The sequence below is a fragment of the Marmota flaviventris genome, chromosome 12 (assembly GCF_047511675.1).
Source record: "Marmota flaviventris isolate mMarFla1 chromosome 12, mMarFla1.hap1, whole genome shotgun sequence".
Classification (NCBI taxonomy): domain Eukaryota; kingdom Metazoa; phylum Chordata; class Mammalia; order Rodentia; family Sciuridae; genus Marmota; species Marmota flaviventris.
This window is the reverse complement of record NC_092509.1, coordinates 2,461,106-2,533,194: the sequence shown is the minus strand read 5'-3', so window position 1 is coordinate 2,533,194 and position 72,089 is coordinate 2,461,106. Positions and strand designations below refer to the sequence as shown.

The following is a 72,089-nucleotide window of genomic DNA, read 5'->3' as shown; positions in this document are numbered from 1 at the left end:
GCTGTTATCCACCAAAGAAGAAGTAAAATTAAGAGACAGCTTACGTGTTACACTGGGAAAGCCACAGTTCTGTGTTTTCCAGGGAGATTTTTGTCATATTTCTCTAGAGAATAATATTATAGGCCTGCAGAGACAGAACTTAAAGATGTCTTTCCTTAAAACGTGCAACTTTTAGGCTATTACCTGCAAAACATCATCCTTTGCCTCATCCATCTGGATAAGTGCCTCTGCATTCTTAGATTCAGAAGTAGTGTGCAGTTGGGTCATGGAAAGGCTGTGGAAGGAGGAAATTTTAGCATACTAGTGAGGTTTCTTGTAGATGCAGGAGAGAGACTTCAGCTCCAATAATTTTACTCAATCCAGAGGACTGTGTTCTGTATGGTACATTGAGGATATTTTCTTCTAACAATGTTGGCTTCTTTAATTTTATATCCTCCTAAAATGAGTCATTTTTTAATAGGTAATGATTAATTTTAGTTTTCCATTTGTTCTAAGTTTAATGAGTTCTAGTGATACAACTTACATATGGAATGTCATCTACAGATTTTAAAAATTACTTATTTGTATACATATTATAAAAGAAGACATGAGTTTTAACTTGATATTTTATAAATTTTTATTTTATTTTATTTTCATCTGGTGCTGAGGATAAAACCCAGGACCTCACATATGCTCCACCACTGAGCCATATCTCCATCTGTAATTTAGCATTTTTTTTATTTATAAACTTGCTTCTGTAATATTAAAAAATAAAATAGAACTACTATTGATGTGAATTCTATAATTTGAGTAATTATATTTTTTTAAATTTTAAGAATGAAATGATATTCTATGTTCAAAACTTCATTTCATAGAGGGCAATATCACAATGCCATAAACTACTTATATTTCTCATAAAGTCTTTGGATCCAATTTAACTCAAAATATTAAAAATTTCCTGATCCTGTACTCTTTCAGTTAGGAAATGACAAATGAGAGAATCATGATAAAAGGGTTTGGAAGCACACTAAATATTTTTGAAAATCAAATGAATGTACTAGTAATTTCCGGTTCCCAATTAAAAATAAACAGGAATATAATTTCCAAGGTTAGAGGAGGAATATTTGTGTTCATTCGTTCTTTATGTATTAGTTTCATGTGTGTATATATATGTGACTATATACATACATATATGCCCTTTCCCATTTCTGTCACAATGGAAATGTCTGAATCTAATTTCTCTTAAAGGAACATTTAGGTCAGTGGAATCCCAGTCTACCCTGATCACTGTAATTAAATTTCTGATTTTTTCACAAACTCGGTTGTTTGTAAGTTCTTTTTTTGCTTGTTTGTTTGCTTGTTTTTTGTCTTTAGCATGAACAAATAAGTGTAAACCTATCTCTTTCTCTGGTCACTGAAACACAAAGAACAAGATGACAAAGGAAAGCCAAAGTTGTGGGGAAGAAAAGCAGGACTTGAATTTTACATAACTACATCAATCAGAGAGACAGACTGCACTCTAGGACTCCTTGGGTTTCCCAATAATGACAGCTTGACATCTGTGAAGAAGCACCTATCTGGCTTCCTATTTGCTTACTTTAAGTTTAAACAGATCTTAACTTTATGATCCATATAAATTTATTGATCTTCAACTATGAGAAAACTCTAAGGCTAGACTCTGGAATGAGGAGTTCTTTACGCCACTGTGCATTTTCTAGCTTGCATGGTAATTGCTCTCTAATTTAGAAACTGTATGATTACCAAGAACTTTTTAAAAAATTCTATAATTAGAAAGAGGCATATAACTCATATAAGCATATATTACATTAATACATCTGAATAAATGAAGCACGTGAGATCACAAAACAAAAACATAGAACTAAAACTCCTCACAAAGCTATAAATAGTGCTGCAATTACAAAGCAAAATAACTGTCTTTTAGGTCCAAATCATGTGTTTTCAAAGTCCTGTAGCAAATAAATGTCTATACTTTTTTTATTCCAAATTTATTGCTGTGCTTGCATTATCATAATTTGTTTGAAGGATCATGTGTGGATATAGTGTTTCATTTCAAAAAACTCTCTTAAAAGAACTAAGAATTTTTCTTGTAACATCATCCATCACTAATTGTATTAGTACCATAGTTATATGGTAAATTTTGAGCCTATTGGAGAAGTTTGCTTAAAATTTAAAAATTCTGTGTCACTGAAAATATAGGAGATATATTATATTAAATCTGACCTTATTGTTTAGGAAAGAGAAATCTGTCAAAGGAAATATATCCAGGTATTTGGTCATTTTTGCGGTACTGATCTGTGTATAATAAGTAAAATTTAATTTTATTTGCAGATTTATGGAACTGTGCTTCAAAATATATGTGCCTTTAGAAATAATATTAGTGTATTTAACCTCTACATCTATGTCTAGAAAATTTACATAATATCATAAAAATTATATGTTTTGTGTAGAAATGCTATTCACTGTATAGTATTTTGAGGAGATTCATGGATTTGGTATTTTTGCTTCAAATATGTTTTGTCAAAAATAAACAGAACTTGGTTATAAAGCTTTTTGTTTTATATTATATCATCAATTTATGGTGATGTTTTTATTCTCTTTCAAGCACAACTATATATAAAAAATAGTGATTCTTTTTTTTTTTTTTTGGTGTCATGTTATCTTCCAAAATTCTTATCCTTTGTGAAAAAAAGATAATTTTGTAGTGCAGAATTACATCCTAATAAAGCCTATTTTATTTCCTCCAATTTTAATCATGGATCTAAATTCATATTAAAATGTATTGAACATTTTTGATTGTGTTTTATAAGCCCATAAACTAACTATTTTACTTAGAGATCTGGATCTTCAAATGTACAAGTCTATTTTACTGACAATGAATTAAAGTAACAGTAAAAGAGAAGCATAAAATGAGATAAACATCCACAATGAAAAGAGGAGGTAATCTTCAGTGACAAAAAGACTTTAAAGACCTTCTGGAAAACAGAAAGTCTGGAAGTAGATGAAGGATGCATTTGAGTTCTAATTAGGGCTTCCCAGGAGGTGGATTTAGACCATGACTAGGCACCTTGGAAGTCCATAAGTTAGTGTGCTTCAGATCAGCACAATGGAAATAAAGGGAAGGGAGCACATTTGGGCACACAGAATCTGGGGTTGCAGTCTAATCTCAAAGGAGGCTTCTGCTTACTCAAAGTGAAATTATGGATCTGTCTTGCATGCTCATATTTTCATACTTGAGACATGGAGTGTGATTTACATGAGTCTCAAACGGTCTTGAGTTTAGGAAACCTTAAATGGTAATAGGCAGAAAAACGATCTTCTACTAATGAAAATATTTTGAAAAGACCACTTTCAGCAATTGTCTGGGAAATGAATCCTTCAGTCCTAATGGTGCCATAAAGCATAGTTCCCTGTAGTGACACCACAAAAACTCAATTTTCAGTCTAAGTTCTGTACTTAGTTTATGGTACTGGTGAGACTCTATTCCTGAAGAAAACTTATAAGAATGGAAAACAGTGCAATTAATTACAGATTTGACAGCTGTGTAGACTGAATGTCAAATTAATAGTCATCTTATGTCTCTTCCTCTGTTCAATTTAGATCCACTAAACATACTTCTTTTGGTCTCTATACTCATCCCCAAATCATTTGAGGCTCCTCACTATAATTTTCTCAAGACACAACTACTTCACTGATCCTTTTACAATTCATGTATGGAAAGTTAATACTAAAAAGTAGAGAATTGGATCATCTGTTTTCAAATTGAATCATCTGATTTTTATCTTCAAATATACAATAGATTTTTATATTTGGATAGAGTGGATACCATGGTCATAGACCAATAGTAATATTTTTATTTTTGTTAAGTGTGGTCTGATTCAATTTTAGGCATGATGTATTGGCACTTTATTAGTGGTACTTGCTTAGCATTGCAACATGGAATCAATGTCCTTCTGGTGAGGAGAGTGAATTGACCTAGCTAGGATTGTAATTTCTCCTCTTGCTTTCTGTTTTCTTAGTACATAGAATTTAGAGTCCTCAGGTGCAGTTTAAATTTTAGTTGGAATATTGTTAAACATCCTGTTGGTAAAGGGTCCTCTTAATAATTAGGATTTCTAAAAGTGGAGGATGCAGAGGCATGATGTAAGAAAATATGATTGCCAAGTGCATTAATAGGAGTGATGGTGAGTTAAGACTCTTAAACTTTGACACTCTGGTTCCTGGATCTATATATTGTGTCTCTTGGTAGCACAACCTGATATAATGATGTGAAATTTAAGAAGTGTTAGCAACATCATCACCTGTTCCAGAATTCTACCAGGCCAGCAGCTTTCTGTTTCTATTTTTAGATGATAATACAATGGATACCATGGTCATAGACCAATAGCAATATCTTTATTTTTGTTAAGTGTGATCTGATTCGATTTTAGGCATGATGTATTGACACTTTATTAGTGGTACTTGCTTAGCATTTATTGTCTGTAAAAGCAAAATTAAAAAAAAAAAAATGTTTGGGTTTTCCTGGTTAAAATTATTTCTGGGTTAAAAGACGTCCACTTGTTAATTTATTATGAGAAAATGATGAAAAGAGTGATGCTTTAACAGGAATCTAGAGATAGATCTCTCCTCCTAGATGGCTAGATATTTGGAAGAAGCATTTGATAGATAAAATACAGTGACTGGAAACCACTATTTTACTCAGTCCTCATTCATCTTGTGCAGCATCAGAGACTGGATAAAAACAACTAGCCAAGTCCAGTTGTCAACTTGGTTGTCTTGTACAATGTCCATGATGTATGTGCTTTGGTATGTGATAGCATGAAATCCCATGATATTTACACTGCATTGTCTCTCTCAGAGATCCATCCTTATTACTGTACCCCCCAAATTTTATAGTTTTCAAAGTTCCTTCTAAACCCTTGACCAAGTCTTTATTTCTTCTTATTATTTTATGTACCTTCTTACCTGAGGTAACTTCTTTTTCCACGTGAAATTAAGGATGAAGTGTGCTGCCAAGTATTATGCTCTTTAAAAAGAGTGTTTTTTTTTTCATTTTTTTTAATTTTTCAAGGGTAATCCTGAAAGATACTGTACAATGGTGTTATTTTATTTCACTTTACTTCTAAATGAAGATAACTCATATTTATTTCTAGTAATATTTTGATAGAGGTTGGCCAATTTCCTCTTCTATCTGATTCACAAAAGGGACCTTTTCCCAAAGAAGGAAATGAATAGGTGTTGTATCACACCTTTGCTCTGAAATTGATTGGGGTTTTCTGAGAAAGAGTGTAACTTCAGGGACTATCTTCTTGGTTAGTTATTTGCTTAGTTATTGGTCACACTCTACAAGTGTGACCTCAGGTGAAATGCCAAGGAAGATAGAGAGTAAAATAAGTAGAAGTTATCAATTGATTATACTTTTGTAACTGAAGTAAGGTTTGTGAAGTACTACATGACTTGCGTACCTCTCTGCCTTCCATTTAAAATCTTTATTTTTATGTATCACCAATAAAATTCTAAAAATAAAATTTACATCTATTATTTTTCTAATCTTGTTCATGATTTCTCTATTTTCATGATTATATAAATTTTTATAACTGACACTAACTTGATAATCTGTGTCATTTCCTGGTTTACAAACACTTATTGATTTTTGTCTCTTTTTTGTTATAATTGGCCTCCAGTGACTAAGGGAAGTCTGCTCCTTAGTCAGACTTCAAGTCTGCTCTTCCCAGCCCTGCTTCAGCCTCTCAGCTTCCCAGACCCTCATACAGTTGGTTGTAAATTTTTCCAGAAGCTATTTTACTGTCTATTTTTCAGGACAAAAAATAAAAATCAAAACTTAAAAAAAAGATACTTTAGGGCTGGGGATATGGCTCAAGTAGTAGCATGCTTGCCTAGTATGCATGACACACAGGGTTTGATTCTCAGCACCATGTAAAAATAAATAAAGATATTGTGTCCACCTAAAACTAAAATGAATTTTTTTTAAAAAAGATACTTTAAAAAATAAAATGTAGAGGGAGAAAGTAGCAACATTTTTTTTTAGGTAATTAGGCTTTTTTATTTATTTTTTTATTTTTATTTTTTTATTATTAGTTGTTCAAAACATTACAAAGCTCTTGACATATCATATTTCATACATTTGATTCAAGCAGATTAATAGGGTTTTAAAATTTTTTTTAATATTTGTCTGATTTTAATGTGGGTCACCCACTAACACTTCATCAAAATAACAGTTTCTTTTCTGAGTTCAGGTGACTAAGGAATAGTCACACCCTTGGAACAAAACAAAACACACACACACCAAAAAAAACAAAAAACAAAAAACAAAACAAAAAAAAAAAAACAGAAACAGAATTATCTTTAACCTAACTTTTTATATGATGTCTCAGATCCCCTTAACTTTGCACATTAGCTTCTTTGTTCAGTTGAATTGTAACTGCTTTTTGTATTTGGAAAGATTGTGACTATTGAACTTGAAACATTTTGTTCTGGACATCTTGGTGGTTTCTGGTGAGGTTACGTGGGTGAGAGGGTGAAGGGAAAGTGGGGGATTCTTTCCTATTATAACATGAAGTTTCCCCCACAGTCTGTTCTTAGGTGCCAGACCTCAATTATTTCTTACAGTGGTATACATTGATTATTTTTACTTCCCTTTACCCATAAGTTTTAACAGCATTTTATCAAACTGCGCTTATTAAGATTCATTTTTAAAATAAAGTTATAGTTCGCCTAACCAGTCTGCACTTATTGCTTATGGTTTCACTCACCTGCTATGCCTGTTTTTGGTCTGAAAAACAGATATATTATTTTCCGTATTTTATCCATTTTCCTACATGTACATACTGAAAAGAAAATTAGGTCTGGAAATATTCCGTTTTGATTGAATACAATAATCAAGTAAATAAATTTTAAATATGCTAAATATATCTCCAGATTTTCTCAAGTAGCTATGCTTAAAACAAAGAAAATATCCTGAAATGAAAAACCATGGTCAGCTTCAAGAAAGCAAGAATAAAACCCAAGAATTTATCCTTAATGATGGATTATAGATGATAAATACAGAATAAGCACAAGAGTTAAAGGAAAAATAGTATTCAATCTGGTATTCTAAAATGAAGCAGATTGTCCATCAATGATAAATAAAAATAGATTTTCATAAATAATAAAAATCCAAAAAGCTATTTTCCATGCCTCATTTCAAAGAAAGTTACTCAATATAGAAGAAAAAATTTTAAAAAAGAGAGCAGAGTATGTGGACAGAAACAGTGGCTCCAACTGCAGAGCTCAAGAAAGTTATGCTTATTCTGCAGTAGACCTTGAAAATAGTTTTTTAGCATACCTCAGTCCTACCTTTAAAATGATGCTTTAATAGAAATATTAGCTAGTAAGTAGTCAAGTGATTGAATGTAGCAAAAGTTAGAAGATTCTAGTGGTCTATTTTTCTCACCATAAAAAAATGAATATTAGAAAATACAGGAAAAACAAAGTGATGAAAAAAGAAAGTAAAAACGCACTAAACACAAATAATGGAAAGCCAAGTTCTGTATATGAAACACAGTAAAATGTGCACTTTTTGTAAAATTTAATGGGAAAGAAGAAAGTAGTACTGATTGTTCTTGATGGTAAGGACATCCCTCCATGAGCAGCATTCATGCCCTGATATTGGATGTCAGAAAGACTAATAAATTCGAGAAAGAAATCATTCTTACTTTTGGTGTGTGTTTTGTGATGAAAAGTATCTTGTGAAAATGCTTATGGGTTTTTAACCTTCATAAATTTTCTGTAAACAAAGAATGCAACACATAATTATTTTTTAAAGAGAATAACTAAATGAGGAAGCATGAACACAGGGACTTGAAAGTATTAAAAAATAGAGTGGGGTGTGGTGGCCTGTACAGATGCTGATACTCAGAAATAATAAAGTGTCCAATGTAAATTAAGCAAGAAATCCCAGAATACATACCATAAATGATAATCAGTTAAACGCTAAATCCTTTTAATATTTGATTAATTAGGCCTGAAGAAAAAGAAGTGGCCCCATAAGTTAAATTGGTTTTCCTCCCTCTCTCATTGCAATTAGAAAAAATAATGGGAACACCTAAAACATTGTGTAGGGTCTTCTATTTATGTTTCAATATTATGATCAATATAATCAGACAACTAGTAGTAGGTATGGCTAAATTTAGTTTCCTTTTAAAACTTTACATAGTTGCAGATAGAGTGTAGGCTGCTGATTTGGGTGTAAATTTTGGAAACTACTGTTTTATATGGCACTGGGGATTGAACTTGGGGTGCTTTATCACTCATATATATACAAAATTATTTGATATTTTATTTTGAGACCTGGTCTCACTTAGTTACCAAGGCTGGTCTTGAAGTTGTGATCCTTCTGCCTCAGCCTCTATGATATTTGGGATTACAGGTGTGTACCACCACATCAGGCCTGGACACTACTTTTTTTTTTACATGCATCTAATAATCAAAATTATTTTAAATATTTTTGCCTTTTCTTTGATATAAAATATTCAATACTATCTTACTAAATTGGTTTTGACCCTAATATTTTTTTGAAAAGGCAAATATTCATGTTGAGTAGTTATACTTTTTTTTTTTTACCATAACAAGATTTACTCATTAGATTCTATCCTGAGTTAGCAAGTCAATTTTATCCGTGTTTTAGAAAAAACAAATTGCTATAAATTGTTCTGGTAAATGTTTTAATAGAAGTACCTTCCTCTTAGTCATCATCAAAAAAAAAAAGATAGGAGAAAATTTAGTAAAGTCAAAAGCTAAGATCCAACATTTGGCCAATTCTTGTTTCAACCAGATGTTTATGATTTGATTGTTTCTCTTTTAAATTTCTTCTTCTGATTTCTCTGATGGCCTTTTCTATGATATTTAATAGTCAGCTTCATTTAAAAGCACTTGTTTATGTGAAAAGTGGATACTAAGGGAAATAAATATCTGAAAGAAATTCATAGTACTCAATATGTTTCTCATGATTATATACAGTTTCCTCCCACCATTCTGGGATTTCAATTTATACAGCTTTAAATGACTTCCATTCCTCACTATATTTCACTATCAGCACATGCAGAGATAATTTCTCAACAAATTTATATTAAATAAGTAGCAATTTCAAGAAAACCAGATATAATTTACACCTGTGAAATTAAACAATATATGTGGAAGTTTGCTAAAGATTACTTGGCATATTCAAAGAATAAAATGAAGAAATTTACCAGAATTGTTGCTTTCCTTTAAGTGATAGGGCACAGTTTCTTGACATGTTGTTTCAAAAAGACATTAACATTTTCCTCATGAAAAAAAATAGTTGTTATTCTTTAACATAAATTTTACTTGATTTTTTTTTATTTTTACCCATTTATCTTGAACACTGAGAAGGTTTCTTCAGGGGTAAAACACAGTGAGATACTGATCAATCAATTGTATTTTCAACTAATGTTGTAAAATGCATCTCTGACACACTTGCTTGTTTTCATTTTATATAATAGCATCATGCACAATCATCATGAGAAGAGTTTGCTCATTAATTTTGGTATCAATAGTGGGTTAGGTACATTGAAAAGATGTTGAGAAAATTACATCTATAATGGTGAAATCTCCCAATTCTTTGTTTTCATCTTTCCTGTGGTGCTTCTGCTCTTGATATTAGTATGTTAACTTTAATTTGCATTGTCCATACAGTTTCTTAAAACATAAGACCCTTAGAATTGAGGAAATCACACATAGTAAGTTTATTTCATAAACTGATATAAGACTCAATGAAAGACTTCAGCATTATTAATGTACATTTTATCAAAATTCCATTATATCACAATGGTATATACAGTATTAAAATTTTATATAGCTAAAGGTTTTTTTTTTTTTTTTTTTTTTTTTTTTTTTTTTTTTTAACAATGAATGACAGGCACCCTAAGCAAGTATGTAGTTCGAATTATTCATTTATTGAGCTTCATTCATTCATAATATAATAGTTGACAAAAAACACACATCAGAGTGTCTGTTTTTGAAAAAAAATTTTGGTGAATTACTAACAATGCAGCATGAAATTTTTATTTATTATTGGTTCATTATACCCACATCTTACTTACATAGTAAGATTGTTATAATATTCAATAAGTTGTAGCTAAAATCATGAAATACCACATACCATATTGTACAGATTATATAAATGCTCTTATTATTTCTTCATTCTTTTTCACAAATATTTATCAGGCACTTACTATACGCTAATTAGAAATAAGTTCATTATAATTATTTCAGATATATTTTTTTTAAAAACTGCAAGACCTCATTTGAAAAAAGCAATATAGATTTCAGAAGTAACTACTGCTTCTCTAGTGAATAATGTGTATAGAAATCTGCTAAGGTCTTGGGGTATGCAAATATATTTGAGATGCATCAGAGAGTACATATAAAAAACAGTACTATTTATTATGTTATTTAAATAAAGTGAAATATCATATCAAAGGTTAAAAAAATTAACTTTTGGGAAAACAAAAGCAAAAGGGTGCACTAGTATTTGAAATAAGGTAATAATAATTTTTACGATAATTAGTTGTTTCCGCGTCTCATTTCACTCTTTACATTAATTATCTATCCATTGTGTTAAGAACCCCTATAGGTGTTAATCTATATAAGGTACATAAATTGTGGTGTGAGGTGTTATTGGAAAATATTAGCATTCAGTGAATAATGCCATCAATTTTCTGTTTCGCAATATTAAAGAACTATTTCAGATTTATTGCAATGGATAATTTTGTTTAAAGGTAACAGTAGTTTTTCAATGTAGAAATTACTAAGAAAAATTTAGGTGTTCTCTAAAAGTCTGAAACAATCATATTTGATGAACTTTGTGTCATAATGTATAAGAAAAGTTGCTTCCCTACCTCAAACCAGACATCATTGGAATAACCTTGTGTAGTATCAGCACATACAAGTTTAGATGAGGACTTTTGCTTCTTTTCTCCTTTTACTTCCCACCTACAACATGGCTTATTTTTCATAAGCATATTTCTATGCTTGTTCAACCTCTCACACATCTCAGAATTCACTAGAAGGGATCCCTGACAATCTAGAAACAAACATATCTGAGATAGTGTATAGATTAATCTATGAAGAAGTTCAAGAAAATATTGATATGGCCATGAGATGGTGCATTAACTATATAGAAAGCTAAAAATTGAAATTGAAAGAAATATAATATTCCTGAGAATTACTATGAATCATGTAGTATTTGGAAGCAGATATTTTAAGTAGGAAGCTCTTGAGATTGATGTCCACTGCATCTTTTATCTGGTTTTGAGGGCCACCAGATTTTAGCCAGTAAACTTTTGGCTTGATATAGCATAATCAGAAAGCCCAGCATTCTGTTTTTATACCAAAGCATGGTTTACTAAACATTCATTGAGTTTTTGCACAGACTTTTCCCTTATTTTAATATAACTAGACCATTAGTCTTGTCACATTCAAATTCATTCATTCTTCAAAAAGTAATTTAATTAAATTTCCTATTGTCTTTAAAATAAAAAATCAACCTAAAATAATTTCTATACTGTAAAGCATTTTATTGTTGTATCTAGAATCTTTATAACTACTAAGAAATGGGATTCTATGTCTCATTTTTACCATTGTCTCTCTCATATTACTTTCATTGTAATTTGAGTATGTCCCCCAAAAGCTCATGTGTTTGGAACTTAGTTTCAAAGGGAGAGAGTTGGAAAACAGTGGAATGTTTAAGAAGTGAGATCTAGTAAATTGTGGTTAGATCATTGGGGGAGATGTTCTTGGAGAGGGTTAATGTAACTTTCATGGGGCATAACATAGTTCTTATTAAAGCCAGTTGTTATAAAAGAGCAAGTCTTTTTTCTGAATTTCTCTGACTTCCTGTCTCATTATGTTCTCTCTACCTCTCAAATGAGCCCTCACTATAGTGCCACCTCATGTGTAATGCAGGTGAAGGAGCTGTCAGAGGAGCTGAGAAGATTCTAATACAGTGCACTTAAATCTTCAGAACTATGTACTCAAAACTATATTTTTATTTATTTATAAGTTGTAGTTGGACACAATACCTTTATTTTATTTATTTATTCATTTTTATGTGGTGCTGAGAATTGAACCCAGCTTCTTTCATGTGACAGGTGAGCACTCTACCACTGAGCCACAACTCCAGCCTCTCAGAAAATATTTTTATGCATTTATATCTCTTTTTATACATTGACCTGCTTCTGGTATTTTTCTATAACATTATAAAACAGACTAAAACAACCTCTGTGTCTTATTTCTAAAGAAGACATGTGAGACTTTGCAATGTATTATCAAAAAATTCGGTAAAAGCTTTAGAATAAAAACTGTTATTCATCCACTGAGTGACCTTTAGTGAGTGATTCAATATCTTTGTGTCTAAGGCATCTTACTATGAGAGTGAGTAGAACATCTAAGATTACATTTTAAAAGCTCTGGTGTAGTTTAGATGGTAATGGCTTAGCATTTCTGATTCTTATTTGTTTTTATATTTCAAAGGTGATATCTTGTATTTCTTATATGCCTCTTGGTGCTTAGGTTAATGTATTGCCATTTACTTTTGGACTTAAAAATGTGGAATTTGTTTTGTTTAGTAAAGCAAAAGCAAGAGTGGTAACTTAGAATATAGCAAAGACTATTTGAGAATGTTTTTATTTTTAATGGGAAGAATTGTCTCATTGCTAATGATTATAGAGGGAATTTACATCTTGATGACACCCATTATTCAGAAATAGTCTGAACTGACTAGATCAAAACCATTAGAAAACCATGAATAAAGAGGCAGATTAAAAAATAGGTTTGTCCAGCACCATTTTGAGTCTCCTACTAGAGTACAAATTATAGTATTTTTTTTCTTACCAGTGAAAGGACTCAAACACATGTAGCTGCATTTTACGCCTCCTGTAATCACACAAGTCACCATCAATTATAATACCATTGTAGGAAGAGAAATGTAGATCTTCACAGGCAGAAAAATCAAATACAAAAAGTGCAATTTGCCTTATGCAAAAAAAAGACCTCATTATTTATGCCATACTTCTTTTACCTCCCAGGTTCCATATATTTGAGCTCAAGATATTCAACCAGAAGAAAGTGGATTTGTTTTATGCTAGATGAGTTAAGAACTGATATAATTAGAATATAGAGTAAACATATTTTGATTTGGGGTTCAGTTGTTTCAAGTATGATGGCTTGCCCAGGAAAACAATGCAGGAAATTTTGTCCTCCACTTCACCCAAGTTGTATGGAAAGATTATTATTTGTTTAAATTAAAAGTGGAAGCCACAGGCAATCTACAGCAGGTATTGAAATTTCATGATGAGACATCAAACTGCAGTTGTTTTTCTCATGTTTTTGTGTCATTGATTGCTGTGGATTTTGAATATTTGAAATATAAAAACTATATTCAAAAGTAAACATTAATATTATTTTGTATTTTAAGGTAATTTTAATAAGGCTCATAGCCTAAGGTCATAATACCCAGTATAATTACCTCATATTTTTCTAATGTAATCCCAAGACAAAGGAGTTGGGATATATTTTTCATGAAAAAAATTATTTTTACTAAGTAAAATTATGTTGTTCCATGTATCATACTTTTCTATGCAGTATATGTTTGGCCTTAAAATTAATAGAAGTAAATGCCTTGATGGGACTGCCAAAAGGTTTATATTATCTTCTCCTGGTGAATACTGTGGCAGAATATACAGAGGATGAAAGAGAAAATTTCTGAAATTGTGTATTTTTGTGGATGGAAACTGTTGAAAGGTACATCATTGTTATTAATGAAAAAGACTGACTGAAAACAGCAATGTTCTTTAAGCGTACATACGTGAACAGATTCTTTGTTAAGCAAAAATGCCCTGTGCAGCCAGGGATGGCTGAAATACATTATACTTAGACTCTGGTAATCTCAGTTCTTTTTTTTTTTTAACTCTAACTAGTAAATTTTTCTAACTCAATAAATTTCTCTCTATTCCTTTTCTTGCTTTTAAAACCAGAGGAGGAATACTTGTCTTTTTTAACTTTCTGGATTGTTTCCCAATTTTACTGCAATAAAATATGCAGAAAACTTTTAGAAAATATTACAAAGCATACAAATGGAAGTGAATTATCTTTGCTTACTTTGTGACTCTTTTTCATTCAAATGCTGTTGTAGCTCAAAGTGGGTAACTTATCATTCTTCAATTACCTTTAACTGATTATATGTCCATTTTTGCCCTCGCATTTGGAAACCACACTTCATCCACTATTGGTCTCTTGCTTAAGTCTTTGCAAGTTTTTATTTATATATTGTTGTGTGTTGATCCAATTGATTTTACTTCTCATTTAATGAAGTTTAATGTATAATTAAATTAGTATAAATATGTCTATATTGGAGAGTGCACAATGTCCCCAGATCTTGTTCTTAGGCATATGTTGCTGTAAACTCAGTTCTTCATGAATTATATGTAATGTTAATAAAATTGTGAATGATATTCAATATGATTTTTGTATGGATTCTGTGTATAATAAGTTTTTACACTATTGTACTTGAAAAGCCAACATTTTATGATAAGAAACTTAATCTTTACATACAACATTCTCAGTTTACCTCTTACTACTTGGTCCTCAGAAAATGAGACTATAAAACATAGCTCATTGATTATTTTGTCATAAGTATAAGGCCTCACTCAACCTTGACTCCACATCCATTTCTCTAATTCCTGCCTTGAAATAACACTACCTATAGAATAACAAGGATGTCAGAATTTACTAATGTACATGAAAACACTGATCATTGACCTCATTCCATGAAAAATGAAATGTCTCCAATGAGGATGAAGTCTAGAAGGCCATTATGCACACAAGAAAGACAAAGCTCTTCTTTCATGTAAGAGCTACCTTTAAGTTTGTGGAAATTCAGTCTATTAAAATCACTAGGAAATGTTAAAAAGTTAAAATTTTAAAATTTATAAATCAAGATATGAAAATCTGGGGCTTACTTTCCTATATCTACATCCTTCTTATAACTCTTAATTTCACCATAAATACAAACAGAAAAAAGATAATGATCTAACTTATGCAAATTGTATTCCACATTGTTTGATTAAAATGTGTAAAAGTATTAACAGATGCTAGAGTATTGTTCACTCAACAGTATGTTTTACTGTTACATAGAACATTTAGTCAAGTGGAACACTATGATGTCTGTCATTTAACAACAGGATGCAATACATGAGAGTTAACACATAAACAAATATTCAGATTTAAAGACATATTGCATACATAAGTTAAATATAGGTTAAAAAATGCACTGTAAACCTGGCATGATGGTCCATGCTTGTAATCCAAGCAAATTGGGAAGCTGAGTATTTTCAGAAATTTAAATTCAGCCTCAACAACTTAGTGTGGTTTCAAGAAACTTAGCAAGACAGTCTCAAAATTTGAAAAAGTGGAGAGAGGGCTTAGGAATGTGGCTCAGTGTATAAAAATACCTAAACTTAAACTGAAATACAAAAAAAAAATAAAGTTTAAAATATTACACTTGAGTGTTAAACATCAAAAAATAGATTTCATATAATTCTTTTCTCACTATTCAAAAGTGAAAATAGTAATTTTGATTTAGAAAAACAATTATATTCTTTCAAAGATGAGGTTTCTTCACTATGCATATGACATTTATGACTGATATTTCTACAAAATAACTTGATAATGCTTAATAAATTTAAGCAAAATTTAAAGACAACTACTTGTTTTCTAAACTTAAATGAGTTCTGTATTTTACTGATCCTCATATACATCAAAGTGTAATATATAGATAATAAATGTGAGAGTATAGTAAAGTTATTATGTTTCATTGTTATATAAGGCATACATTTTGTATAAAATCTGTTCAGTGTTCACTACTAGTATGAGTTTTCAGATGTTCAATGAATTTAAAATTTAAATACATTTTGGAAATATTATTTATCTTTTTAAGAGTTTCTGGGCACAATGAATTCTCCAAAAGTAAGCAGTGTTTAAGAAACATGTAGCTACATTTTTTTTTCCATTTGTATTTTCTCTAACCAGTATATATCCAAAGGTGCTGAGTATTGCTGAATAAATTTTATAGGCATTGTCACATTGTCAATTTTCACATTACAAACTTTTCTCTACGCTATGGTTATTGTGGTGAGGATTAAATGTTGTCCCTTTCTTAGAGTAATGGTACAATGGTCTCATTTGTAGAGCTTCTCTCCAGTGTGTTTTCTCTGATGTCTAGTAATATATGATATATAATTTAAAATGTTTCTACATTGTCTACATTTAGATGTATTCTTTCCAGAATAAGTAGCCTAATGGTGAAAATAATTGATTTCTTTTAAAAGCTTTGCTGCATTGTTTCAATTTGTAGGGGTTCTTTTCTGTATAAATTCTGTTGTTAATAAGGTTTAGTCTTTCTTTTTTTAAGTGTTTATTTTTAAGTTGTAGTTGGACACAATACCTTTATTTCACTTATTTATTTTTATGTGGTGCTGAGGATCGAACCCAGGATCTCAAACATTTAAGGCTAGCACTCTACCATGGAACCACAAACCCAGCCCCAAGGTATAGTCTTTCTTTAAAAGTATTATTTCTTTATTCACATTTCATATTCACCAGGATGTCTTCTGCTGTGGTGAATAAAGTTTTATTTTTTATTAAATGCTTTTCCACATTATTCACTTTTGTATGGCTATTCTCCAGTGTGAGTTCTGTTGTGGTGAATAAGGCCTGTTTTATTGATAAAAGCTTTGCCACATTCCTTATATTTGTAAGGATTCTCTCCAGTGTAAATTCTTCTGTGGCACATAAGGTGTAATATTTGAGTAAAAACTTTGTCACATACTTTGCATTTGTGAGGCTTCTCCCAAGTGTGAGTTCTGTTGTGGAAAATAAGGTGTGATTTTTGACTGAACGCTTTCCCACATTCTTTACATTTGTAAGGCTTCTCTCTAGTGTGAGTTCTACTGTGGCAAATAAAGCCTGGTTTTTGAGTAAAAGCGTTGCCACATTCTTTACATTTGTAGGGCTTCTCTCCAGTGAGTTCTGCTGTGGTGAAGAAGGTCTATTTTTTGACCAAAAGCTTTGCAACATTCTTTACATTTGTAGGGCATCTCGCCACTGTGATTTCTTCTATGGCGAATAAGGTTTGATGTGTCACCAAAAGCCTTGCCACATTCTGTACATTTGTAGGGCTTCTCTCCAATGTGAGTTCTTCTGTGGTAAATAACCTGTGATTTTTGACCAAAAGCTTTGCCACATTCTTTACATTTGTAGGGCTTCTCTCCAGAGTGGGTTCTTCTGTGGCAAATTAGGAGTGATTTTTGACCAAAAGCTTTGCCACAATCTTTACATTTGTAGAGCTTATCTCCAGTGTGAGTTCTGCTGGGGCAAATAAGGTGTGATTTGTGACCAAAATCTTTGCAACATTCTGTACATTTGTAGAGCTTCTCTCCAGTGTGAGTTTTTCTGTGGTAAATAAGTTTTGATTTTTCACCAAAAGCTTTGCCACATTCTTTACATTTGTAGGGCTTCTATCCAGTGTGAGTTGTGCTGTGGCAAATAAGGTGTGATTTTTTTCCAAAAGCTTTGCCATAATCTTTACATTTGTAGGGTTTCTCTCCAGTGTGAGTTGTGCTGTGGCGAATAAGGTCTGATTTTTGACCAAAAGCTTTGCCACAATCTTTACATTTGTAGGGCTTCTCTCCAGTGTGAGTTGTGCTGTGGCGAATAAGGTGTGATTTTTTACCAAAAGCTTTTCCACATTCTTTACATTTGTAGGGCTTCTCTCCAGTGTGAGTTCTGCTGTGGTAAATAAGGTCTGATTTTTGAACAAAAGCTTTGCCACAATCTTTACATTTGTAGGGCTTCTCTCCAGTGTGAGTTCTGCTGTGGCGAATAAGGTATGATTTTTTACCAAAAGCTTTGCCACAATCTTTACATTTGTAGGGCTTCTCTCCAGTGTGAGTTGTGCTGTGGTAAATAAGGTCTGATTTTTTACCAAAAGCTTTGCCACAATCTTTACATTTGTAGGGCTTCTCTCCAGTGTGAGTTCTGCTGTGGTAAATAAGGTCTGATTTTTGAACAAAAGCTTTGCCACAATCTTTACATTTGTAGGGCTTCTCTCCAGTGTGTGTTCTGCTGTGGTATATAAGGTGTGATTTTTGAACAAAAGTTTTGCCACAATCTTTACATTTGTAGGGCTTCTCTCCAGTGTGAGTTCTGATGTGGTAAATAAGGTTTGATTTTCGACCATAAGCTTTGCCACAATCTTTACATTTGTAGGGCTTCTCTCCAGTGTGAGTTCTGATGTGGCAAATAAGGTGTGATTTTTGACCAAAAGCTTTGCCACAGTCTTTACATTTGTAGGGTTTCTCTCCAGTGTGAGTTCTGATGTGGCGAATAAGGTTTGATTTTTTACCAAAAGCTTTGCCACATTCTTTACATTTGTAGGGTTTCTCTCCAGTGTGAGTTCTTCTGTGGCAAATAAGACCATTTTTTTTACTAAAATCTTTGCAACATTCTTTATATTCATAGGGCTTCTCTCCAGTATAAATTCTCTGGTGATGAAAAAGGCCTGATTTTTTATATGATTTCTGTTGTTCACTCTCACTTGTAGTTTTCCATATTTTCTTGTGTGGTAAATAGTCAAGATCACAACTTTCATATTTTGCACTTATCGCTTCATGTAATATATGTTTTAGGCCCTTTTCTGGTGAATATTCTTGGATATGATTAGGAGTCATGGCTGAAATAAACAAAAATTAAAAAATAATAATACCTATTAGACTGGGATAAATATATTTTGCATACATGACATGAAATTAAGGTAAAATAAGTACATCAGGGGTATAGCAGATTAGTAAGTCCAAAGTCACCATAAATCCAAAAAATATATTAGTTCAATAAAAATGTACAGAAAAAATTACCTTGAGAATATTATTCAAATTCTTGTAGAGACCACAGTACCCAAGAGGAGTACATCATTAAGAAGAGTAATATAATAAAGTGTAGAAAAGTATCTTTAACACCCTTTTGTCCTTCACAAGATAGTATTGGGTTTTTAGGATATACCTACCAGCTACCTTCACTGTCAGTAGAATAAGAGAAATGTAAAACATATACAAACATTTCTGGGTTTTTCAAAGTGTGTCCAAAAAATGATTTTTGTCTACCATGACATAGAGACATGAAAATAACTAGTAGATTTTGAGTGATAATACCATAAATATGCAACAAGTGTAAAGAGGCAATGGACTCTTAAAAAGAAATATGAGCAAAAAAATTACTAAGAAATATACACATATGTCTATAAAATTTTTTGTAAAAACATTTTAAAAGACTATAAAAACCTTGCATAGCCTGTAGCCATAATATTTGGATGAATTCAACACATGACAATCAAGTATAATAAATTGATTTTTATATTTTTACATTCGTGTGATATGAGAATTTCCTTTATTGACAAATACAACTTTGTTTATTTATAAATATATCATGGCAATTTATACTATATATACAAGGTAAAATGACTAAATAGAATGAATTAACAATCATTATTTCATATAATTATCAATTTTGTTCTTACAACGTATTGTATTCCTTCTACTAGTATTTATGAAGAACATAATACACTCACTATGTGGTAAAATAAAACTCTTGACCCTATTATGCTCAATAAGATAAAAATATGGAGACTTTTACTATAATATCAACCCTACACAAAACACAGTGCCTGGTGACAAAATTTTGCTCACTAAATTTCTGACTTCCACATGTGAATCAAATGTTCCTACAACTTAATATCTGCATGCCAACTTTCACTTAATTCAAAGTCCTGCATATATTTCTTATAACACTTTAAGAGACAAAATATTTTATAACTAAATAATAATAGTATATAAGTACATATTTTTAAACATTTGACATTGATGGGCACACACGTTGAGTCCCTAGCTTTAGTACTGAGAAAAATTTTGGCACTAAACACAAAAGCAGAGGTATCTCTTCAATTTTCTGATTTAATTGTTCATGGATACATATTTAGTACTGGCAATTCTGGATCTTTACGTCATCCAACTTTTAATGTTTCATGTGTAATGCTTGAGATTACCCCAAAAATTCTATATCACGAACTACAACACAAGTCTTTTTAAAATTGTTTGAGCCATGCTGTTTCTAAATATCTGTGACTTCTCTCAAACAAGACGTACTTTTGCATGCCCTCCTAATTAGCAAATATTACAAGGATGCAGCACTGTTGTTGCCTATTTTTATTTATTTAAAAGTTTTTTATACTTTTTTCCCAACAATGGAGTATATAATCTACTGATGGCTCTTTTAATGAACAAATAAAAAATAGCACAGCAAATATAAACAAAGAGAAGCATGGCTAAATCCAAGTGACAAAAAAAACAAAAATAAAACATTAAGAATTTAACATTAGGATACTGACAGTTTTGAATTACTCAAAGAACACTAAATAACTATTTAAAAAAGTTTAGATAATGAAATTGAAAAATATTAACATCAATGGGCACAATGTTTAAGTGAATATTTTTTTAAGAAAAAATTAGAGGAGCATTCCTAGTGTGCAAATCCAAAATTCAACAAATATGGTAGAGGCTTATCAAGCAGTACCAAGTTTAAGACAAGTCTAAACAACTTGTAAAATTCTGTAAAAATTAAAAATCTATAGGATATATAAAGAGAAGTGGGATATATATATATATATAATGAAGTGTGAAAAGAATCCAAGCATGCCACAATAAAAAACAATGATCCAGAAATTAAATCACTAATCAAAATTAAAAAAAATATTTAAAAATTACAAAGTAGAAGTATAATGATTTATTCACTTCAAAATATTTATGATTACTAATGCATTATTGCAAAACACAAAACAAAAGAAAAAATTTAATAACAGAATTGAATCTACAATAGAAAACGTGAAGTAAGTTCCATCAGAGAGCATGGAAAGAAACCAAGCATGATCTGCTCCTAGAGTCCCTATTTGTTTAAATATGGATAATGCTCCAGCCTTTACATCTCATCCTTTTGCACAATTTTTAATCAGTGAGATATAGTTTTAAATCATGAAATTTCTCATAATTGTTTGGATGAGCTTTTGTTGAGTGCACAAATTGTATCTTAATACTTGCCTTTTAAAACAGAAACAAAGATCTAGCCTCTATTATATTAATATGCATTAAATATTGTTTTATTTACAGTTAATGTACTCAATATACAACATAAAGTTAATACTCAAAATTGGTCATCTGCATTGAATAGATATTTTATTCTCAAACAACCATTACCAATAAAATTATGTAATATATGAGGTTCCACCTGACCAGCATGAGAAGCTCCTATGGCTTTGCTCACGTGGGGGAAAAGCATAGACTGCTATACTAATGCTAACATGTCCTGTTTGGAATCTAGCTTCATGCTTGAAAAATAGCAATTACAAATGTACATCGGTGACTTCACAAGCTGATTTCTAAGTTTCATTTAACCCTGGAAGATAAGAGTTCATCCTCAAAAGAAGAGAAACATTAAAAGAGGACCCCAAGTTACTTAAATTCTAGTTACTTGTTGAGATATAAAACCATTAACAGCCTCAGCTCAACAGGTGTTGGCTAAAATGGGGTTAGAATGTACTCTAGATAACTTTGTTACTGCTTTGATTGCTAAACTCACAGAAAACTCTGTAAATGCTTTGGTCTTGTACCCCAGCTCTGGGAAATTCAGTACTGCCAGATCCTGGACTTCAAGAACCCATTACAATATCTTGACTCACTTGCATAAAATTGTTATACACCTGGAAAAATATCTTATGGTATTCATTGTTGTCTTAGCAGAATAATGTGTCTTTACCATCCACATAGTATTTAATAGGTCAAAATCCTGTGCAATTTATTCATAAAAGATCTATTCCTCTTGATAAAAACTGTGATGATTCAGTGAAGCTTCTCTCTAAGGCAGAATTTAACGTTTTGACATTCTCCTTGCTGAGTTTACCTGGACTAGCTCTATGGGCTTATAAAACTACTATGAAACTCGCCTATGCTATCATAAACAGTACTAGTCATGCCTCCATGGATGTAAATAGGCTTAATGAAGAACAAAAACAACATTGTCAAGCCATACTTGACAATTATGCTGCAATTGATTGTCTGTTATTGTTACATCATAAAGGATATCAGAAGTTTAATACCACGTGTTCCTTCAATTTAAGTTATAATAGTAATTTTATTTCAAAAAACTTAGATTACCTTAAAGATATCATTAATAGGGTTCAACAAGATGATGGATTTTGGACTTGTTGAATTGGTTAACTTCATGTTTACTCAATTTCATCTGGGTCAAAAATATTCATAGGTGGATGTTTACTGATGTTGGAACTTGCTGTTGTCTATGCATGTCCTATTTTTTTGCCCCCACCAGCATTAAGGAGATAAGTAATATTATTTATTCAAAAGGCCTTAAAAATAGGGGAAGTATTAGGTATTCTGATCTTGGAATAGACAGGAAAGTGTGGGGGAAATTGTAACTGGCACCCTGAGTCCCACAATTGTAATGCCCAGCAGTTTCTCCCTGAAGATATTAAGACAACTCTACAGGTGCACTATCTAGTTTCTGTGGTAATGTCCTTAGGGAGAAGGGGTTCTATATTTGTATTAATTGTACCTAATCTTGGTTAGCTAGCACATGGGGTTAAAGAAACACTGGGTTAGAATGTAGTCATGGTATCAGAAGCTATGTAATTCTGGGGGATTATATGTGCAGCTGTTAAGAGGGGTGGCCAGATTTTTTTTTCTTTTTTTCCTTTTCACTGTGTGTGTGTGTTTCTCTCTTCTGTTTGCTCCTTTAAAGGTTTCCTCACAAGAAGATTTGAAACAGATCATGCTGGCCCTCACAACAAAAGGTAAGTTTTGATGGTTAATCTGAATAAACTGGGACATCACTAAAGAAGAAAACAGAGAACAACAAGGAATTTGAAAATGTGATAAATATAGGGCAGTATGTGTTCAATGATTACAATCAAAATAAATAAACCTAAGCTTCTGAAAATTTCTTCTGCTGGGTAACTACTCTTTCAACATTTATTAGTTTGGTTTTCTTCTTGACATTTGAATGACTCAACTGTGTCCGCTGCTATGTGTAGTCTACAATAGTTATTATACTAGGTACTACTTATCTAAAGTGAAGGATGTGTAACACACAAATAAAGAGACAGATGAAAGAGTAAAATTATATATATATATATATATATATATATATATATATATATATATATATATAGAGAGAGAGAGAGAGAGAGAGAGAGAGAGAGAGAGTAAAATATCTGTACTAAAATTGCCCTTTTTTTAAACACAAATCTGAAACTCATTTTTATAGAGAAGTTCCCAGAAGATACTCTGCAAGAGAAGTAAATTAAATAATAATTAGTAATTAATAATTTTAAAGGGAAGTTAAACTTACCCAGGAAAGCCAAGTTTCTATAGGTTTCTAGCATCACATCTCTATATAAATTTTTCTGAGCAGGCTGAAGACATTCCCACTCCTCTTCAGTAAAATCAATGGCTATATCCATAAATGTTAACAGTTCCTAAAATAAGAATAGGTAAATAAATAACACATTGACTACAGGAATATTTGCACAGTCTGTAATGTAAATACAGTTGAAATTAGAGTTAGTAGACTATCATGTAGGTAGTGTTTTGGAACACAATTATACTATTATCTACTTCTGCAGAAAAAGTGATTTAAGTTCAAAAAAGTGTACATACTCCACATTTATGAAACACAATATAAAACTCAGGCATTATCACAAAAATATATATTTTGTAATTTTTTATTTCTTGATCTAAATTATACATATTTTTCAGATGAGAAAATCATGGTAATTAAGAAATTAATTTGTATAATATATATACAAACTTTGATCGATGTGTATATTGTATGATATTTATAATAGAATATACATATAGCTCTTCAAACAAATATAATTTTTTTTTTTTTTTATTTTATTGGTTCTTTCTAGTTCTACCTGACAGTAAATTGATTTTTATGGTATTATGCAAGCATGGGATATATCTTATCCTAATTAAAATCCTGTTCTTGTTGGTGGCTACAATGGTAGGATTCACTTACAGATATATATATTTTATATTTCTATCCTTGTCCCTTTTATTTATTTATTTATTTACTTACTTATTTACTTATTTATTTTTGTTTACCATTGTGCAATCTACTGATCTTATTTTCTTACCCTTCCCCACTTTATAAGATTTAGATTTCACATATCAGCAATAACTTTTTAATATTTGGTTTTAAAGGAATGGTTTGTTTTACTTAGCATAAAATCTCCAGATTCATCCATTTCCTGGCAAATGTCATAAAGTCATTCTTCTTTATGGCCGATTCATAGTTTATTGTGTACATAAGCAACATTTTTTATCCTGTCATCATTGAATGGACCCATTCATCATTGAATGGTTGGTTTTATAGCTTAGCTATTGTGAATTGTGCTGCTATAAATATTAATGTGGCTGTGTCAATGTAGTATGCTGATTTTATGTCCTTTGGGCATATACAGTGCCGTAAAAAACTGGGTAAAATTGTGGTTCCATTTCTTTAACAATGTCCATACAGTTTATTATGTTTCACTTAGACCTCCATACAGCTGGAAAAATTGGAATTCATCTGTACCTGAGGTGAAAATAAAACATACACAAAAAATTATTAAGCCATAAAATGACTAGAATTTATTATCAAATCATACATCCCAATAAAAAGTAAAATTCAAAAACTAAAAGTAAAGAAAGTCTTAAGCAAAAGAGCAAAATTAGAAGCTATTAAAGATAAATATAACACAGAGATACCAGTATCAATGTTGGTGCTTTTAAAAAGCAAATGAGCCCAGTCTAGTGATGGACAACTGTAGTTCCAGTGACTGAGGAGGATAAGAAAAAAAGATCATAAATTCTAAGACAATATTATATATAATATTGTCTTATATATATTGTATTGAGCAACTTAGTGAGGCACTTAGCAACTCAGTAATACTCTGTCTCTAAATAAAATATAAAAAAAGGACAGAGGATGTGGCTTTATTGTTAAGCACCCCTGGGTTCAATCTTCAGTACAATTTTTTTTTAAAGCAGATACAATTAAAAAAGCACTAGCAAATTTGAAAATTCAATGAATAAAAATTATATCAATAATACAGTATATAATTGCAAATATAGGCATATATAATGATTTCTCACTTTATGGAAATACACTCTGGAAAATTTATCCTAAGAATCTTCTGCAATTTTCCCATACTCTGAGTGTAATGACAGAATCTAGATGGTACAGACTAGTACATGGCTAAGATATTTGCTAGATCCATGGTTGTACATAAAGTCTACTGCTGACCAAAATACCATGATGCCACATGATTGATGTTATGAAGTAAAATCAATCAGGGTAAACCTCATAATAAAATAAATGGTGGAACTACAGAAAACATCAACAACAAAACTCTTAAAACATGCCAGGATATTGGGAAAAGAGTGCAATAATAAAATGTTATTTTATCCCTTCACTCATAAAACATAACAACATATTTTGACACATTAAATGCTGAATATAAGTTATTAATAAATAATACTGAAATATACAAGAAAGTACAAAGCTCAAAAGTTTACATACAAAATGTAGGGTTCATATGGTGGTGCACACCTGATATATCTACTATTCTGGAGTCTAAGGCATGAAGTTCAAAATTTAAGGCCAACTGAAGAAATTGAGCAAACCCCATCTGGAAATAAAATTTAAAACAGAGCTGAGAATATGCTCAGCATTAAGACCCTTTGGTTGAATCCCTAATTTCACAAAAGAAAAAAAAATAGTTTTTTTTTCAAAATTATACAATATAATAGACTTAAACTTATGAATTAAAAAATATTAATACAAAAAAATCTATTCATCAAATGATTACATTAAAAGCTGCAAAACTGACAAGTTAAAAATAAACCCTAATTTCCTCACATATAATCAAACACTTATAAGAAGAAGAAATACAACAGAATGCATAAAATAAAATTCTTGAAGAGTCACTTTAAAAAGGATATATCTAACTTTTCAATAATCATAAAAACTCAAAACCTTTAGAAGTTAGGTAACATTGAATAAAATCACATCATATAAATGAATTAAATAGTATTGATGAATATGTGGAATAAATGCATTCACAAAAAAGAAAATAATAATTTAAGCTTTTATTATCCATTTGTAGAAACTGTTTTGTAATCATATGTGTATGATACACCCACAGAGGAAACAGAGACTAAAATTACAGCAACTGTTCATGAGAATATATCCACATTCTTCCAGAGTTGAAACCAAGGGGCATGGCTAAAGAGGAAGAAATAATTATTACATTTTTTAAAATGTAAATTCTATGAGCTAGAATTTTTGTTGATGTATTATATCCAGTTTGACAAATACTATAAAATACCATGTATGCTTTATGCTGATGTCAAATGAATGTTACATTTCATATGCAAGTATGTTTATGAAAGGAGTATGCAGTATGAGAAAATAAAAATACAGAAAAGAACATAAAAGACTCAAATATTCAACATATTTACAAAGGATAGAACTATAATAAAAATGATCATTTTTCCCAAGGTACCCTTTAATAATAACTGGTCATAATTTTACCATTCTTTGCTTTTTGTGAAAGAAGAAATCAAAGCAAAAACTTCTAAAATTTTCCTGGAAAGATGAATGTATATAAAATTAGACAAGTACTCTCTAACATGTAAGAACAAATGTACTAGTGATCATTACCTGACACTAATGCATGTTATAATATTACAACAGTGTAGTAATTTTAAGATAAAAAATCACAATACAGAAAACTACATAGAGCAGTTCATATGTATGCAAATATCTTTTTATTGTTAATTATAAGTATATAAATCAAAACATATCAATAAAATATTTAATGTTAATGAATGCTACAATCCAACCTCAAGGTATATGTTAGAAAAAAAGGCATAGATTACAAAAGCGACTTGTGTGCAGCTTGTGTGTGACACTGGAATTATACACAAGCATCCACCAAAGAGCAGATATAAAGAGAGATAATTTTAAAAAATAAAATAAAAATAAATAAAAGCAGAATATAAGCCTACCTCCATTTATGGATTACACCAAATAAATATATACTCCTGTTTTGAGTCCTTCTAAAAACTGTAAAGGAATTAGAGGCACACAAATTGGAAAACTGAAAAAAAAAAAAATATCGACCAAGAGGAGATAAGTAGAATGCAGTTGAAGATTTTTCTGATTTGAGCAATATGCAAAATTACTGGAACAAAATGCCCAAATCCAGTGCTAATATAAATAAACGAAGATTGATTTGTGTTTGAAATATATTATTTAACTCTAAATTGCCTGTAGTTTAAATGCTAATTTATCTGTACACACAAAGGAAGGAATAAGATATACATGAGTATTTACTCCAGGGGGGAAAAATAAGTGGTTTTCTATGGCCATGCAAGATCTATGGGCTTTATTCCATTAGGCCAGAGTGGAAGAGATGCTAAATCTTAAGGTAATCCCTTAATTCCTTAGAGGGGATTTGCCAACATTCTCTAAAAATGCAAATAGCTGTTGCTGACAGTTCAACTTTTATCTAGACAGCACCAAAAAATTAACAGGGAAATACAGACCACCACTGAAAGCCAAAGTGGCAGTTTAGCACTTCCTGATCTCTCTCACCCAGCTCACTTTACAATAACACCAGACCTAACCAATTCTTTCTGTAAGTAATTTGTCCCGATAATAACTTTTTCCATTCAATGGACTACATCTGAAACCTCAAACATTGAAAGCACTGGTAAGTAACTGTGCAGGTGCAAATGTACCTAGATCAAAAAGGAGTGTTCTCACATTGGTGTGAAAGCATTGTAATGGTATAAAATCTCGAATATTAGTGAAGAAAAAATGGTTACAATCACAGATCCCTCTTTATTTCTAAAATAGGTGCACATCATTTTTTTTTTCCAGTGAGCATAAGGCACCCTGGAATCTTAAAAGCTTGCATCAGAATTTTAGTGCACAATCCAACTATAAGATCTTCTGTATGAGCACAGCTGTTAGAATGGCTACTCTCAAAATGTGGAATAGTAAGTAGTACTTCAATTATATGAATATGGAAGAAAGACACACTGTGCTAGACTATAAAATTAGTGAAGACATTTTTTAAAAATGGAAGTTGAGAGTTCTCTCAGTTATTTATTTGAGAAACTAAGCTCTCTACATTTATATTGCTCTTGAACAAGAAAAGCCCCAAGTACTGGTCTGGACTTATGAGAGGCATTAGATGTGCCAGCTGAGGGATCCTCATATTACATAGTTCTGAAACACAGTTCCAGGAGAATACCAGAGTAGGGAATGAGAATGCTCTCATATACATTCCACAAAAGGAAATCTGAGCATAAAGACACTCTGACAGGTTGTCTGCCTTTGGAGACACAAAGGAAGAATAGAAACACATGATTTTTCCAAGACAAAGTGATTCTTCTTTACTTTTCAATCATGTAAAATGCTCATAAACAACAACAAAAAATTTTGCTTTTGATATTTTTCTATGGTACTGGGGATTTGAAACAGCAGCATGTTAATTCTGGGCTACATACCCAGCCATGTTTTCAAATTTTGAGACAGGTTTTTCTAATTGTCTAATTAGTCTACCTAAGTTCCTGATGTTTACCTGGAAATTGCAATCTTACTGACTTAGCCACTTGAGTCTCTGGAATTAATATGCATGAATCATTGCACCCAGAGAGAAAAAAATACTTTAAAATCTCATTCAGTTTTTGGTATAACAATTGAAAATACCATGTTCATTTGAAATGTAATATGGGTAAAGTAACTGATAATACTGCAAAAAAGTAACTGATAATACTGGGAAAGTGAGAAGTTGTCATTGAACAGGAAGCTAAAATTTTATGTATAAATACAACTCAAAATACTGGAGCATAAATTTAAAATCACACTCAGCAACTGTTTGAAGATAAAAAAAAATTAAAATTACCAGGTATGTAGCTAAGTGGTACAGTACCTCTGGCTCAATCCACAATACCACAATCTCCAAAAAAAAGGAGAATGAATTCAGGAAGAAAGAAAAACTGAGATATCTATAGAGTATCTCACCCCACTCCTAGAAGAAAAAATACATGGAGTTGTGATTGGGATGATCTCCTCACTCCAGAATCCACAACACAATCTGAGAAGATTCGGAAATATTGCCACAAATGTTCTCACATAGAATTTAAGGTAGGGGCTGAAGATATTCTATAGGATACTATAGAACTTCCAGTGTCTACTGTTAATATATGGTCCAGTTGACTGGCCAGTGGAAATTCATGGCTGACCTTTCTCAGGAGAAGACACAGGATTGCAGAAACTAAAGATTACACCAGGGATTCTAGCCAACCATAGCCAGTTCCCACCATAGTGAGTGCAGCCAGTTTCAACCAGACTCACCATCCAGTCTCAGGATTTCACTGCACACTCATCATTTACTGTATTTTTAGGAACCACATGTCCTCTCTATTAATCACAAAGTACATATACAGGAGAAAAAATAAGGTTCACTGAACATAAGTGAGGAAGCCTAGAAATGGATACCCACTCTGGCAGACTTCACACCAGATGGTCACAACTTGCTTCTCTTTACTGAATATGTGTACATTTGACAATGCTTATATAAGGGGTCCCGATTAGACACAACTTATGTCTTCATGTGCTCAATCTGAGCCTAGTGAGTTTTTTTGAGAGTCAGGAGATAGCCTCAAATCCAGAAATAAATGATGTCCAATTGTAGGGTCTTGTCTGCACATTTATTTATTTATTTATTTTTCTTTTGAGGCTCTGGGAATTGAAATCCAGATCCTCAGGCTGCAGTGAAATTAAGGCAAGGTATCCTTGGAGAATTAAAATCCAGCCAACCCAGACAAGCATTTGCATTTAAACTTGCATATGAGGCCTTTTGAATTTGAAGATTATATATGTAAATATATTATTTATTGATGGAAATAATACAGTGAAAATCTTGTAAAATTTCAGTTAACTTCTCTTGTATGGAAACAGAGTGAACATTAAAATTATATGAGGTGGAAAGATAATTATTTTTTAGAATTCATATAAAAATAGTAAAAATTGAATTTTATAGTATAACCCATAATTTCCACTATGTGAAAATTACCATTGTGAATTTAAAATATTACTAATAAAGTATATGTATTTTTGGAACAGCACCCTCAAAACTATGTCAAGATTCCAGAAAATCTCAGTTCACAGAACCATATTTGAGAGTTATGCTTGTCCTAAGTTCAGGAAGATGAAGGACATGATCACTTCTTTTATGCTACAGGTGAAAGATACATTTTTTTTTTACCAATATTTCTTTTGACATATAAAAAACTAGAGAGAAACTGCCCTGAGTGAGGGCAAGGAGATTTAACCAGAAAGTGTATGGTGTGTGTGTGTGTGTGTGTGTGTGTGTGTGTGTGTATGTGTGTAATAATAATAATAATAATAAATATATATATATATATTATTATTATTATTATTATTATTATTATTACACACAATAATAATATATATATATATATATATATATTTCCACAGATCCAAAGTTTTGAGTATATTATTTAAATTGATTAATGGTATATTCCTTATTTTATGTCATGGCCTTTGACCTAGTGGCCTGTCTATAACATTTTCTTTTTCTTCCTAGGATGAAAGCCCCTTAAGAAAGTGGGCTTGAAATGAAGATGAATTGTGTTGCTATCATAAGGTCATACACCTGTAATCCCAAGTAGGGGATTTGAAATTTTGCTTCTTTAAGAATAGTACTAAAGCACAAGAAATAGAAAAAAGAATCACTAGATGAGATGAATTCAAACTGAAAAGATTCTTCTCAGCAAAGGAAACACTCAGTGAGGCAAAAAGTGATACCAGAGAATAGGAGCAAATTTTTACCTCATGCACATCAAATAGAAACCTAATTTCCAGGATATATAAAGAAGTTAAAAAACTTAATAACAGAAAACAAATTTCCAAATCCTTAAATGAAATGGGCTAAGGAACTGAAGAGACACACTTATTAGAATATAAACAATCAATCAATAAATAAAAAAGTGTTCAACATCTCTAGTAATTAAAGAATTGCAAATCAAAACTACTCCAAAATGTAATCTTATTCCAATCAGAATTGCAATTATTAAAAATACAAGCAAAAATATATGTTGGTGAGGATATGAGGAAAAAGGCCCACTGTTACACTGTTGGTAGGACTCTAAATTGGTGACACCAATCTGGAAAAGAATAAGGAGATTACTTAGAAAACTTGGAAAGAAACCAAAATTTAACCAGCTATCCCACTCCTCAGACCAACAACAAGCTAAAAACAAGAGCTAAAAACAGCATAATACAGAGGCATATCCACATCAATGTTCAGAGCAAAACAATTCACAATAGGTAAACTATAGAACCAATCTATATGTTCTTCCCTAGATGAATGGATAAAAAAATATGGTCTATTTACACAGTGGAATATTACTGAGCATTAAAAGAAAATAAAATTATGGAATTGGGAAGTAAATGCATGGAGTTAGAGAATATCATGTTAAGGCAAGTAATTCAATCCTCCTAAACCAAAGACAATAATGTTTTCTCTGCTAAGTGGATGGTGATCCACAATGAGGGAAGTGGAAGGTAGCATGGAAGAAATGAAGAAACTTTGAATAAGACAAAGGGGAGGGAGGTGATGGGAGATGTTATAGAGGTAGGTAAGATGGTGGAATGAGATGAAAATCTTGTTGTACCCAAAGTAGAGTTACATGGGTTTTGTAACTATACTTTCTGAACAACAAGAGAAATAAAATCTTGTGTTCCATTTGTGTGCTACAAAGTGAAATGCATTCTGCTCTATTAGCAAGTTAGAACAAATTAATAAATTAATTTTTAAAAATTCAGGAAAGAGACTTGCCTTTCCCTAGATTTATATATATATATATATATATATATATATATATATATATATATATATATATATATATATATATAATATTTAATGTATATAATTTATGAACAATTTTTTTCATATTTCTATCGAGTTTTTTAAAGAAATGACAACAGAAGCATTACAATTCTTATTTCATGTATAGAACACAATTTTTCATATCTCTCATTGTATATAAAGTATGGTGATACAGATTTGTGTATTTGTGCATGTACTTTTGATGATGGTCTCTATCACATTCCACCATTCTTGCTAATCCCCTGCCCCCTTTGTTTTCCTCCCACCCCTCTTCTTTGTTGAGAATCCATCTATTTCTCTCATGATCCCCCTCCCTACCCCATTATGAGTCAGCCTCCTTATATTTGGCATTTTTTTTTTTTTTTTTGGAATTGGATAACATCACTTAGCATTATCTTCTCCAATGTTATCCATTTACCTTCAAATGGCAGATATGATTATATACCTAGAAGACTCAAAAAACTCCACCAGAAAACTTCTAGAACTAGTAAATAAATTTAGCAAAGTAGCAAGATATAAAATCAACACCCATAAATCAAAGGCATTTCTGTATATCAGTGAAAACTCTTCTGAGAAAGAAATGAAGAAAACTACCACATTTACAATAACATCAAATAAAAGATATTTGGGAATCAACTTAATGAAAGACATGAAGGGTCTATACAAGGAAAACTACAGAAACCTAAAGAACAGAATCAAAAAAACACCTTAGAAGATGAAAAGATCTACTGTGCTCATCAATAGGCACAATTAATATTATCAAAATAAAAATGCTCCCAAAACACTATAAAGATTTACTGCAATTCTGATCAAAATCCTAATGGCATTCCTCATAGAAATAGAAAAAACAACCATGAAATTTATGTGGAATAATAAGAGATCAAGAATAGCTAAAGTAATCCTTAGCAGAAAGAGTGAAGCAGGTGGCATCACTATACCAGACCTTAAACCATACTACAGAACAATGGTAACAAAAACAGCATTGCATTTGAAAAAAAAAAAAAAAAAAAAAACAGACTGCAGACGAATGGTACAGAATGGAGGTCACAGAGACTAACTTACAAAATTATAATTATTATATATTAGACAAAGGTGTCAAAACATGCACTGGAGAAAAGATAGCCTCTTCAACAAACCACTGTCTCTCACCATGCACAAAACTCAACTCCAAGTGTATCAAGATCTTGGAATTAAACCAGATACTCTGTGTCCAATGGAATAAAATACAGGCTCTAATCTTCATCATGTGGGATTAGGCCCCAATTTCTTTAATAAGACACTGAAAACACAAGAATTAAAACAAATAATCAATAAATGGGATAGAATCAAACTAAAAAGTTTATTCTCAGCAAAAGAAACAATCTGTGAGGTGAAGACAGAGCCTACATTTTAGGAGGAATATTTTACCCCGCACACATCAGATAGACCACCAATCTCTAGGGTACATAAAGAACTCAAAAAAAAAAAAAAAAAAAAAAAAAAAAAAAAAAAAAAACTAAACAAATAATAATAATAATAATAGTGATGTTTATGATGATGATGATGATGATGATGATGATAATAATAATAATAATAATAATAATAATAATAACCCAATCAAGAAATGGGCCAAAGATCTGAACAGAGAGTTCTTAGAAGAGAATATACAATCAAGTAACATTTTTTTAATATATATGATTGGTTATGGTCCTCCCTTTTCAGGACCAAGAACAGTTCTGGTTCAGTTTCTAAGGAGGGGAAACATGAGCAAGAATTATTCAACTCTCCTTTATAAATTATCAAATAAATTATCTATGTCATTTTCTAAACATAGCTGGACATGGGAAATATAGGTTTGGAGCAGAGAACATTTTTATTAGAAACACAGTGCAAAAGAAAGAAAAAAAGTATAGTTATTTGTACCACATTGAACCACAAGAGAAATGGAACGTGGAATTCAGAAAAGAAAGATTCAAACTTTTATAATTGGGAATGTGGATGACATGGATGCCTAAAGTGAAAAGATTATTACAAGCTTTTGAAAGAAAATTCATGTGAGTGGCAGATAATGGTTAACCAAATAGAATCTGCACAGTGTATTCCAGGGGCTTTGTCAGCTGTGCACTACAGAACATACAGGTATTCATAGCCTCATGAAGAGCATTATTCATCTGTTCCCTCTAAAATTATTCCCATAGTACATATGAAAAAACATGGGTATCTGGATATTAAATGGCAATTCAGAAGCCCACAGAAAACTACCCAGAGACAGAACTGTATGAAATTTCTTCAAAGACCATCAATGTATTGTTACCTCCTGACACAGGGATGGCAGTCTGGGGAAATATTATTTTCTCTCCATTTTGAAGAGAGTGCATTGAGAATACATTTCAGGGGCAACATAAAGACTTTTTTTTTCTTTCATGTTAAGAAACTCTTCAGAAACAGAGCTCACAAGACAGATTTCTTAGAAGCGTAAATGCCTGGAGATTACAAAATAAAAAAACAAAACAAACAAACAAACAAACAAAAAAAAAACACATCAGTGGCCCTGAGTGACTCAGGAAGGAAATAAATCTAAAAGGCTTATTAGGAACTGAAAAGCAAAAAAAAAGTAACTATTTCTAAAAATAAATATGTTCATTAGTTGCTATCTCCACAACATGTCATTAAGTAAACAACAAATTATGTATGAATATTTCTAGGATTGGACAAATTTTATTCCATATGATTTTATATTAAATCCCAAAATCCAGATAACAGAATTCATGATTCACTGCCAAAAATATTACAGAAAAAATTTTTTTTTAAGGAGTGGATGTTTAGTAAGTATGTCGTTTAACAATTTTATTACCATATGATTTTAAAGAAATTTATTCATTTTCCTGCAGCCATAGTGTAGAGAAATTTCTTATTTATTTTTCCTGTAGTAATTAACAAACATAAGCCCTAGAATCCACTTTAAATAACCTACCCTTGCAATCATACAAGAAACGTAAAATAAATGATGAGTAAAGAAAAAAGTCAATTTTAAAAAATAATTTAAACCTTTTTTTTTTTTTAAAATCAATCTCTAGCTGCATTTTTGGATCCTTTTCTCATCTTTTAAGCCAAAAATATATAAAAGTCAAAAGTCTGAACTTCAAATTTATACATGAGATATGTTTATTAACTATAAAAATTCAAAATATTTAGAAATTTAAGAAACATAAAATAAAAACCCATCATGGGAAAAATTAAGTAATATTGATGAACATTTAAAACAAATTAATAATCATTAACTCAAAATGAGTTTAAATTAGTATCTATCTGTGGAAACTATGTTGCTATTGAATATACATGATACTCCGCATCACAGAGACTTACTGAAATTAGAGCATATGTGATCATGATAACATGTAAGTATGCAATGGTACTCATCCAAACACTTGAAGCCCAAGGGCATGGCTCAATACAATATACATCTTGGAAGAGATAAATAATAATCTGTAGGAAAAATGGTCACTGGGGCCAGTCACATTTCATAATATATCCAGTTAAAAAGAGCATAAAACACTATGTATAAATTTTACATAGGTGCCTTATGCAAGTGGTATTTCACATATGTACATTTTTAGAAACAAAATATGTAGAACTTATGAGAAAATAAAAGTCACAAAAAGCACATAAAAGACTGAATTATACATCCCATGTAAATAATAAAACTCATCATTACAAAGGTTATCATTTCCCCCAAAATTACCGACAATATATCTCACCAAAACTGCTATGCACAAATATGAATATATCACAGTGAAGTCTACTTTTATGTGTATTCTATAAAGCAATAATTTAAAAAACTATAAATAAATATACGATAGAAGAAACTTGGAGAATAGGGAAAGGGGAACTACTGGATATTGAAGGGGAGCAAATTATATTTCATGTTTTATGGTTATGTCAAAATAAACCTGACTATTAAATACAACAATAATGTAATAAAGTACAACCAACAATAAAAAAAATTTAAAAAAAATGTAATAAAAAATCATCAAGCTTTACTTTAAATGAAGTAAGAAACCAAAGCATAAATTTTTAAAATTCATCTACAAAGTTATATGTAACTTTAGCCAAAAATCTTTTCAATTATAAGAGCAAAAAAAGAACTTATCATGGCCTACTATTCATATATATTGTGAAAATATAATATTACAATAATAAAGAATCATAATATAAATAAGATTCCCATATGAATACATATGTATGTAAAAACACTATGGTTTATTGCAATAGCAAATTGTAGATAAATCAAAACATAACAAAAATAATCTCAGAAACTTACTAGGACCTTCCTCAAAATAAATTTAAACCTGTTTGTTAGGGCTGTTTACTGGTGAAGAGTCCTTGCTTCCCCAATGCTGAAGTATAACATCAGAGAAGTATGCCAAGGCAAGTTTAGAGTGGAAAGTAGAACATTTTTTAAAGGACAGTAGAAAGGACTTCTCCCCAGAAGAAAAAGGGGACCCAAGCTGTAGAATCCATGAAAGGGATTTTTTTTTAAACTAAGTTCTTTTTAGCTTTCTTATACCTAAGGTCTTCCTTCAGCTATCCTGCATTCCTGTCACATTGCTGTCCTTTGTTCTGTTTTCTTGCAGTGTTGGAATGTAGGTGGGAAGGCCCAAAGTGTGGAGGACAGGTGGGCTGAAGGAGTAATCTGGGCAGGAAAGGCTTTTGGATTAGCATCTCCAAGTTTGTGGTGAGCTGCTTCATTAAAATTTTCTTGGGATGGGCTCAGGGCCTTGGGGACATTTTCAGTTCCCCCTATCCTGGACTCCATCCTCAATATGGTGTTTATTCTTGATTTTACTGGATATTAGACCTAATTTACCTAACTACACTAACTACCTATCTGTAAATCTGGCTCCACTACCAAGGATATGGCTAAGTAGTACAGTATCCCTGAGTTCACCTAACTTTAACAAAATAATAATAATGAAGAAAGTAAAAATAAAAGAATGTCAAAAGGAAAATTAGCTAGCTAAAAAGGAATTTAGGTACCCAAAAATGACAGCTCCTTTCCTGCAGGAAAATGGACCTTGGAGATTTGATTTTGATAATTATTCCACCTGTCAATCTCCAGCATCTGGTAAGACACTGGGCTGCAGGAACACTCCTACCTCATAGTATTTTATGCAGATTCTGAGGATGCCCTTTGAGCATAAGGAAGGCAGCAAAGAGTCTCTGCCACTGACATGTTCCCCACCTGGTTGGCCAGTAGGACTGAGGACATAGTGGCCAAGTGGAGGAGTAAAGCCTACAGACTCCAGAGACTGCCCAGAGTCCCAATGTGCTAGCTCCTGTTTTCAACACAGCCAGTATTGAGGTTCCAATAATCTTCCTCCCCCAGCCTCTCTTGCTAGGCCAATGCACACTCACCATTTCCTGGTTCTCAGGAGTAGGGCTACTTGGGATCCTCAGTACCTGCACAGCAGAACAACCTGTGACTCTGAAGTATGAGACTACAGATGGCAAAAATGGAGGACTCAGGAGATAAGAAGTGAAAGTCCACCCTCCTCCTCCCTGATGACACACGATTGGACAGTTCCCACAAAATGCTTTTGATTGGAAGGGGCTTCAGATCATGAACATTGAATTTGAGAGAAGTGAGCCCTTTTTTGAGTGACAGGGAATATTATCCAATCCAGGCATGAATAAGGGCTAGAATCTCAGGTCGTTGAGTGCTGTTTTTTTGTTTGTTTGTTTGTTTGTTTTGTTTTAAACTGAGAAAAGTACCCCAGAGTCTAAGGCTGCTATTATTTTGAGGCAAGGTTGTTTTCCCATTAGTGGGAACTAACCCAACCAACAGAACATTTTCATTTAAACTTACATACAAAGTCATTTCAGTTTATGGATTATATATGCTTGTATATTATTAAGTAATTAATATAAAATACTGACAATAATTATCGAATTTTATTTATTTATTTTTTGATCTCTGTTCTTTTTAGGTTACAGATTGAACTTTGAACTGGGAAGAAAACCCCTAAAGTAAAAATGCCCCACAAAAACAACACATAAGGGGCTGGGCTTGTGGCTCAGCAGTAGAGTGCTCACCTCGCATGTGCAAGACCCTGGGTTCAATCCTCAGTACCACATAAAAATAAATAAGTGAAATAAAGGTATTGTGTCCAGCTACATCTAAAAAAATACATTAAAAAAAAACATAAGGTACAAGGTGAGAAACCAGCCTCTACCTCAGAGCAAAGACTGTCCAAGGAAGGGGGCATGACTCTTGTCCTTGGAAAGACACACAGAGCACTCCTAGGCTCATACCCAACCTGCTGAGTTTTTTATCTACAAATAACAGGAGAGATCTGCTGTGCCTGGTGTCCCAGACTCAGTCAGGCTAAGTGGGGATCCATAGCAACCCCCTAGCAGCCACCAATCAGCATGAGACTGGGAAAATTCCTGGGATTCCAAATGTAACTTCCAGTAGTTTATGGTGATTGATAAAATTTTGGGAAACCATATAGTTCAGCATATAATCCCCTCATGGCCTAAACCAATCTGTTCAAATGAATCCCCATCTTGTACTAACCAATCATGCTTACCCAACTTGTTCCCACCAGTGAATGCGCTAATCATGTTTTAGAGTTGTTTATGATTTTCCCAAGGTGTGTGATGATTTGCTAAGAGATGCTATGATGTATATGGGGTTCCTGCCTTCCCCAAAGAGTTATAAAACTGCTGCAAACCCCAGGCTCAGGGCCTCTAAGCCACCAATTTCTGTGTGCCTGGAGGACTGAGCTAGCTTGTAATAAACACCTCTTTGGTGCTTACATTGATATTGGTCTCTAGTGGTCTTTTGGTGGTCCCGCATTTGAGCATAACAGTCTATCCTGAAACCCATGGAAAAAGAATTCAGCACTCCAGTTCTCTAGGACTGTAGTTTTATAGCACAAAAAGTTACAAAAGGGGGGTGACTTGAGAACTTACACGAATAACAGGATTTTCACAAGCATAATACAAAGACACGTAGTAGGTTAATGGTCTAAATGGTTTAGCACTTAGGGAGTAAATTTAGATCAAAACATCAGAATTTATGATCCACCACTAAAGTTTCAGAGAGTTTTTTTTTATTTGTTCAGTGAAAGCCAGAATTTATGAGTCATTACTAAAGTTTCAGGGAGGATTATTATCTCATCAGGGAAAACCAGACATGGGTGAGTTCAAGGCACTGGTAGGCATTTCAAGCAAATCACAGTAATTTATAATGAAGCAGAAATTAACTTTTCATGCCTTTGTGATGAGATGGCTCCCAATCTTAAAAGGAAATTAGGCTGGATTTTTCACTTGCTATAGCCATAGCTTTTAAAGTATATGTTTCATACTTTCACAAGTATGAGAATTAAATTATTAATATTAATTACTACTAATTTTTTAAAAGACTGAATAAAATAGGAAATTAGATATTTGTTATTAAATGCATAAAAATTTTGATTAATATATTGATAATATAAACATGGAAAATTTTGACAATGATAAAAAGACATTTAATATAAAGGATTCAATATCATAAGTCCCTCATGTTCAGTGGGTCAGTCCTTCAATGATATTTTTCATTTTTTTAGGTCATTTTGAATTACACTTCTGCAAATGTTTGTTAAGTACACAAATTTAAGATTTTGTATTTTGTAAAGTAGAAAAATGGCAGATTTGAACTCCTTTCAGGATTTTAAAACTTATAAGCCATTTGGGGCTTCTTAGCACATTTTTTTTTCATATTTGCGCACAGTCCAATTATAGAGAAGAATGAGTTGGAGATATAGTCTACTGTTCTAAGCAAAAGAGAAATTGCATTAGGATATTTCTAAAGCTTTTAAATTTTCTAACTTTTCAGAATTTTTGGTGATTTGAAAAAAATTATTTATTTTAAGAAATTAATTGTTTGAAATTAATTATTTATCTTTCCTGCATTGTTTTTCAGTTTCATTGATGTTTTTAGAAGAACTAACAGAACAGAATTCCAAAAGAGTTCCATGTAAATTTAAAGGTATGTTTCTGATAATCAAAATAGGAAGCAGAAGCAAAACCTCATCGGGTTTGGTGGTTTTGCATCAAACTAAAGAGTTACTTATTTATTTCTGCTATTATTCACTAGGTTCCTGAGGTTGCAGAAATCACCAACCAACACACATAAAAGTCTTGTTAGTTTGATTCTCACAACCAATTCAAGCTAAAATACACTAGTATCACTGTAGTTTCAGACCAAAGGGTGTTTCTAAATAATAAAAATATGTATACATAAATATATAAATAAATATAAAATAAAATATAATATTAGATAGATTTTTTTCCTAAATAATCATTTTTACAATATCCCTTTAGACACAGTTCTGGGAACAAAGTGTCACAAATAAGACATAAATCCTACATTGCTACACAGAGTAATTAAGGCACATACTAAGAGCTTGGTATAAAACTTGGCAGAGTGACATAAATAACTAGAGAACATCATAGAGACTTATACCTAAGTGCTAAGTAGCAAATTCATAGTCTTGAAGTACATTAAGAGACAAGTTATCATAGCAATTTTTATAACTCAGTTGCTGCTAATATACAGAGATAGAGATATTTATTAAGAGATGGTTTTATGCAGATTTTTGGTTTAAAAAGGGAAAGATCAAATAATGGAGGTGATTTAAACATGAGCAATAATATTTTTCTGCATTCAGTACCTTTTTTGCAGGTATATGAATTATAATTAATTCCAACCAGAAACATGAAGAAATAGTGTAAAGATTATTCACTAGGAGTAAAACTACTTAAAAAGAGAATCAAAACTTCCATTCCTGTCCAAATGTTTATTCCTGACAAAAAGACTGCTTCTTTTGAACCATTTCTGTAGATATGATTTTTTTGTAATAAATATTTTGGTGATTTTTTTGCATATTACTTAATATATTTATGCTTCACATTTTCTCTTTTGTCCTATTTTACTACCTATATTATGAAAGAAAAAAAAATTTCTAACTCCTAAACTCACTTGATATTTGAGATATCTTTTAATTAATTTTTAAGTTTATATCATTTCTATAATGAATACTGTGCTTTCAGTAAAGAATGACTATTTTTATGCACCTGGCTCATTTACAGGAGTTTTGTTGTGTTCTTTGGTTTTATTTACAGTGACATTTAAAAAAAAAGGTTAATGTGGGCTGGGGATGTGGCTCAAGCGGTAGTGCGCTCGCCTGGCATGCGTGTGGCCCGGGTTCGATCCTCAGCACCACATACAAACAAAGATGCTGTGTTTGCCGATAATAAAAAATAAATATTAAAAAAAAAGGTTAATGTTAAACCAAAACACAAAAGACCACCAACTCAAATTTTAAATCAAATTAAATCAAGATTGTATTGTGTACACAAAAGCTGGCCAGGACTGTCTCTTACAAGATTCCATACTAGAGATCATCCCCCTGATCATCAGGAAAACGTTTCTACAGCACAAAAAGTTACAAAGGAGGTGGGTGTCTAAGGTACTTACAGCTAACAAGATTTTGACAATCATAATACAAAGGCAAATAGCAGGTTAAGGATCTACGTGGCTAACATTTCAAGGTGGAAAATAAATTCAGCTCCAGACATTAGAATTTATAAGTTGCCACTGAGATTTAGAGAGAATTGTTATTTGGTCAGCAGGAGCCAGAATTTATGAGGCACCAGACCAGTAAGGTTTTAGAGAGGGTTGTTATCTGGTAAGGGATAGCCAGGCATAGGTGAATTCAAAACACAGGTAGAAATTACAAGCAAGTTTAAAACATCAAAAGATTGTCAGACCAAAGAGAAATTTTAGTTATTTTACACAAAACAGAAATAAACTTTTTACCTCTAAAAGCTCTAAGAGAAGATTTTATTTTTTTGTATTTTCTCATATCTAATGGCTTCAGGCATTCCTTTGTTTGTAACCATAAATGCTTCTCTTCTATGTTTATGGGGCTTCCAAAACAAAAAAATATATATAGATAAGCCCTTCTCATAGGGAAGATGTTTCTAAAATAGCAAGTAACTACCCTTTAACTCACAGGATATGACAACTATATTATAGGATATGAAAGACCCTCCAATATGCTTGTTCTTCCAACCATTGTTTGCAAAGATTGACAAAAGTCAATTCATTGCACAGAATGAGTGAGGTGAGTCTCTGCTCTGCAGTCCAGAACAGGAAGTAAAAGAGCCCCCAAAGTGAGTTTAAGACAGGGCTTTACATGACATAGCTGACATAATCCTAAAAACAAAACAAAACAAAGAAAAACATAAATTCAGAGAGAACCATACCCACATAATCTCATTTGACAGAATCAAATTCGTAAGAGGAACAGAGGACATAGGCAAATCTAAAGGGATTTGACTATATATTCTTTTTCTAAATTGCTATTAATGTCTCCCAGGATTATAGAGTTCTGGATCTCCTCAGTTACTACTTTATCATTACCTTCAACCTACAATGCATGAGGCACACTGAATTTACCCTCATACTCATGTATTTATCACTTATTTTTTTCTATAGAAAAGCATATATATATTAATATATTTTTCCCACATTTCCAAGATTCTACCCTGAAAATTTCTGTGATATCACTTCCCTGAAATGCATTTTCATTATTTCATGTCAGTTCATCTAAGTATTCTATATCATGTGTTGGAAAAGTTGAGACAACTCAAAGGCACTTCTTATTTGACTATTTATAAACTATAATTAAACGTCAACCTCAGTAACTCCAAAGAACTTAAGTCTCATTCACCTTTCTCATTCATAGTGCTTTATTTTTTAAGTAGGTAGCAGAAATTTTATTTTGAAGAAGAATAAGTGATTTAAAGCCATTCAGTGTACTTTAGAGGATCCCAAAAACCTATGGTTGTGGTTCTTAAACAACCTTACCACTGAAAGATCTAGATTACACTCCAGGTTGGACACTGATACTGTGCTTCCATGGGAAATGGTTTCTTGGTTGTGAATATTGTCCTTCCCTTTCCCCTATACTCTTGGAAATGTGTGCATTGTGTGAAGTTTTAGAATCACTATTTTCAACACAGTTAGCATGGACCCATTTGATAATAGAAGGAATCTATATTCTGAAAAAAAAGACCCTTCACCAAGGCCTAAAGAAGTGATAAAATAATCCCTGGAAAAAATAACAGTCATCCATTAGATTATTTTTTTAAATACTAAGAATAATTTTAGTTAGTAATACATTACTGTACTAGGAAAAGTGATATAAATGCAATTTTAATTTTAAAGTTGTTTCTGATTACTACAGAGAGAGTATAAAAAGCTGGGTACATGGGATGGAGTTGTGTCTTAGTTGTAGACTACTTTGCTAGAATGTGCAAAGCACTGAGTTGGATTCTCAGCAATACATATAAAGATATTTTTATTGTTTTATTTTTTAAATACATGACAATGGATTGCATCGCAATTCTTATTACACATATAGAACAATTTTTCATACCTCTCTTTGTATATAAAGTGTGTTCACATCAATTCCTGTCTTCATATATGTACTTTATTTTTTTAGAGAGAGAGAGAGAGACAGAGAGAGAGAGAGTTTATTATTTTTATTTTTTAGTGTTCTGCGGACACAACATTTTTGTTTGTATGTGGTGCTGAGGATAGAACCCCGGCTGCACGCATGCCAGGCAAGTGCACTACCACTTGAGCCACATCCCCAGCCCCATATATGTACTTTAGATAATAATGTCTATCACATTCCACAATCCTTGCTAATCTTTACACAACACTCCTACACTGGCGACTTCACATAAACTTGCCTCAGGGATTCAATGCATTAATCAAATAGATTTTATTCAGCCTATGCAGTGCTGTTGGAATGGCTAGTATAAAAATCTAAAATTGTCATGTGTGGTGGCATATGCCTGAAATTCTAGAAGCTATGGGAAATGACACAGAATTGTTAGTACAAAGACAGCCTCAGTAACATAGTAAGGCTACAATCAACTTAATGAGAGCCTGTCTCAAAATATAACATAAAAAAGAATGTGGATGTGTCTCAGTGATATGCAACTCTGAGTTCAATACCCAGCATCCAAACCATACAAAACCAAGCAAATATCTCATAATTAATAGGGATTCAAGGGTACAAAAATATGTAAAATTTTGGTGACAATATAAATTTAATAAATATATTTTTTTTATAAAAGTGTTAAGGTTCTTTAAAAGCCCCAAATAAAAATGCCACATAATCCACTAGTAATAATTTGGGGTAGCAGTGCAAAATCGTACATGCCTGTACTCCCAGTGGCTTAGGAGAATAAGAGGTAGAAAACTATGGCTTTATTCTCAAGTTAAAGACCAGTTTGAAGAACTTGGCAAGGTCCTAAGCAACTCAGTAAAACACCCTCTCAAAAATAAATAAATAAATAAAAGTGTTGGAGACTGGGTATGTAGCACACTGGTAAATTGCCCTGGGGTTAATCTCCAGTATTTAAATAAATAAAAAAAATAATAATAATTGTCGGTAAAAAAAATGCCATACAATCCAGTCATAATAACTTTGGGTATATATGTAAAAAATTTGGAATCCTTTTGCTAAATATATTGCCACACATCTATTTTTTATTGTACTTTTATTCACAGTATCTAATAAAAGGAAACAAATAAAGTACCTTTTAGATAGAAAGTATATCAGAAAATGCCTTCCACTTGCAAAGCATCCAATTAGTCCATCCCTTCAGAAGCTACACACTTAAAATTCAAACTGGTCCCTAGAAGACAAGACTCAGAGAGTGGTGTTTTCTAAATACTCCAAAAAATTTGGAATCTCTGGGAACCTTGTTTCAGATATTCTAAAACTCAGAACTAGGTCATATGGGAAGTCAGAATGAGAACACAACACATAGTAAATTCTTTAATGGGGAATCTTAACTCAGACACTGACATAACCAAAAGCAGAGTTGCAGATAAAAAAATAGATTCTGTTTCACTGATTTCTGGGTTATGGATTCAAATCAAATATATATTAGAAAAAAAGTTAAGGCTACTGGTTAACATCTACATAAAACAGGTATTAAAATTGTACCAGGTGCTGGGTGTGTTAGTGCAAGCCTGTAATCCGAGTTGCTGAAGACGCTGAGGAAGAAATATCAAAATTTCAAAGCCAGCCTTAGCAGAAGCGAGGTGCTAAGAAACACAGTGAGATCCTGTCTCTAAATAAAGTAAAGAAAAAAAAAAATCCTGGGGATTTGTCTTAGTAGTCAAGTGTTCGTGAGTTCAATCTCCAATATCCCCCATGAAAAATGTACCAGGGGGCTGGGGCTGGGGCTCAGTGGAGCTCACTTCTCTGGCACATGTGAGGCACTGGAATATAAGGTCTATCAACAACATTATATATATATATATATATATATATATATATATATATATATATCTCCAAGATATTGATATGGACTTTGATCTAAACTGAGTGTAATTTAGCCCTTAAGATTGAAGTTGTTTGGGGCTGGGGATGTGGCTCAAGCGGTGGTGGGCTTGCCTGGCATGCGTGCAGCCCAGGTTCGATCCTCAGCACCACATACAAACAAAGATGATGTGTCCGCCCAAAACTGAAAAATAAATATTAAATTAAAAAAAACTCTCTCTCCCTCTCTCTCTCTCACACACACACTCTCTCTTTAAAAAAAAAGATTGAAGTTGGCCAGGCATGGTGGTGCATGCCTGTAATATCAGCTGTTTACAAGACTGAGACATAAGGATCATGAATTCAAAACCAGTCTCATCAATGGTGAGGCACTAAGCAACTCAGTGAAACCCTGTCTCTAAGTAAAATACAAAATAAGGGTATGGATGTGGCTCAGTGGTAGAGTGCCCCTGACTTCAATCCCCAGTCTCCCCCCCAAAAAAATGGGGCTGAGTAAATAGCTCAGCTTGTAGAGTGCTTGCCTTCTAAGCATGAGGCCCTGGGGTCAATCCGCAGTAGAGAGAGAGAGAGAGAGAGAGAGAGAGAGAGATTGAAATTGCATGTAATTTAAATTCAAGTTAGTCCCACTTTTATTTTTTCCTGCCACACCAGAATAAAAGAGTTTCCTGAAATATTTGGAATGTTTGTGTGGGTTATTTATTTATTTATTTTTTATTTACTTATTTTTATGTGGTGCTGAGAATCGAACCCAAGACCTTGCACGTGCTAGGTGAGTGCTCTACCACTGAGCCACAACCCCATATTGCCTGACCATAAATAAATAAACAAACAAATTAATAAATAAATAAACCCTCAATTGATGACCCATTACAGTTTTTAAAAATCCTTAATTGGGGGCTGGGGATGTGGCTCAAGCGGTAGCACGCTCGCCTGGCATGCGTGCGGCCCGGGTTCGATCCTCAGCACCACATACAAACAAAGACGTTGTATCCGCCGAAAACTAAAATAAATAAATATTTTTTTTTAAAAAAATCCTTAATTGGGACACATAAACCTCATTTAGGAGAGATTCATTATTTTTAATGTCACCTACTTTTATTCTGCTTTCTTCTCACATGAAAATCTCAGAATGATAAATTAAAATCTTTTAGGGCTGGGGATATGTCTCAAGCGGTAGTGCACTCACCTGGCATGCGTGTGGCCCAGGTTCAATCCTCAGCACCACATACAAACAATGATGTTGTGTCCACCAAAAACTGAAAAATAAATATTAAAATTCTCTCTCTTCTCTTCTCTTCTCTCTCTCTCTCTCTCTCTCTCTCTCTCTCTTTAAAAAAAAATTAAAATCTTTTAAAAATGCCCTCCAGTTCTTGAAGAAAAACATTATAAATGATGCATACATTTGAAATAAAACATGGGAAAATGATTAATAATGCTGAAAGTGGAGTTTTGACATTAACCAAAATTTCTCAGTTTGCAAATTGAATAAGGGTGTTTGTCTCATAAATTTTGAAGAAAAAAAAATCTATTTAAGCAAGAAGAAATAGAACACCCACCAGGTGGTATGAGGAATGATACCAGAAAAAAAAAAAAAAAAAAAAAACAACTCATTATTGTGTGCCATCTTAGAAGTTTACTAATGGTTTTGGGCAGAACAGGAAGCATAATGCATTTAGAATAGGCTTTGGAAAAGGCATCCTGACTACTATATGGGTTCACTTTCATTCTTTCTATGACCCATCTTTTTTTCTTCAAATTCAATCAGGAATCACCCCTGGGACAAAGGACTTTGTTGAAGGTGTTCCCACAAGTGGGCTTCAAGGTCTTTTACATTTGAAATAGGCCTTAATTGTGCTCATTAACATCTTTAGGTTAGCCACCAGGTGTGTTTGAGTGAGGCCCATTATCTACATTACATGGTCATTATACTATCTATTCTATTTTATACTTATTTTCTGTGAACAGAGAACCCTAGTTTTGGATATGTGAACAGAGAGCTAGAAAACTAGGGGTTTATTCTAAGACCTATGGAGAGCTAAACTGAAGTTTTGGATTTCAGATTTTGGTTTTGGATTTGAGATACTGCTTCTGCTACATTTAAAAATCTCAGGACTCATGAAGAGAATGAGTTAAAAGCCAGCATCATCAAACTTGTGAGGCCCTAAGAAATTCAAAGGGACCCTGTCTCTAAATAAAAATATTTAAAAAGGGGTGGGAATGTGAATCTGTTGATGAACACCTATGGGTTGAATTTATGGTACCAAAAAGAAAACAACATACACATGATAATAATAATAATAATAATAATAATAATAATAATAATAATAATAATAATAATAATAAAACAAGCAAACAAACCCTCATGAGTAACAAGCCCTAAAATTAACAGCCTCTCTCATGCATGAATACAATAAATGGATTTGTAGTTCTCTCCTGGTAATTATCTCAGTCTTCACTATGAAATCTGGAGACATGCTGGACTCATGGCACATGGAAGCCCACAAAGGGCTTTAGAAAGAAGCTGAAAACACCATACAATTATGGAATAAAATGCCCAGGTTTTCAACTGCTGATCTAAGCCTCACTAGACTAGTCAGAGGGAGGTGAAGGCTAAGCTACCACAGAGAGACCCTCTGGCCACAAGACTCTGGAGAGGACCAGGAGGAGTCGCTATCCAGGACTGCCAGTTTCCACCATTGCCACTCCTGTCAGCTTTAAGCCCCCTTCCTACACAGTCTCAAGATAACAAGGCACACTTACTGTTTCCTGGCTCTCAGGGTTCTCAGCGTTCTCCCTGTGGTTTGTTTTCAGATTCTGCATAGCACAGACAGCTGGGCTCTGGATACAGAAGAGAAGCCTACAAAAAGATTTTTAAAATGGCAGGTTCCAGACACCAAGGGAACAGAAGATTGTGGAATCCCTCCCCCTCATCACTGGCTGCATGAGGATTGGACAGTTCTCACCTAAGTGACTGATTGGTCAAGGCTTCAGGCACTGCCTCCAATCTGAGCCAAGTGGGCACAGAATCAATGTCTGAATGACAGGCTGCTCCATTGTCATTGTTAACCAACTACAGATCAGGGCTGAGAATATAGCTTAGTCAGTAAAGTGCTTGTTTTGCTTATATAAGGCCATGGATTCAATCCCCTGCACTACACACATACACTCCCACCAAAAATATACATTAAGCAACGGACTTTGGGGACTAGGTTTATGGATCAGTTGTAGAGAACATCCCTAGCATGCATGAGGTACTTGGTTGAACTCGAAGCACTGTATTAAAAAGCCACCCAAGAGGGGGATGTGGCTCAAGCTGTAGCACACTCACCTGGCATGCGGGCGGCCCAGGTTCGATCCTCAGCACCACATACAAACAAAGAAGTTGTGTCCACCAAAAACTAAAACTAAATATTTAAAAAAGCCAACAAAGAAACTACTAATGATACTGTGTCCATCTACAACAAAAAAAAAATTCAAGAAAAAAAAAATTTGTGTTGGACTTGTGCACCCTCACTACAGTACTCATAAACACTTTTTATAAATAATATATACAGGGGCTGGGGATGTGGCTCAAGCAGTAGCGCGCTCGCCTGGCATGCATGCGGCCCGGGTTCGATCCTCAGCACCACATACAAACAAAGATGTTGTGTCTGCCGATAAATAAAAAATAAATATTAAAAAAATTCTCTCTCTCTCTCTCTCAAAAAAAAAAAATAAATAAATAAATAAATAAATAAATAAATAATATATACATATATGTCTTCAGAAAATGTATAAAATTCTCCTGTGATGTCTTTTCAAGTAACTTATATTACAGGTATGCTTCACAACCTGAAATCCTCCCCACCTCACTTATTATTATTATTATTATTATTATTATTATTATTATTATTATTATTATTTAAGGCCTGTTAATTGCATTAAATGCCTCTGTATGGGGTTATTTTAAGGCAAAGTTTTCTTCCAATAATAGGACCTCGCCCAGCGAGAAATGTATTGACACTTATAACTGTTTATAAGGTTAAAGCAATTTGTGAATAAATATGTATATATATTTTTATGAAAATGATATCACAATTACTTTAATATATTTTTTAATTTTTCTATTCTTTGTCTCATAAAAAAAAAACAGTTTGAACTTTAAACTCTTCAGCAATGTTCTTATATCCCTTCCCCCAAAAACGTGACTCACAAGTATAATTCAAATAATTGAGACTCATAAATTTTTGATCCTTTATTTTAACTAGTGAAGTGTAAAGATTTTCTTTTTATTTTCAACTTTAAATGAAGCCCACTTTTTATAGCTTTCTTGTTGTGTAACTGACATTTAATATTCTGCAATTTTTACCCCCATTCTGATCACTTTCGACTATTGATGTTTTCATGGAGGGGATCTCAAAGTAGTCATGCACAAGGTAGGAAATGGATATAGTAAGATATAAGACTGGTGATTGTTGAGTATGTAGATTTTGCTATACAAAATAAGTATTGGTGGATGATATGGGGGTAGGAAGAAAAAGAGCAATGAAAAAAAGAAGAAAAACTTGAATAATAGAGGGGTTCACATGCTACAAGTCTACAATGATAGCGTGAATATAGAGGGTAGTGTTCTTGGAAGCAGCAATAAAATTTGAGGGAAAGAAAAACGTAATTTTTTGCACAGTTCCCAAGTGAGAGAGCCAGGTGAATGGATTCTGTGTTCAACTCTTCCCACCTAGGAGTGGAATTTATAGTTCATAGGGTATGTCTCAGTAAGCAGTAAAACACCATTTCTATGTACCTTTACACTTTTTCATGGCTACAAGCTGACTTTGACAATTCCAGTCACATTACATCTTTGCACTTGTTAGCTATTCATTAATTAATTCATTCATTACATTATTTTTTTGTTTTTATTAATTCACTTTTTCTTTAGTTGTCATTGTTTTTACATTACTGGTCATTACATAATTGCATAAATATTCTGAAGGTTGACTTTTGGTTAAATATTGTTTTATGTGTTTATTCATACATTTACTTTTCATTGAAATGTTTTTCCTTTACCAAGCCTGATTTATATTAGACCTCAATCTTCATTTATGAAGACTAGATAAAATCACATTATTCCAAATAACTCAAGGATTTATCATCTTTGCAGAACCCTAATCACCTGCTAAAGTTGACCCAGTCTGGGTCATCTAAAAGCTGTGTCAAAACTCCTCTTTTTTCTTATATACACTTTAATAAAGAATTTCTCTCTAACTTTTATATTTTGGAGAGTAGACTAACTTCCCAAGCAGTAGTTAATAACCTAGATGAGTTTTCCAACTAGCTCACTATTACGTTTAAATTATTTAATCCTTGACACTAACTGCTGAGACCCATAGCAAAGTAAGAATGACTCATGGCAATTTCCTTGTCAGCTTACCCCATGTTGCTTAGACAGAGGACTCTCCATTGTGGAAATGGGCTTGCCTTGGACCCAGGTCATTTGCAGTAACATTGCATGTATGTTTGAGTAAGGTGACCCTGCTCAAGGACAAGGATGGATCCGGGTTTAGGGAGAATCCTGCTGGATTAGGGTGGGTCCAGGTTTAGGGTGTAACCTGCTGGGAATAGGGAGTATCCTGCTGCCTCAGGCGCCTGCTCCTTGGGTTTAGGGCAGTTCCAGGTTTAAGGAGGACCCTGCTGGGACTAGGGCGTATCCTGCTGCCTCAGGCCCCACCCACTCCTTGAGTTCCCTTTGAGTTCTCGCGGGATTCAGAGAGTATTTTGGGATGCAGAGCCCAGTGGAAGTGCTTTTTCCCCAGAACCTGCGTGTAGAGTGCTGGTGACAGTTCAGGAATAAAGAATTGCTGTTTGAATCTACAAAGCTGTGAGTGGCTCGTGATTTTGTGCCCAGCCAGACTGCGGCAACTAACAGTGTCACTGATTACTTTTTTAAATTTTTGCAAGATCTCTCTCTCTCTCTCTCTCTCTCATATGACAAATTGAAATCAGATATGCTTTTTTACTAAGAAACACTCTCAGCCTTTAATAAAATATTCTATAAAGAAAAAGGGTTTCACTGATTTTCATAGAGCCTCACTAAATTGCTGAGGCTGGCTGACTTTAATCTAATGTTATAGAAGTTATATATATATATATATATATATATATATATATATATAGAGAGAGAGAGAGAGAGAGAGAGAGAGAGAGAGAGAGAGAGAGAGAGTAGTGTTCATTTGACTCTTTCTCTTGGGGACTGTGCCAGAGTTACCTTTTTCTTTCCCTTCTACCTTATTTCTGCCTCCAAAGAAACTACCCTTTACCCTCATACTACCATTGATCCACCATTAGACTTTTTAAATCTGAACTCTTGAGTTGGTCATTCTTTCTCTCTTTCCTTCACAGCACTTTTTTCTCTACCCGTACCTATTCCACCAATACTTTTTCATGAATACTCACTACTACATACTCAGTATCCACCAAGGTCACATCTTGATCCATCCCTGTTCTGCCTTTTCCATGGATCATTTTGAGATCCCCTCCACCCAGATATCAATAGTCCAGAGTAAGGTCAGGTAAGGGTGTTATATATACAGCTTTTTAAAAGTCATTTACATAACAATAAGCCTATTAAAATTGGGATGTATTTTGTCTTAGGTTAAAAAAGAAAATCTACAGACTGCACTGTTATACTGAATTGTTTAAAATTTATTAATCTCAATAATTTGGAAAAATAAATTCTATAAAAAGGAGAATAAAGGAAAGAACATAATACATAAAATTGACAAATTTGAGGACACAACAAGTGTACATATCAAGGAGTGTCATATATCAGTGCCTTCAAAAGACAAATTAATTTGAAATAAATGTAGTTAATGTGAGATGTAGTAATCATTTTTAATTATATATAATGGTAGTATACATGTATATGTACAAAATGCATCTCATATAATTATGAGTATACATTGCAAAAAATGAACTCTACAGTATTTATTTAATTTTTCTGACAACACTATAAATACCTACATCTAGGTTTATGTATTACCAAATGTTCAGGATACATTTTGTACTTCATAAAGTACAAAGAACATAATGCCATCATTTATCTTTAATTTTTAAATATTTTTAATTATATATGATAACAGAATGCATTAAAATTCTTATTACACATATACAGCACAATTTTTCATTTCTCTGGTTTTATACAAATTATATTTACATGAATTCACTTCTTCATACATATACTTTATATAACAATATACATCATATTCCACCATCATTTTTAACCCCATGATCCCTCCCCTCACCTCCCAACCCCCAAAAGTTCATTTTGATACACAATGATATATGCTATAAAGTTATAGAAAAGAGTATATACCTTATAATAATATGAAGAGATAAAGTTTTGTAACTAATACATAGCATAATAATAATACTAATAATAATAATAAACTTGCCATTTAGACATTAATAAATTATACACCTAGCACTATTGACATCTTTTCCAAAAAAATTGACATCTTTTCCAAAAAAAGGGGGAGTTATTTGTGGGGGAAAATGGTATTCTATGCTTTCTTAATATCAAGAATAAATTATTTTCAGAAGTAATATATATTTCAATATAAAAATAAAATAGAACCAGTTTCCATGACACACACCTCTAATCCCAATGGATTGTGAGGCTAAGGCAAGATAATCCTGAGTTTAAAGCCAGCCTCAGAATCATAGCAAGGCCCTAAGCAACTATGTGTGACCCAGTCTCTGTGTGCCCCTGATTTAAATTTCCAGTAAGAAACAAAAACAACAAAAAGAATACAATGTATTGATGAGGACACAGAACAAATTATCATGAACTAAAAATGGAGTAGAAATTGCTGTTATTTCATCATGAAAACTATATATATATATATATATATATATATATATATATATTTCTCACCAAGCTGCTTAGACCTGTAGAAATTATAGTATGTGTGTACAACGACAGTGTACAAGTATGTGATAGCATAAGACTAGAGCTATACTTGTCAATACAGTAGAAATGTGCGGCCTAGGAGGAAACAGGAGGTGATTCAGAAAAATAAAAATAATAAAGTTTGAGAAAAAATGGTTCTGGATCCCAGAAAGATTTTTGGTTTAATTAGAGTACAAAATACCACATAAGTATTATCCTGAAGTTACATCTGTTCAATACATCACATGTATAATGGATTTCAAGGAAAATATGTGGAACTTATCACAAACAAAATAAAAATGTACAAAATCACATAAAATAGAATGTGTGTAAATAAAACTAATCATTACAAAGACAATTATTTTAACTCAATTTAATATATAATATTTTCCTATCAAAATTTTAGCGTGTTTTTCTTTAAATACAAGGAGAGAGCTGGACCTGTTGGTGCACAATTGTAATCCCAGTACCTTGGGAGGTGTATTGTGAGCTCAAAGCCAGCATCATCAAAAGTGAGGCCCTAAGCAATTCAGTGAGATACCGTGTCTAAATGTCATACAAAATATGTTTGGGGCTGTGGCTCAATTCCCCTGAGTTTAATTCCAAGTACCAAATAAAAGAAAGGAAAGAAGGGACCAAAAAATTATCTTAGAAATAAAATATATGTAAAATACCCCAAAACCTTTAATAAAAAAAATAATAATATAGTTATTGTTATGAGACACATTTAATGTATATTATGAAACTATATTGCAATAATACAGACCAATATATCATAATATAAAACAAATCTGAAACCATATGTAGATCAATAGTATTGTTAAGAGCAATAGAAAGGCATATGTAAAATGGACCATATGAAAAATAACATTAGATATGAATGAATGAATCTATCCAACCTAAAGTTAGAATTGGGACATAGAGGCAAAGTTCACTGTTAGAGTGTGTGTGCAGAATGTGCAAGATAGTCAGTTCCAAACTTAGCAACACTATAAAAAGCAAATATTAAGAGGGAATGATGTTGAAAATAAAGCAGAATATTAAATGAGACACTCTCCCTCCATCTATAGATACATTTAAGGAAAAAAAAAAACTACTGTGAGTATCTCTTTGGCAAAATCATGAATGAGTAGAGAGATTTAGATACACTGGATATTAGTCCGGTCTTAAGTAATGTACAACATTTGGGACAAAATTCCCAATTACCATCATCACCTCTAGTGAACAGAAATGTGAGAGAGGGGCTGAGGATGTTGCTCAGTTTTTAGAGTGCTTGCCTTGTATGCACAAGGCCCTGGGTTCAATCTCTAGCACCACAAAAAAGAAAAAAAAAAGAAGGAAATATGAAAGAAATGATACAAAAAAATGGTGATATCTAGGAGCCATAAAAGTTTTCACAAGTGTTTCATCAGCTGTGACCAAGACACAAAAATACCCAAATATCAAAGCTGTCAATTTATCTCAAAAAAAAAATCTGCCAGCATATTTTCCCAATTGCTGTTGCTGACAGATGAAGTTCACTCTAGCTTGTATTATAGGTGAAATAGGGAGGACTCCAGTAAACTATTCTAAGCCTGAGTGAGATTTTAGCACTTCCTGAATCCTGCCCAACACTGATACACTAGTAATAAGGCCAGAACTACCAATTCCTCCTAGAAAAAGGCTTTTTTTTTTTTTTGTGGGTGTGTGTATGTGTGTATTGAATGTTTCACATTTAACATATTTGGTTTATGTTACTATGTCCTGGATACACTAGTAATAATGCCAGAACTACCAATTGCTCCTAGAAAGTTTGTGTATGTGTGTGTGTGTGTGTGTGTGTGTGTGTGTGTGTGTGTGGATGTGTGTGTCAATGTGTGTACTGAATATCTCAACTTTAACATATTTTATTTACCTTACTATGTCCTGAAGTTCCAAACTCTAGAACAAAAGGTGATTGAGCTAATGTAAATCTCTGTAGATTTCAAACAAATGAATTTACATCCTTTTCCCACCACTTTTATGAACTATGATACCAAACAGATGTTCAGAAAGGAGCTTAAAAAACAATGATCCCTGTTAATTCCAACAAATCTTTACAGAATAGTCCTACATTGGCTACTTCATATGAACTTTCCTCAGGGATAAAATGCATCAGTCAAAGAGATTTTCTGTAGCCTGGGTGGTGTTGTTGAAAAGGTTATTATAATAATCTAAAAGAGCTAGGTGTGGTGGCAAATATACTAGAGGCTGGAGAGGCAAGTCAGGAGGATTGTGATTTGAAGGACAGCCTTAACAACATAGAAAGGCTATAAGCAACTTATTGAGATATTAGTGATATATCACCTGTCTCAAAAAAAAAAAAAAAGGACTGGAGACATAACTCAGTGGTAAGCACCCATGGAGTTCAATTCCTAGCACCAAACCACACCAAACAAAACAAATATCTGAAAGATAGTAGGGACTCCAGAGTATAGGTCTATATGCATAGATAAAAATTTTGGTTACAATATAAAGTTAATAAAGATACTTTTGAAAAAAATTTCATGGTTCTGTAAGGGTAAAAGAAATTGAAGTTAAAGTGTAAAAGTTAAAGGGTAAAAGACCGGGTGTTGTAAAGTTTCTAAGCTGCAAGGTCTGAGTTAAAATGTAAAGGATTAGGTATTGTTAGGTTTCTATGCTACCTGCAAACCCTGAAATTTCTGTAGCTGTTAAGACAATGCTTGGAACTGCCCAGTAAATATTTCCCCTGACTATTTGGTTGTTTAATAAGGGCTCTGTGTGGTTGCACGTAGGCATTGCAGGGCCTGGACCAATCAGGTTAAATGTAACCCCCTCCTTAGGAATGACCTATCACTCCAGCCTGACCTGTTCCCGCCAATGAATGAACTAATCATGTTTAGGAGTTGTTGTTCAATTTTCCCGCGCCTCATGATGATTTGTTCTGATGTATACAAGGCCCTCCGCCCTCCCCAAAAAGTGTACTTAAGCAGTGCTCAGCCCCTGCTCGGGGCTCTGGGCTGCTTTCCCTTCTTGAGTGGGCACGGAGCCCCAGCATGCTGGTTCAATAAATCCCCCTTCTGCCAATTGCATGAGTGGTCACTTGGTGGTCTCTTTCTCTGACGTTTCGCGGGACCCTTACAGTTCTTTTTTTAAAGAGAGAGAGAGAGAGAGAGAGAGAGAGAGAGAGAGAGAGAGAGAATTTAATATTTATTTATTCATTTTAGTTTTCGGCAGACACAACATCTTTATTTGTACGTGGTGCTGAGGATAAAACCCAGTGCCACACGAATGCCAGGCAAGTGCACTACCGCTTGAGCCACATTCCCAGCCCCTATAATTGTTCTTAAGAGCTCAAAATAAAAATGCCATATAATCCACTAATAATAATTTTTTTTGAAGCAGGGTATCATTGTGAATGTCTGTACTCTCAGTGGCTTGGGAGGATGAAACAGGAGGAACTTAAAGGCAAGACCAGCCTCAGAAACTTGGCAATGGCTTAAGTGACTCAGTGATATCCTGTCTTATTAAAAAAAAAAAAAATAGGGATATAACACAGTGGTAAAGTGCCTAAATAAGTAAAAATAAATAACAATAACAATTCTTGGTTTAAAAAATGCCCTATAACCCAGTAATTATAATTCTGGATAAATATCTAAAGAAATTGGAACACTTTTGTTAAAGATATTACTTCACTTCCATGTTTTATTGTAGGTTTATTCACAGTATCTAATAAAAGGAATCAAATGAAGTGCCTTTTAGATGCAAGGTATTGATGAAAAGGTTTCTTCCAGCTGCAGATCATCCATCTAATTGCCTTAAAGGCTGCATACTTATAATTCAAACTGCTCCCTAAAAGGCAAGACTCAGATACAGATTTTTCTGAGTACTCCAAGAAATTTTGGTACCTCCGGAAAAATTCTATAAGACTTTTCCAAAATTAAGGAATACGTAAATTTTGGAGTTAGGAATGTGGACAACATACAGTAAATTATTCAAGGGAGAATCTTAATTCAGACACTGTGATAAGGTGTCTGGTCTGGGGAAGAAAGAGGAAGTAAAATCAGAGTTTGAGATAAAACTAGACTTTGCTTCACTGATTTCTAGGTTATTGATTTAATCCAAACAGATATTGGAAAAGGGTTAAAGCTACTAATTAAAATTTATGTAAAACAGGTATTTAAAAAGTACCAGGAAAGAGCTGAAGGTGTGGCTCAGTGGTACAGTGCTTGCCTAGCATATATGAGGCCGTGAGCTTAATTCTCAGTGCCCCATATAAAAAAATTAAATATAAATAAATATTTAAAAAAATACCAGGTAAGGATTTAGGGTTGTTGCTCAGTAGTAGAGTACTTGGATAGTATGCATGAGGCAGTCTGTTTGATACTGGACCCACAATAATAATAATAATAATAATAATAATAATAATAATAATAATAATAATATATTTTGTTCATCCACAACTAAGAAAAAAATTATTTTAAACAAGTACAAGAGTGCTATGGCCTGTAACCTTCTAATTATCTGTGTTCTAATTAAGCCCTTGCAATTCAACTTTCTTGTTATTTAAATTAAAGTCCAGTTCCACTTTTATTTCCTGCCATACCAGGTCTAAGGAGTTTGCTTGAATATTAGGAATGCTTCTAAATGTCACTTTAATAAAGTGGTTTTATATATTTAAAAACTCAGTTGAAAGCAAACTTGGTGGCACAGGCCATAACCCCTGTGGCACAGAAGAATTTTACATGAGTATCATGAGTTCAAAGCTACCATCAGCAAAAACAAGGCACTAAGCAACTAACTGAGACCCTCTCTCTAAATAAATACCAAAAAAGGACTGGGGATGTATCTCAGTGTCCCTGAGTTAAATACCTGGTACAAAAAAAAAAAAAGAAGAAGAAGAAAAATGAAAAAAATTCACTTGAGGACAAATACATTAAAGAAACAAACAAACAAATAAAAAACACCTTAATTTTGGACAAATTAACTACACTATTGTGAGGATGGCCTTAGGCCTGGCCTAAAAAAAACTCCATTTTAAAAACTTCAGTTTGAAACATGCAGTCCCACCAGGCATGCCTAAAGAAGCCCTGAAGTATTGCCTTCAGACATAAACAAATCACTTCCCCTCACCATAAACAGAGTGAGGCCTCTGGCAGGTTGTCCTCACCTAATAAGAGGGAAGGGTGGGAAGACCAAGGTGCAGACCACCAGACCAGATGTTTCTGGCCCTAGAGTAAATGATGTCATGGAAAAATCTGGTGGTAACTAACAAGGATTGAAAAAAGGGTAAAAAAGCTGCAAAATTTAGTATAAAGAGTAGAGCAAATGAACAGATGTTCAGCCAGCTCAATAAAAAATGCACTTGAGCTGGGGAGGCTGATGAGGACTTGGAATGACATCTCATCACTTCTCATCATTTGTATTATCCTCACCACTCTTAAACTCTACAGACACACCTTAGTGAGAGGGGGAAAGGTAAAAGACTATATGATGTTCTTCTCATGTGATGAAAACTTAATTTCAGTGGGGAGAAACCCAATGGGGAAGATAAAACCAAGAGGCAAGATCTCCCACACACCCAAAATATATATTTTTATGAATAAAAATTTTATCAAAATTACTTTAAAATTTCATTTAACTTTTGTGCTGTCTGGTCTTATGAGAAAGCAAATTTTATTTTAAACTTCTAAGCAATGTCCTAAGTCATTAATATTTTCCCAGAGGGAAAAACAATATAATGCATTAGTATAATTTAAAAATTTCTAGTATTCATAATAAAAATTAAGGACAGCTTAAATCAATTTAATAATTTAAACCACTATATCCAAAATATTATTATTTTTGAAAATATAAATTGACTAATAAATAAATGTATTTTTCAAGCTTCATCCTAAAATTCACTCTTGACGTCTCAGGGATATCTATGTTCACCACAGCTATATTATATGTTTGAGATTCATAAATACCCTGACCTCAGCAAGGTGAAAAAAATGGACAACTCAGTTCTGTGTCATAGGTTATGGAATAAACATACCAAACAACATTCTCTCAGGGCCAAAGATTAGGAGAGACTCTGCACTTTGAGAGAGAAGCCATCTACAACTCAGAAGTGTACAAAAGTGGAAACTGTTTCTCACAGGATTCTGGGCACGGGTCCATTTTCATTTTAGATAGCATACTTTAACCAAAAGAGGTTGATATACCTGGAGAGAAGACTCTAGGTAATCAGATCATCAGTAACCCAGAAACTAGAGTCTAGACATTTAAAAAAATTTATTTTGCAGTTTTGTCTTTAGCCTAATGCAGGGTTGTTATTTCAATTTTCTTCATTAGTATGGGGTACTCTGAGAATATCATCAAACATTAAAGGAATAGAAGTCTATACATATTTCTATATAATTCAATAAAGCCTGTCAAGAGATTAAAGTTTAAATTTAAATTAATAAAAATTTAACCAGTACCTATAAGGCACATTATGTTTTTCACATAACTTCTGTTCCACATGTGATTGAATCCTGGCATTCAGCCCATGTTTAGTGAAGTAGATATCTATCACTAAATAAGAAGAAACCATATAAAAATTATTGTCTCAAGTGTGGGCTTATCATCAATTAAGCCTGGGTTCATATGGGATCTTTTTACTGCATTAGGTGATATTTGGTAAGGTTACTGAACTTCAGAGGGAGATATGGTTGCCAAAAAAAACACCCTTCTTCTCAGAATCAAATAAATTAAGGTGGGCTCATTCTCATGGAGGTGACAGTGTTATGAAAGTAAAAACAAAGTATTCAAAGTGTTTCCTGACTAATACACTTTCATAGTCACAGATTTACATAAGTCACTCACAAAAAATAAGAGCTCAGATCCAAAATTTGGGAAATATACTCTGCACTTTGGCTACAAGAGGAGTAAAAACACATTGTCAACTTTATGTATACAGATAGGGCTAAAGAATTGCTAATATGTTGACACTCGGTATCATTCTGTTTTTTGTAATGGATGAGGTTTACATAGCTGTTCAGTGTGAAAGAATATTTGAAAGGTCTCCTGAATATTAAGCAACTTTACTGGAATTCAGGATCAATTCTCTGTGACCCCAAAGCCACAACTCACATCCTCTAGACTACATGAATTATCAATCTTTCATTATTATCTTAGAAGTTAGATAGTGGCACTATAAAGCAGAATATTTTTTTGTACCAAGGACTGGACTCAGAACACTTTATCATAAATCACATCTCCAGCCCATTTGTTTTTAAAGACAAGCCAAGTTCTTACTAAGATCCTTAAGGCCCCACTGAGTTGCTGAGTCTAGCCTTGAACTTAAAATCCTTCTTCCTCAGCCTCTTAAGTCACTGAAATTGCAGACATACATTACAATATTGGCTCTTGTTTCCTGGTTTATGAATAGGCAAAATTGAAATGATAAGCAGAGAAGCAGCTGTTATAATCACCCCTTTATTAATTCTGGCTTAATTCCTAAGGTTTAAATATTGAAACCCATATTTCAATGTATACTGAAGGTAACATTATCTATTATTAGTCAACAGTCTGTTGATCTCCATTTTATCCAGACAATTATTTACTGCCTAAACTTGATTTAATTTGAAAATGTTACTCAATATGTTTGAACTTCTGGTTTTTCTTCTGGCATTATTAGGATACTAGGTTCAAACCATACAGCCTATGGAAAATTATGGTGTGCTTATAGCTAAAGAGAAGACTATATGATAAATAAAATTTTAAACTCATGAGGATGAGTTATTTTCTTTATTTTTATGTAACCTTGGTGAATAAGATACAGAGTACACAACCAAACCTTAAATCTTTTAAAGCAGGCTCTAACTCTAGTTAATCAAGAAAAATATCAAATACAAAAAGTTGTGTTGCAAAATCACATAGCAGTTGGTTTGTTATCAGAAGCACAGGAATGGGTTTCTGCCATATAATAATATCAGTATGACTTCAATACATATGATATCTTTAGATGCAGCCACACAGCAGTTGATCAATGATAAGTTGCAAGAATGATGAGCTTGTTTAGATACCATCTGGAGATGGCTTTTAGTAATCCTAGACAGGGGGATTGTGTTCTAGTCATATCACAATACAGCATATTTTTTGAAGCCTGTGGATGCAGAGCTCTTACCTCCTTGCTAATAGATCATTGCAGAAGACTTCAGGTGTGTAGATATTTTGATGATGAAATCTATAAGAGTGGATCATTGGAAAGGCCAAACATGGCTATAGCTACTCTGTTGTTGATGCTTCCAAAAGGTTATTGTTATTATTATGATGATGATTATTATAAGTATTATTATCATTTATTTAAGTAACGAATACCTTGATTAAGTGTATACATTAATTGTCATAAACATTTTTTTCTGAGCATGTCTTCACTATGTAAAATATTGATCATGCACCTTTGTTTTCTGGCCTATATATGAAAGGGCCTATGGAATGATGCAGGATTCTGAGGGCTGGATGCTCTGGGCTACCTGGGAGCTATTGTTACCTCTGCATAAGCATGACTACACTGCCAACTCTTCCTCACATCTCTCAATTGCTAGAGACCAAAATTTTACATCCTGGGTCTCAACGCCCACACAGCAACTCGCATAGTCTTTAGGATATTTGCAGGTGAGAGATATCTCAGTCCTGATAGATTAATGGAGATTTTTAGGGGAGTAGTGGCAACTATGGACACGAAGAAGCATACAACACTTTGTTGCCTCATTCCAATTACAGTGAACTCCTGTGGAGAGCTGTGACATAATGGGATTAGTTCCTTGTAAACAGAAATAAGGATTTGGACTGCACTGTGTGGAAACATGAACCTTGGAAGTTGAACTATCAATGAATTGCTGAAGCCCAGGCTCCAGCCCCTGGCCAAAGAAAAAAGTGGCAGCAATGGCATAGATGATTTGGAGAAGTAGTCAAATGAGTCATGTGCAGCTGCTGTGGTCATGGGATGAATGGTTTCTATAGATCTGACAGCAAAAACTGATGCAAGTGTAGGAGAGACTACCAGAATGAGAAATTGCAAAATAATCAAGAAGTATAGGAATCCAAAGTATATCCAGTAGAGTAGGATCTCTGTATTTTGAAAATACCCATCAACCTTCTCCATTGTGATGATTGAGTCTGGGGAGAAGAAGAAGGATAAAGGCCTTCAAGTCCAGTCAATGGATGATGCATAAAATGAAACAACAGCAGCCAATGGCTCCAGTGAACAACTGGCATGGCCAGCCCAGGTATCCAAGTTTACCCCATTTTACCTGTTAAGCAGAACTGGTGGACTTTTAAAAATAATTTACCCAGGTGGCAAGAGAGCAAGATTATTATTTTTTGTCTGTAAGAATTAGAGATAAACAGCGTTCTGTGTTGCACCTTAAGAATGGAGAGGTTAGCATTGCTCCTTACAGTAGAAGTTGTAAAATGCTCAATGCCATGAGGCATTTAAGGACAAAAAAAGACCAAGTATGTTAGTACCTGGCCAGGCTTCCAGAGGGCTGTATTTTTAGCAAGTAACCAAGGTCATAAACACTCATATTCAATCTATGTACTCAAGGTCAAAAACATTTGTTTGTGAGCATGCTCTTACATCAGTAAAATGTTGTTGATATGCCTTCTTTGTCTGACCTGCATAAAAAAAAAAAAAAAAAAAAAAGTTCTATTTAATAATTTGGGGGGCTGAGGGATAGAAGCTAGAGTTTGGCTATGGGCTATTGCTGCCTTCAAAAGTAGCATGCCTACCATCCCAAAAGTTCCTCACATCTTCATTCAACTGCTTGAGCCCCAAACCTTGCTTTTTTGATATAAGCCCCTGCACAACAGCCACAGATGTGAAATCATTTTTAATTTGAGACTATCACAAATCCTTTGCTTTATGTATGGAGTATTGTGTTGTTTTGTAGACATACTCTCAGATAAAATTCATATAGTGGAGATTTAGTATATTATTTATTTTAGATTACACATATGGCCTTAATGTTGTCTCACCCTCACTTTTTAAATGTAGTGTTTCATATTCTCCATTTACAAAACTTTTGTGATACAGATACAGTCCTTTTGTTGCAGTTTCCATAGCATCCTGCATTTTCATCATGACTGAAATGAAATATGGCTGTTTTCAAATTTCTCCTGATAAGAAATTTTAAAAATATTGCTTGTTCTTGATTTTTCAATTCAATTTTCAGCAATTTCCCAAGTTTATTTTAAATCCTTGCTATTAGCTTTAGATGTTTTTTTCTCAAACATATTATCCCCATTGAATAAAAAGTTCATCAGATGTAAAAATTTTGTTTTTCTTTTTTTTTATTCTTTCTTTTCTTTTTTTAAGGGGAGAGGAATGAATACTTAACCCAGGGTAGTTCTCCTAAACCCCTATATCATCAGGCTTTTTAAATTGTATTTTATTTTATTTTTAGTTTTCACACAAAGTCTTGCTTAGTTTCTTAGGGCCCTCTCATATCGTTTAGGCTGAATTTGAAATTGTGATTCTTCTGCTTAAGTCTCCCAAATTATTAAGATTGCTGACATGAGCCACATATGTGTATAACCCCCCTCCCCTTTTTGAATAAATGTCACTACTTAAAAATGTCACTACTTAAAAATAATGATGAATCATGGCTTCTAAAGGAGGTAAGTTTTGCCTTTGTGTCAGGCATATTTGATCTTGATATGTACTTAAAAATTGTGGGCACACAACAAAGCATCTTTGTAAGATCCTGTTTCAAAATAAAGAAAAACAAAAAGAAAAAAATTGAGAATATAGCTCAGGAATACTAATTCTCTCAGTTTAACCACCAGCACTACACTCATATAAACACACACACTCACACACACACACACACACACACACACAGTACTTATGGGATTTTGAAAATATTTTTTGACACTGAACAGCTGTATTAACCTCATCTATTACAAAAGGCAGAATTAGTGACATAATATCAATAGTCCTTTAGCTTTATCTGTGTACAGAAATTTGGTAATGTGATTTTACTCCTACTCTAGCCAAATGCAGAATGCGTTCTACAAACTTTGGGTCAGGGCTCTTCTTTTTTTATGGCTTTTGTAAAGTTGTGGCTATGAAAGAGTACTAGTCAGGTATCTAGTCAGGAAATATTTTTTAATGTTTTTGCTTTTTCTTTTAGAACACTGTCTCCACAATGAGAACAAGCTCACCTTAATTTATTAGATTCTGAGATATCATGTGAAGAAGATTCAGGGTGCTTTTTCTTTTGGCAGCCAGATCACCCTCTGAAGTTCAGTAATCTTAACAGCTAAACATATGCAGCAAAAATATTGCAGATGAATGCAGTTCAGTCCAAATGTGAACTAGTAAGTTTTAGAGTGACTTCTTATACAGTTATAGAAAACAATATACCCACTGGAGGGAGAATGTCAGGTTTTAATCATATGTGGTACAGTGAATATCTGGAAAACAGCAGATATCTTATATAAAGTATTTTAATTTCTTTTATTCATATCCCCAGCCCTGATCCTTAGTCTTTTAACAATGAAAATGGACCAGCTTGCATTTTGGACTTGATTCTGGGCCCACTCGGCTTAGGTTGGAGGCAGTGCCTGAAGACTTTTCCAGTGAGTCTCTTAGGTGCCATTCTTTTAATCATTTTGTAGGCTTTCTGTCATGGATCAAGAGCCCAAATTTCTGTGCTAAAAAGAAGCTGAAAACAAATCACAGGGAGAACTCTGAAAACCCTGAAAGCAAGAAAATGATAAGTGTGCCTTGTTATCTTGAGACTGGATAAGTAGGTTGTTTGAAGCTGGCAAGAGTGGCAATGGTGGAAAATGAAAATTGTGGCTAGGGACTTGTTGTGAGGGGGCAACTGAAAGACCCTCCGACTCCCTGTCCAAGGAAAAGCACACGAGACACTGGCTGCAAAAGCAAGAGGCGATTTATTGCTACACAGGCGCCTGCGGGTGCTCAGCGAAACCTCAGCCGGAGCTTGGGTGAACCGGCACACCGGGCTTTGGGGCACAGATCTTTTATAGGGAATAAGTGGGTTAGTTCTTAGCATAGCACAGCAACAGTCTTCCTGTTGGACCTTCTGAATCCAGTCAGTGGGTCACCTAGGGGGTAAACTTGTTTTTCAACTTATTGTTCTCAGGAAAACCATAGAATGGCATCCTGTCTTTTTAATTCCTATTTTAAACCTGCATCCTATCCTTTTAGTTCCTGTTTTTAAACCTGCATCCTCAAGTTTGACCGTTAGGGTTATCTATATGGAACATCTTGTGGTAGCATTGTGCAGGACTTGAAATGCTACGTGCTGCTGGAGGGGTCTTGACATGGGGGTTGTATAAGGGAGCATCTTGCAGCTTCAGGGCCCAGGGGTTAGATTTCCTAATGTTGGGCCTGGGGCCTTGAGGTCCTTCACAACAATTGTGATATATGCAGTACAGGAGAGAAATAAAGAATTTCCATGCACTTCTGCCCCTTTCAATGCTTTATTCACTCAATTACTCAATATAATTTCACTCTATAGGTTCTTAATCAAGAAAACAACAATTCTTAATGCTAGGTACTGCAATAGACATAATCCATTCACAGCTAACAATTATAAATTAATTCTAAGCACTGCAAAGCACACTTAATCATGACAGGCTAATTAAAGACATTCCCTCTGCATGTTAAGTTCAAAAGTCTCAAGCCTTAGGCTTTATGTCCAGCATATGCACACTCACTCAGACCAGGGTGATCAGGACAAAAACCAAGGCAGGGCTGTCCTGGTGTGGAGCAGATGACTGGTTGAGGAGAGGATGATAGGAAGAAGTTGCAGCTCTCACCAGGGTCCAGACAAGGGCATACAGTTGGAGAGTGGTGAGTATTATGCAGAGGATCAGAAAATGAAGACAACTAATGGGGTGTCAGGTCCTCATCAGGCTTTCCAGCTCAAGTGCATCCTTGTTTTGGCTGGCTGAATCCCTGTTCATTAGCTCTATTATTTACATAAAATTTTGGGCTTTTTGACCCCCCTTGCAATCTTCTTCAGCTACCACCAGGTTTCTCCTTATCATTTACCCTGGGGTCAGAAACATCTTGTCTGGTGGTCTCCACCCTGATATTTTTGCCTTTCTCTCTTATCAGGCTGGGAGACCCTGCCAGGGGCTTCACTCTATTTATCAGGTTGAGGGGAAATAACTTGTTAGAGGCCATACTGGAGTGCTTGGTGTGTGTGCCTGGTGAGACTGCAGGTTTGAAACTAGAATTTTTAAAATATAGTGTTGTGTAGGCTCAGGCCTAAGGCCATCCTCACAGGACTCCTCAGAGGGTCTCTGTGGCAGATCAACCTCCATCCCCCCCCCCTTACTAGTTTATTGAAGCTTAGATCAGCAGTTAAAAACCTGGGCATTTTGTTGGATAATTGTATGGTGTTTTCAGCTTGTCTCTAAAGCCCTTTGTGGGCATCCATGTGCCATGAGTCCAGCATGTTCCCACATTGTGTGGTGAAGACTGTAATAATTATCTGAAGAGAACCCCAACTTCATTTGTTGTTTCCATGCACAAGAGAGATTGTACTTTTAGAGCTTGTTATGGAGGGTTTTTTTTTTTTTTTTTTTTTGTGTGTGTGTGTGTGTGTGTGTGTTTTGTTTTCTTTTTGGTACCAGGAATTCAACCCAGGGGTGTTCAGCCACTGAATCACATTCCCAGCCCTTTTTAAATATTTTTATATGGAGACAGTGTCCCTTTGAGTTTCTTAGGGCCTCATTAAGTTGCTGATGCTGGATTTTAACTCAATGCTCCTCGTGACTCCTGAGCTTTTTAAACATAGGGGAAGCAGTATCACAAATTCAGAACAACAATATAAATCCCAGAACTTCAGCTTAGCTCTTCCTAAGTCTGAGAATAAACCTCTAGTTTTCTAGCTCTCTGTTCACATATTCAAATCTAGGGTTCTTTTTTTATAGTGAATTAATATAAAATTAATTAGTATAAAATAGAAGGGATAGTAAAATGACAGTGTAATCAGGATTATGAACCTCATTCTAACACAGCTGGAGGCTAACTGGAAGTTATGTTAATGAGCACCATTAAGGCCTATTTCAAATGTAAAAAACCTTAATGCCCACTTTTGGAAACACCTTTAACAAAGTCCTTTGTCCCTTGGTGAAGTTGCTAAAGGAAAGATGGGTCACGGAAAAGATGAAAATGAACCCATATGGTAGTCAGGATGCCTATTCTAAAACCTATTTTAAATAATTTTTTTCCATGTCTGCTGAAAAACATCTGTAAACTTTTAAGATGGCACACAAAAATGAGTTTATCTGGTATCATTCCCCATCCCACATGGTGGGAGTTCTATTTCGACTTGCTTAAATAAATAGATTTTATTCTTCAAAATTTGTGAGACAAGCACCCAGATGCAATTGGCAAAGTGAGAAATTTTGTTTCATCTCAAAACTCCACTTTCAACATTATCAATGACTATTTTCCCATATTTCGTTTCATTTTTCTTCAAGAACTAGAGAGCATTTTCAAAAGATTTGATTTATCATCTGTGTAGGAATGGCGGAAAAGTTCCATAAACTCAACAAGCAGAACTGTAGAGGCCTGTTACAGAAGAGATGGGGGATGGGGGAAGAAGAGAGAGAGAAGGGGGAAGAGAGGGGGAGGGTGATGGGGAGAGGGAGAGGGAGAGGGTGTTGATATTTATGAGCTCAACGGGGATGAGGAGGAGCAGGGGGGAGTGGGCTCTTACTTCTTTATTGGCTGAGAGTTCACGCCACTTTGGGGATTTGGAGGTGTGCCATTGTGCCATTAAAAGTTCGCGCCATTCAGTGTCATGGACCTGAGCTCCTGGAAGAGAAATGCTCCAGGCACCATCTTTTTTTTAAGAGATACACACACACACACACACACACACACACACACACACACACACACAGAGAGAGACAGAGAGAGAGAGAGAGAGAGAGAGAGAGAGAGAGAGAGAGAGAGAGAGAGAGATTTTATTTTTTTTTAGTTTTCAGCGGACACAACATCTTTGTTTGTAGGTGGTGCTGAGGATGGAGCCTGGGCTGCACGCATGCCAGGTGAGTGCTCTACCACTTGTGCTACATTCCCAGCCCCTCCAGGCACCATCTTTACCAACAATCCGAGCTTTTTACATATGAATAAAGCAGAATAAAATTAGGTGACATTTAAAAGAATTAATCTCTTCTAAATGAGGTAATTTAGTTTATGTGTCCCAATAAAGGTCCTCAACTCATTTTGTTTTCATATGTAAGACCTTTTTATTAAAATGCCTCTGACCTATAGAAACATTCCAAACATTTCAGTAAACACCTTTCTCTGGTGTGGCAGGAAATTAGAAGTGGGACTAACTTAAATTTAAACTACATGAAAGATCAATCTCTCTCTTTCTTTCCTTTTTTTGTTTTTGTTTTTGTTTTTGTTTTTTGTGGTACTGGGAATTAAACTCAGAGCCTCATGCTTAGAATGCAAGCACTCTACCAGCTGAGCTATATCCCCAGTCCCATATTTTGGGAGGCAAAACCAGAGATTGAAGTCATGGGCACTCTACCACTGAGCCACATACCTACCCTTATTTTTATTTTTACTTAGAGAAAGGTTTTCACTGAGTTTCTTAGCTTCTCACCATTGCTGAGACTGACTTCAAATTCAGGATCCTCCTATATCAGCCTCTGAAGCAGCTGAGATTACAGGCATGAACCACCATGCATGGCCAACTTCAATCTCAAAAACTAAAGTACACAGCAAATTAGGTCACAGGCTGTCAACAAATAGGTACACTATGTTAAAAAAAACTATTTTTTAGTTGTTGATAGACCTTTATTTTATTTACTTATATGTAGTGCTGAGAATTAAGCCAAGTGCCAGACAAGTTAGCTACCACTGAGCCCCAGCCCCAGCCCCCTGGTACATATTTTTTTATGGTGGATACTAGAGATTGAACTTAGGAACACTGGACTACTGAGACTCAGTCTCAGGGTTATTTTGTACTTCATTTAGAGATGAGGTTTCACTGAGTCATTTAGCACCTCACTTTTGCTAAGGCTGGCTTTGAACTTTTGATCCTCTTGCCTCAGCCTCTCCAGCAACTGGGATTACAGGCCTGCACCAACACACCCAGCCTTTGGTATATTTTCAATACCCATTATAAATAGATTTTAACCAGTAGCCTTAAGTCTTTTCTAATATATGTTTGGATTGAATCCATAACCCAGAAATCAGTGAAACAGAGAATCTAGTTTTATCTCCAAAACTGTTTCATCTATTAGAGTGTCTGAGTTAAGATTACCCATTGAAGAATTTACTGTATATTGTGGTTTCATCCTGACCTCCCTTATGTACCTGATTCTGAGTTTTAGAATGTAAGGGTAAAAGAAATTGAAGTTAAAGTGTAAAAGTTAAAGTGTAAAAGACCGGGCATTGTAAAGATTCTAAGCTGCAAGGCCTGAGTTAAAATGTAAAGGACTAGGTATTGTTAAGTTCCTATGCTACATGCAAAACCTGAAATTCCTGAGGCAGTTAAGACAATGCCCTACTGGCCATTTAGTTGACTTATAGCCCAAGATCCTGTGCAGCTTGCCACGTAGGTATTCAAGGCCCAAACCAATCAGTTTGAATGTAACCCCCTCCTTAGGAATGACCTATCACTCCAGCCTGACCTGTTCCCGCCAATGTATGTACTAATCAAGTCTAAGAATTGTTGCTTTACTTTCCCGTGGTGTATGATGATTTGTTAAAGGAGACTGTGATATATGTAAAGTCCCGCCCTCCCCAAAAAGTGTACTTAAGCATTGCACAACCCCTGCTCTGGGCTCTGGGCTGTTCTCCCTTCTTGAGTGGGCACGGAGCCCTAGCATGCTAGATCAATAAATCCCCTTCTGCCAATTGCATGAGTGGTCACTTGGTGGTCTCTTTCTCCGATGCTTCGCCGGACTATTACAAGAAGAGTCTAAAAAAAGTGCCCACAGATATCAAATATCTTGGAGTACTTAAAAAACACAAGTATCTGAGTCTTGCCTTCTAGGGACCAGATTTAATTTTAAGTGTGTAGTTTCTAAAGGCATTAGTTGGATAATCTGCAGCTGGAAGGCATTTTCTGATAATACCTTTTATCTAAAAGGCAATTATTTTTTTTCCTTTTATTAGATACTTTGAATGAAGATACAATAAAAATAGAAGTGCAGCAATATCTTCAGCAAAAGGATTTCAATTGCTTTACATATATGCCCATATTTTTTTTTATTTATTTTGAATTTAAATTACATGCAAGTTCAATCTCTTTCTCTCTTTTATTTTATTTATTTATTTTTTTGTTGTACTGAGGATTGAACCCAGGGATTAACCCATGGGCATTTTACCAATGTGCTACATACCCAGTCTCCACCACTTTTATTTATTTATTTATTATTGAGACAGTGTTTACTGATATGCTTAGGACTTTGCCAAGTTTTTGAGTCTGGTCTCTAACTTGAGATCCTCCTGTCTCACCCTTCTAAGCCACAGAGAGTACAGGCATGTACAACCTTGTGGTAGTACCACAAATTATTACTAGTGGATTATGTAGCATTTTTATTTTGGGCTTTTAAAGAACCTTAACACTTTTATCAAAAATATATTTATTAAATTTATCCTGTTGCCAACATTTTTTACATGTTTTTGTACCCTGAATCTTTATGTTTATTTATTTATTTTTTAAATTTTTGGTTTGGTACTGAGTATTGAACCCAGGGGTGCTTTCCACTGAGCAACATCCACTGTCTTTTTTATGTTATATTTTGAGACAGGCTCTCACTAAGTTTCTTGGAGCCTTGTTAAGTGAATGAGGCTGTCTTCAAACTACCAATTCTCCTGCCTCATTTTCCTGAACTTCTAGGATTCCAGGCATGTTTCACCACTCATGACAATTTTACATTATTATAATAGCCATTACAACAGCACTGTACAAGCTGCAGGAAATTTATTTGATTTATGAATTAAATCCCTGAGGCAAGTTAATGTGAAGTAGCCAGTGTAAAAGTGTTATGTAAAGATTCCTTGGGAATAAACAGGGATTTTTTTCTAACCTCTTTTTTGAATGACTGTTGGAAAATATAGTCCATAAAAGTCCTAGAAAAAAAGAATGCAAATTTATTTGTTTGCAGTTTACAGATATTTGCACATGCCCAATTGCCTTTGCATCAAAACTTTAAACTTCAGAACATAGTAACTCAAACAAAATTTGTTAAAGTTGAAACAGTGCACAAACAAATTTCTTTTAGGAGCAATTGGTAGTTGTGGAGTTATTACTGTGGTCAGTAGAGTTGGGCCAGGGCTCTGGAAGGTCTCACTCAGGGTACTGGTGATTTACTTTATTCTACAGTATCACACCCACAATACAATACTGCCAGCAATAGTAGTTGAGAAAATATGCTTTAATGTCTTGAGCTAAACTGGCACCTTTGATATTTGCCTACTTCTCTGCACTGATCCCAGCTGAGTAATTAACATGGAACCAGAAGGTGAATAGGGTATTTCCTGGGCTTATTGTTTTGGGGTCAGCTGCTCCATTAGGGTGGGGGGTGGTCTGAAACCAGGCTGGTGCAAGTATTTTTGTATATGTTCCTTTGCTCTGGTTGAGGT

The 72,089-nt window shown here is 33.6% G+C and overlaps 1 protein-coding gene across 1 annotated transcript; it reads right to left on the bottom strand.

Moving 5' to 3' along the window:
- Nucleotides 1-16,813: 16,813 nt before the first annotated feature.
- Nucleotides 16,814-50,973, bottom strand: LOC139707878 (zinc finger protein 268-like; the record flags this gene model as incomplete). Its single annotated transcript, XM_071619781.1, is given in 4 exon segments — nucleotides 16,814-17,096; nucleotides 17,098-18,617; nucleotides 48,322-48,418; nucleotides 50,969-50,973. Coding segments are annotated over 4 exon segments (1,905 nt in total), but the record flags the coding sequence as incomplete, so codon positions are not given.
- Nucleotides 50,974-72,089: the final 21,116 nt, after the last annotated feature.